At 38.0% G+C, this 72,089-nt stretch overlaps 1 protein-coding gene across 1 annotated transcript; it reads right to left on the reverse strand.

Annotated features, from left to right (window-relative positions):
- Nucleotides 1-35,021: 35,021 nt before the first annotated feature.
- LOC140863354 (cellulose synthase-like protein G3) lies at nucleotides 35,022-43,704 on the reverse strand. The gene is made up of 6 exons (XM_073266719.1): nucleotides 43,042-43,704; nucleotides 42,757-42,897; nucleotides 40,932-41,057; nucleotides 38,592-39,035; nucleotides 37,769-38,116; nucleotides 35,022-35,653 (listed from the first exon to the last, which is right to left on the reverse strand). Exons 1-6 carry the CDS (start codon nucleotides 43,636-43,638, stop codon nucleotides 35,105-35,107), a joined length of 2,205 nt encoding a protein of 734 aa, XP_073122820.1. The 5' UTR covers nucleotides 43,639-43,704; the 3' UTR covers nucleotides 35,022-35,104.
- Between the last annotated feature and the right edge of the window lie 28,385 nt (nucleotides 43,705-72,089).

Here is a 72,089-nt window from a genome sequence, read left to right on the forward strand (position 1 = left end):
AACATCTCCAGATATGTTCACGTTTGAAGCTTTTGTTTTGCCCTTCTTCTGTGGTACAATTTTCTTGGGTGGGGCAGAACGTTTCTTACCCTTTCCACTTGGCCCCTTCTTGGAGTAAGAAGAGGAGCCAACCAAGAGTACCGGTTTTTCCTTCTTTAATGTGGTCTCATAAGACACAAGCATATTGACCATCTCTTCAAGGGTGGTCTCTATCTTGTTCATATTGAAGTTCACCACAAATCCGTCAAACGACGAAGGAAGAGAAAGAAGTAACAAGTCCGCGTTTAGTTCATGCTCCAACGTCAAATCGAGTGTTACCAACTTTTCAATGAGCCCAATCATGTGTACCCCATGCTCACGGACCGAAGTCCCATCTCGCATGCGGCATGTCATGAGCTCTTTGACGGTGGCATACCTCTCCGACCTTGACTGAGCTCCAAAAAGTTCCTTAAGGTGCATGTGTATGTCAGCAGCATTCACGGCATCCTCAAATTGCCTCTGGAGTTCATCAGACATTAAAGCTTGCATATAGCATTTAGCCTTGATATCATGGTCCCACCATTGATCAAGTTTTGCCAATTCTTCCGGACTTATATTAGCCGGTGCTTTCTTTGGAGGATTCTTTTCTAACACATAGAAAATTTTCTCCGAGTTTAGAACAATCTTTAATTTACGAAACCATTCCGTATAGTTTGCGTCAGTCAATTTGTTTTGTTCGAGAATTGAGTATAGTGGATTTCGCGAATTCATTGTAATGAAATACTGAAAAGAAACAGACAATAATCAGTGATTGTTTAATTAATTTACTAAGACATAAAATATGGCGAGATTTAATTTTATGAATTTCACTCCCACTATTTTAACGATTTCACTACCTTCTAGTGAAAACGGGAAACTTGTTTCCTTAGTGGGAACATGGAGTCCAATTGACAAACTATAGTCCCGAATAATATTAGCCAACCATAATTTTCAAAAGGTAGAGCCCAATTGCTTTCAAACCAATCCTCATGTTTTTACCTCATGTCCAATAAGGGCCCAATAATATGACGCCGTTTATTGTGACATGTCAAGATAACCCATCAATATTAAGTTGTGATGGACGGTCGCCATGTGGATCCCCAATAATATGAGCCAATCCCATGGGAGTTCCACCCAACTTACAACTTGTGTCGATCCAATGTACAGCTTTCCGACGAACGGGCCCCCCCAATAATATGAGCCAGACCGTGCCCGCGGTTAGCATCTCATACATTGATCATTGATGAAAGGTAGGAACATTTAAACAATATTTAAATTTCTTTTATTTAACTTGATATCAATTTTAAATCATATTTAAAATGAGGGATTTTTAATTTTGAAAACTGTCTCATCATTTAATATTTGTATGCTTGCGGGATTCATACAATTTAGTCTAAACATGCATACAACAATAATATCATATATTATTTAAAGGATGATCGACCCCAATAACTAATCGACCCGTGGTTGCCAATCACGAGTCTAAGTCCAATCCTAGGTGATATGCAGGTATGCAATGCAATCATATTACATTGAGCTTCCAATTTACATTTCTTCGGTCTTTATTGTCTGTTGGGCCCACCATTGTCTTCAAATCTTTATCTCCCACTACGTCTAATAAATTTACAATAAATTTCGATGACAAGTAGGGGATACAAATTTAAGGGTGGGAACGGGCCATAAACCAGGCCCACTTTTTATTACAAATGACAATTCAAATTGGGCCATAAACCAAGCCCATTAATAAAACCCAACAACAATAAAACCAAATGTAAACAACCTAACATACACCTATAATATTGGTCATGGCAATCGATCATCCTTTTATCTAATAATTAATTCAATAATTAAATAATTTGATAACATGCAATGGCATCATAATTAAAAAGATAAAATCAAATTTTATCTTATCCTTTCATAAGATCATATCTTATCATCAATTGTACCAAAATAATTAATTTTATAAAATCTAATTTAACGGATAAAATTTATAAATTTTCCAAAAATTCAAATTTATCCAAAAATCAATTTTAAAAATTTCGGACTCAAACAATTTGATCCGATTCCTCGTGGACCAATCAAAAACAATTTTCGATCGGACCAAAAACTAAAATTTCAAAAATTTCAAAAAATCAAAAAAAATCAAATTTTAATTTTTTCGGGCTGCCCGTGACGTTCCCGGGCAGCCCCGCCCCCACGTGGGGCTTGGGCAGCGACGTGCGCTGCCATGGGCAGCGCCGAACGCTGTTCGTGTTGCCCAGAAATTTTTGTTTAAAATTTTCGTTTTGTTTTCCAAAAACCGAGGCTAAAAATTTTGTACAATCGATTAATTTTAATCGTTTGATCAAAGATTACGACCTGACTCTGATACCACTGTTGGAACACGCGTTATCTGATCACACGGATGTGATACCCAGAGCAGCGGAAGTTTAAAAATTTTATTTTTTTCGATATGGAACGATTCCATATCGTGGGTATCAAATCCAAAAGATTAAAATCTTGCAAGTAAAAATATAAATTCACAATTAAAATATTTTTACCTCTTCAAGCTAAGGCTTGATTATGGACTCCAACAGATTTAATCTGCTCTTGTTGTAAATCCCGGGAACCAATGACTCGCTCGATCAATCTCCAGAATTAGGTCCACGAATAGAAAACAGAAACCCTCTGATTGATTGCACTAGAAATCAATCAGATGTTTATCGTAGAGAATAAACAGATTTGATCTGTCAATTCAGAAAGTGACTTTTCAAAAAAATCACAGACCGAATTTTCTCAAAAGGAGTAGGGGAATTTTCGAAAAATCCCCTTAGAAATTATATATGAGTCTTTCGAAAATACCAAGGAGGAATCAATGACTTATTTTCGAAATTATACACATATATATATATATATAATTTCTAGACTAGATTAAGTTATAATTGTATTAGGGCACTAACTCCTTAGGGCCCACAATCCATAACTTAAGCCCAACAAGCCAAGCCCGTTATTATAGAAATTAATATAAAATTCATCATGACTCCGATTGATAAACCGATTTCACCAATGTGCACAGAAACCATTTCTGCACCTTTTAAAGTCAAGATAATTTTTCTGAATCCGAATTCAGTGATTTCCAAAAATGTCCATCCCTATGTCATTTTAGGAAAGTCCACTCCCTTTAGTTAAGAAGTCCAACTTCTCTTTCATTAAATTTAACTCTTTAAATTTAACTATCTCAACGGGGTTTAGTAATCCATTACTTGTGTGACCCTCAATGGTTCAGGGATACAGCTAGCCGTGGGCTCACAACTCCTTGTGACTCGGAACAACGATTTCCGACTTACCCAACGAATCATGGTAAGATCGTCTAGCAACATCACCTCATGATTCCCTATGTATCACTGATAGTGCCTGCAAGAACCAGTAAGTTTTGGTTAGCGTACAGTACAGTCCTTTCATCCATATATCCCGATCGAATCAACAACCATTGGTACATCGAGAGTCGTTCAAGATTTGATAACTATGCAACGCATCTTGAAGATCAAATAGTGACATCGCATGTGCTACTAGGAAATCAAGTAACCTAAATCACATCGAGTACTCTGGCCAGAGATTTGTCACACTAATATCTCCTCATATCGCATAGGATATCCACACTTGTAAGTGTGTGGTGAATCCTTGACAACAAAGCATCGAATCCTATATGTGTCGTAACTGTACCCAATCCCGACACCTGATGACCCCCATAGAGTCGGTAAACGAGTCAAAATACAGTACTAGTATATAGAGTCTCAATGATGTTTCAAGTAGTAAGGACTAATGGTGTACAATTAAAACCGCGGACTTATCCACTCAAATAATAATAACCACTTGGAAAGTCCGAATAGGGTAGTTCGATCATTCATCATATGAATATCCATTTGCATGCTTTGAACATCTCCGTGTCCATTACCAATTAAACGTGGTACTTGGCATCACAAATGCTAGTCTCAATCTCGAGCGATCCTTATCCTTATTAGCGGATGGCTCAATTGACTAGGAACTATTTAGAATATACAGTGACTATAAGATGTGTTTCATAATAGTGATCTCTCTTTATTCACTATCTCATCTTACTTACACTATAGTATATTCAAGGTCTTTATCAAAACAACAATAGTATATCACAATATAACAATATGAAGAAAGATAAAGAAAATGTCATTAATAAATGTAAATCATATTAAAAAAAGATTTTTTATACATAGAGTCATAAAAGCCCTTAGCCACAAGTTGGCTAAGCGGGCACCCACTCTTTCAATTATGAGATCAAGTACCATCCAGGCTCTTCCAATCCAGTTGCGGATGCTCTTAACCGCAAGGTTTATGTGAGTTCCCTTTGTACCAGCTCAATTGCATGAGTGGTAGAGGAATATTGTTCTTCGGGGTATGTTTTCCGCTCTAAGAAGGAACAACAGGGAGTTTTCGTTTCATCTGTACTTGCCAAAACAACCTTGTATACGTGTATACGTGAGTTGCAGGCCATTGATTCGAAGACGCAGAAGTTAGTTCGTTTGGCTCAGGATGAGAATACTTCTGGTTTTCATTTGCAGAATGATGGACTGTTGTGTCTCTCTGGACGTGTGGTAGTTCCTGATTATTCCACAATACGAGAGGAGATTCTATCTCAGGCTCACCGGAGTAGATTTTATGTAGATCCAGGAAGTATGAAAATGCACAAGGATCTACGTACTAGGTTTTGGTGGAAAGGGATGAAGCGCAGTGTTTATCAGTTTTTATCTCAGTGCCTTGTATGTCAGCAGGTCAAGGCAGAATTTCGACGAACCGATGGATTGCTTCGGAATTTAGATATTCCTGAGTGGAAGTAGGATCATCTGATGATGGATTTTGTCACCCACTTTCCTATGTCTTCCAGGAATTGCAACGCTATTTGGGTTTTGGTTGATCGATTGTCGAAGTCCGCGCATTTCTTACCTTACAATCGAGACTTTAATTTCGATCGGATGGCACGTTTGTACGTGCAATATGTTGTTCGTCTGCACTGGATTCCGTTGAGCATAGTCATTGACAGAGATCTGAGGTTTACCTCTAGGTTTTGGGGTAGCTTCCAACGAGCTCTTGGTACTACACTGAGTCTGATTACAGCTTATCACCCAGAGACCGACGGACAGAGTGAGAGGACTATTCATACCCTCGAGTATATGCTCCAAGCTACAGTGATGGATTTTGGGCCAGCATAGCATGACCATTTGGCGTTGGTAGAGTTTGCTTATAATAACAGTTACCATCGCAGCATTGGCATGGCACCATTCAAGGCCTTATATGGACGCCGCTATCGTACGCCTTTGTTTTGGGACGAAGTTGGCGAACGTCAAGTCGAAGGTCCACAGATGATTCAGCAGATAACCGATGCAGGGTAATTGATCCGTAAGAGGATTAAGGCTGCCCAGGATCGACAGGCAAGCTACGCTAACACTCACCGCAGATCGTTACATTTTGAGGTAGGAGAACATGTGTTCCTGCGAGTGTCACCTTTCCGGAAGGTGATGAGATTTGATCTCAAAGGCAAGTTATCGCCGAGGTTTATCGGTCCGTTCAAAATTCTAGAGAAAGTTGGAGACGTGGCTTATAGTCTGGCTTTGCCACCATATCTTTCCAGCATTCATGATGTGTTTCACGTTTCTTTGCTGAGACAGTACGTGGCAGATGAGTCGCACATCTTGCATTCGACTGAGGTGCAATTGAATCAGGATCTGTCCTATGTGGAAAGACCTCACAGGATTCTCGATAGGAAGGACAAAGGGTTTTGCAACAAGTGTATACCATTGGTAATGGTGCAGTGGCAGCGTAGGGGAACCGAAGAAGCAACTTGGGAGCTGGAGAGTCGGATGAGAGCTGAGCATCCAGAGTTTTTTTTGATGTTTTGTACTTTTTTTGTAAGAAATATTTGTACTATGTTCAGTTGTAATAAAGGACTTTGTAGTAACCCGCATTTCTAATTAGTGATTAAATGAGTAATTAATCACGTGATCATGTTTAGAGATTAAGTAAAACATGATTAAGTAAGTTCCTGTTGGGATAACGGACTTCAGAAATGGATTCAGAGCACTCGAAGTAGTTGAATTGGTTCAGCAGGACCGGACGGTCCGATGAGGAGTTCGGACGATCTGAAGTGGATCGGAAGCTCCATGCCAGGATCGGAAGCTCCAATCGAGATCGGAAGCTCCGTCGGCAAGATCGGAAGCTCCGATCTGACTCAGTGAATACGTCATCGGTTACGTCAGCAAGGTGACGTCATGGCTGACGTAATATCGGGCGATCGGAAGCTCCGAAGGGGCGATCGGAAGTTCCGATCGTGATCGGACGTTTCGAACAGGGATCGGAGGTTCCGATCGTCGTCTATAAATAAGGGGTCCGAGCCCTCATTCTGTGCACCGATTTTCCCTTCTTTCCTCTGGTTTTCAAACCTTCTTACTTAGATCTACGGAGTTCTAGGCATCCTATTGGGAATCCGGAAGTTGCCTAGCAATCCCGGCGTCGTAGCGGAGGTGTGCCTAAGTTTTGAGGCGATTCTACACCAGCGGGCTGACGACGGACGAAGGTATAATTTGGCTTCCTAAAAATATTTTAGGAGTATGCAATAGCTTAGTTAAGGCTTTTAGAGCTTAATTGTTGATGCATGGATATTTGCATTGTAGTAGCTAGTAGACTGGACTAGTAGGCTTGGAGTCTAGACCAGCAGAGCTAGGTTTGACCAGTAGTGTTAGAGGTACGTAAGTACTGACCGAGATAGCCGGCATGATATATTTGATTATATGTTGCATTAGTATGTGCTATATGTTTTATCATGTTTTAGCATGTTTTACCGCCTTAGCACATACATGATTTTACGTGTGACTGCATCCGGAGAGATGTGAGTCATTGACAGTCTCCATAGGGAATGATGATCTCATTCTGGACTCGAGTCAGGTATGACAGTTTCCATATGAGGCTTGTATCCTGTTTTGGATTCGGGTCAGGATGGGGTTGGCTCAGCCCTGATATGGAATATACGAGTACCCCGCGGAGTAGCTCTCTAGCCGGTACTGTATATTCTCGGCGCCATGAGCAAGTGTTTTCACTTGAGTTTTAAATCATCCATGTGCGAATATTTGTAATTATATCATTGCTTCGTATTGAGCGTTCTAGCTCACGCCCCTGTGTTTGGGTATTGTGTACCTTGTGGCGGGGCAGGTTTGAGGCTGGACGGTTCCGGTGGCTCCCAGCAGGATTGAGTTTCGAAGAGTCCAAGGTTGTAGAGGGTAGGGATTTATTTACTCTGAACCTTCGATTTGGTTGTATAACAGTATTTATATACTTGTGACAGCGTCGGTTGTATTCTGCCGATTGGATTTGTTATATTTTAATTATCCGCTCTTTACGCTTTAAGTTTTTTTTTTTTTGCGTGCGTTTTTACTATAACTCTGATTAGATAGTGGATCCGGGTTGGGTCACTACATTTTTGGTATCAGAGCGACGCATTGCACTGGGAATATTGTAAAGCGGATTAAGTAATTGTCTATTCTTATGTAACAGATGGAAGATTACGACGAAAGTCACGGTAGCGTAGACGGCAGTCGTTGGGGCGATTCGGACGATCGTAGACGTCGAGGACATCCCGAGGAGCGCAGGCGAGTCAGCATGCGTAGGTTTAAGGAAGTTAGCCCGAAGCCTTTGACGGGTGGGGAGACAGCTGAAGAGGCGGAGGTTGGATGGAGAGGATGGAGCAGTGCTTCCAGGAGTTTCGTTGCACGGCTGAGGATAGGATGGAGATTCTTGCCTTTATGCTTGAGGGAAGAGCGAGGATGTGGTGGAGATCTACTTCCGCACCGTTCATAGCAGCCAGAGGTGTAGCTACTTGGGTTGAGTTCCGTACTGCTTATCAGAGATTTTATTTTCCTCCAGCTCTTCGTCAGGCGAAAGCCAGTGAGTTGTTGAGTTTGCGGTAGGGGACGATGATGATCGAGGAGTACTAGCAGAAGTTCTTTGATCTGCTACCCTTTTGTCCTCATATTGCCGATAGTTCTATGGCGAAGTTTGATCATTTCCTTCAGGGTTTGAATCCTGACATTCATCGTATGGTTGTTGTGGGCGGCGATGGGACTTACGAGGATTTGGTGGACCGTTGTCGCCAGGCCGAGGACAGTATTCGGAGGAACAGGGGACTTTATTCTTCATCCAGGCCAGCGAGCTCTAGTCCTTTGGGTCCGAAAGGACAGTCCTTCAAGAAACCAGGAGGTACTTCTTCTTCTTCCTCTGGATCTGGTGGAGTGCATAACTTTGGTGGCCAAAGGCCGAACCGTTGTCGTCAGTGCCGACGCAGACATCCGCCAGGGCAGTGTGGTCGATCGACCACTGCATGTTTCCAGTGTGGCCAGGAGGGTCACATGAAGAGAGATTGTCCTATGCTGATTGGGGCAGCGAGAGGTTCTGGAGGTTCTCAGGCATCTGTTCAGCCACCTCAGTACCAGCAGCCACCTTTCCAGCAGCAGTATTCGCAGCAGTCTCAGAGATAGCCTACTCAGACTCCTTCTCGGGGTCATTCTTCTTTGAGGCCACGTGCCCAGGGTCAGGTCTTTGCGCTTAACCAGGAGCAGGCAGAGGCTGACAGCGATCGGATGATTGCAGGTATCTGTAGTTTATGTGGTTTTCCTGCATATGTTTTAATTGATACCGGTGCATCGCATTCTTTTGTCTCAGCACGTTTTGCTAAAAAGTATAAGTTGCCATATATTCCTCTAGACGTGTTATTAGTGGTTTCTACTCCTATGGGGAGCGAGGTTTTAGCCAAGCGTCTAGTTGTGGGTTGTGTTTTGGATTTCGAGGGACATCAGCTTAGTGCGAACCTAATGATTCTAGCGATGGAGGATTTCGATTGCATCATTGGGATAGATCTATTGACTACCTACCGAGCGATAGTGGATTGCTATCAGAGGTTTGTTCAGTTTCATCCAGAGGATGACGAGTCATGGTATTTCTATGGTGAGGGAGCGCGAACCCCGATGCCAGTGGTTTCAGCTCTGAAAGCCCGGCGTGCGTTAGAGTCTGGCGGGGAAGGCTACCTTATCTACGCCATTGACGCATCCTTAGGAGAGCCAGATATCCAAGAGATACCAGTGGTTCGTGACTTTCCAGATGTGTTTCCGGAGGAGATTCCAGGTTTGCCACCAGTAAGGGAGATTGAGTTTGGCATTGAGCTAGTGCCAGGAACTACACCGATTTCCAGAACTCCTTACCGATTGGCACCGTCAGAAATGAAAGAGTTGCAGAAGCAATTGCAAGATCTTCTTGATAAGGGTTATATTCGACCTAGTGTTTCGCCATGGGGAGCCCCAGTACTGTTTGTCAAGAAGAAGGATGGTTCGATGCGGTTGTGTATTGACTACCGTCAGTTGAATCAAGTGACAGTGAAGAATAAGTATCCTCTTCCGCGGATAGATGATCTCTTTGATCAGTTGCAGGGTACTTCTGTCTATTCGAAGATTGATCTTCGGTCTGGGTATCATCAGTTGCGAGTTCGAAAAGAGGACGTTCCTAAGACAGCATTTCGTACGCGGTATGGACACTATGAGTTTCTAGTGATGCCGTTTGGTTTAACAAATGCTTCAGCTGTTTTTATGGATCTGATGAACCGAGTTTTCCGCGACTTTCTGGATAAGTTCGTGGTGGTATTCATCGATGATATTTTGGTGTATTCTCGCAGCATGGATGAGCATGCCTACCATCTCTATACTGTACTGCAGGTCTTGAGGGAGAGACAGCTGTACGTGAAGCTGAGTAAGTGTGACTTCTGGATTGACCGAGCTGTGTTCCTTGGTCATGTCATTTCTCAGGAGGGCTTATCTGTGGATCCTAGTAAGACAGAGGCTATTTTGAATTGGTCGCGTCCGACTACAGCTTCTGAGATTCGTAGTTTCCTTGGTTTAGCAGGATACTATCGTCGTTTTGTGAAGAATTTCTCTCAGATAGCTAAGCCTTTGACTCAGTTGACGAAGAAAGATGTTTCTTTCATTTGGTCTGATGCTTGTGAAGATATTTTTTGTGAGTTGAGACATCGTCTGACGACAGCTCCAGTTCTTGCCTTACCGTCTGGATCAGGTGGATTTGTAGTCTTCACTGATGCTTCTCTCCAAGGTTTGGGGTGTGTGTTGACTCAGAATGGCCACGTGATTGCCTATGTCTCCAGAAAGTTGAATACTCACGAGGAGAACTATCTCGTACATGATTTAGAGCTTGCAGCCATTGTCTTTGCTCTTAAGATATGGCATCATTATTTGTACGAATAACGATTCGAGATCTTCACCGATCATAAGAGTTTGAAGTATCTATTCACTCAGGCTGAGTTGAACATGCGGCAGCGTCGTTGGATGGATCTGTTGAAGGACTAAAATTGTGAGATCAAGTACCATCCAGGTTCTTCAAATCCTGTTGCTGATGCGCTTAGTCGCAAAGTTTATATGAGTTCCATTCGTACCAGTTCGGTTTCGAAGGCAGTGGAGGAGTGTTGTTCTTTGGGATTCATGTTCCGTCATAAGAAAGAACAACAAGGGATTCGTGTCTCTTCTGTGCTTGCAGAGCCAGCGCTATACAGACGAATCCGGGAAGCTCAGAATTCTGATCTGAAGACTCAGAAGTTGGCCCGGCTGGCTGAGGGAGATAACACTTCTGGTTTCCATTTGCAGGGAGAAGGTCTGTTGTGTCTTTCTGGTCAAGTTGTGGTACCCGAGGATTCTACTTTGAGGGATGAGATCTTATCGCAAGCTCACCGCAGTCGATTTTCTGTACATCCAGGCAGCATGAAGATGTATAAAGATCTTCGCACTCGATTTTGGTGGAAAGGGATGAAGCGCAGCATTTATCAGTTTGTGTCCCGATGCCTTGTGTGTCAACAAGTCAAGGCAGAGTTTAGAAGACCCGGAGGGTTACTTCACAGCTTAGAAATTCCTGAATGGAAGTGGGAGCATGTGACGATGGACTTTGTCACCCACTTACCTATGTCTTCCAGGAGTTGTGATGCTATTTGGGTTGTCGTGGATCGATTGTCGAAGTCAGCGCATTTTCTTCCCTATAACCGCGATTACACCTTTGATAGGATGGCACAATTGTATGTGCGGGAGATTGTGCGATTGCATGGGATTCCGTTGAGCATTGTCAGCGATAGAGATCCGAGATTCACCTCGAGATTTTGGGATAGTTTCCAGCGAGCCCTTGGTACTACTTTGAGCTTGAGTACAGCTTATCATCCAGAGACGGACGGACAGTCGGAGCGTACTATTCGCACTCTAGAGGATATGCTTCGCGGGGCGGTGATGGATTTTGGTCCAGCGTGGCATGACCATTTACCCTTGGTGGAGTTCGCCTACAACAATACTTACCATCGCAGCATTGGCATGGCACCATTTGAGGCTCTTTATGGACGCCGTTGTCGTACACCTTTGTTTTGGGACGAGGTTGGCGAGCGTCAGGTTGAGGGTCCTCAGATGATTCAGCAGATGACTGATGCAGTAGAATTGATCCGACGCAGGGTTAAGGCAGCCCAGGATAGACAGGCTAGCTATGCGAACACTCACCGCAGACCACTTTATTTTGAGGTAGGAGAGTATGTTTTCTTACGTGTGTCACCTTTTAGGAAGGTGATGAGGTTTGGTCACAAGGGTAAGCTGACACCTAGATTTATCGGTCCTTTCGAGATTCTCGAGAAGGTTGGGGATGTTGCTTATCGTCTGGCCTTGCCACCCGATCTTTCGGAGATCCACGATGTGTTCCACGTATCCTTGTTAAGACAGTATGTGGCAGACAAGTTGCATATTTTGCATCCGACCGAGGTAAAAGTGGATCGAGATCTATCGTATGTAGAGAAACCCCTACGGATTCTTGACAGGAAGGACAAGGTACTTCGTAACAAGCGTATACCATTGGTGATGGTACAGTGGCAGCGCAGAGGTACAGAGGAAGCTACTTGGGAGTTGGAAAGTCGGATGTTAGCCGAGCACCCCGAGTTATTTTGAGATTTTGTACTTCTTTGTATCAAGTTTATACTTGTTCAGTTGTAATAAAGAACATTGGTTAGCTATTTATGTTTTTCCTCTAAGGCTTAAAATTTCGAGGACGAAATTTCTTAAGTGGGGGAGAATGTAGTAACCCGCATTTCTAATTAGTGATTAAATGAGTAATTAATCACGTGATCATGTTTATATTAAGTAAAACATGATTAAGTAAGTTCCTGTTGGGATAACGGACTTCAGAAATGGATTCAGAGCACTCGAACTAGTTGAATTGGTTCAGCAGGACCGGACGGTCCGATGAGGAGTTCGGACGATCCGAAGTGGATCGGAAGCTCCGTGCCAGGATCGGAAGCTCCGATCGAGATCGCAAGCTCCGATCTGACTCAGTGAATACGTCATCGGTTACGTCAGCAAGGTGACGTCATGGCTGACGTAATATCGGGCGATCGGAAGCTCCGAGGGGGCGATCGGAAGTTCCGATCGTGATCGGACGTTCCGAACAGGGATCGGAGGTTCCAATCGTCGTCTATAAATAAGGGGTCCGAGCCCTCATTCTGTGCACCGATTTTCCATTCTTTCCTCTGGTTTTCGAACCTTCTTACTTAGATCTACGGAGTTCTAGGCATCCTATTGGGAATCCGGAAGTTGCCTAGCAATCCCGGCGTCGTAGCGGAGGTGTACCTAAGTTTTGAGGTGATTCTACACCAGCGGGCTGACGACGGACGAAGGTATAATTTGGCTTCCTAAAAATATTTTAGGAGTATGCAATAGCTTAGTTAAGGCTTTTAGAGCTTAATTGTTGATGCATGGATATTTGCATTGTAGTAGCTAGTAGACTGGACTAGTAGGCTTGGAGTCTAGACCAGCAGAGCTAGGTTTGACCAGTAGTGTTAGAGGTACGTAAGTACTGACCGAGATAGCCGGCATGATATATTTGCTTATATGTTGCATGAGTATGTGCTATATGTTTTATCATGTTTTAGCATGTTTTACCGCCTTAGCACATACATGATTTTACGTGTGACTGCATCCGGAGAGATGTGAGTCATTGACAGTCTCCATAGGGAACGATGATCTCATTCTGGACTCGAGTCAGGTATGACAGTTTCCATATGAGGCTTGTATCCTGTTTTGGATTCGGGTCAGGATGGGGTTGGCTCAGCCCTGATATGGAATATACGAGTACCCCGCGGAGTAGCTCTCTAGCCGGTACTGTATATTCTCGGCGCCATGAGCAAGTGTTTTCACTTGAGTTTTAAATCATCCGTGTGCGAATATTTGTAATTATATCATTGCTTCGTATTGAGCGTTCTAGCTCACGCCCTTGTGTTTGGGTATTGTGTACCTTGTGGCGGGGCAGGTTTGAGGCTGGACGGTTCCGGCGGCTCCCAGCAGGATTGAGTTTCGGAGAGTCCAAGGTTGTAGAGGGTAGGGATTTATTTACCCTGAACCTTCGATTTGGTTGTATAACAGTATTTATATACTTGTGACAGCGTCGGTTGTATTCTGCCGATTGTATTTGTTGTATTTTAATTATCCGCTCTTTACGCTTTAAGTTTTTTTTTTTTTGCGTGCGCTTTTACTATAACTCTGATTAGGTAGTGGATCCGGGTTGGGTCACTACAGACTTTGTGTTATTTTCTGTACTTTCCTCAGACTTAAATTTCGAGGACGAAATTTCTTAAGTGGTGGAGAATGTAGTGACCCGTAACATAGTAAGGTGATTAAGGATTAATTAACAAAATAAGGAATTAAGGCCAAGAGTATATCGGACGCTCTGAAGTGGAGATCGGAGGCTCCAATCGTGATCGGACAATCCATTATGTAATCATTTACGTCATCAAGGTGATGTCATGGCTTATGCGCGGATGGGACATCGGATGCTCCGATGTCGGGATCGGACGCTCTGATCGTTTTTGGATGCTTCGATCAAGGAACGGATGGTCCGAAATTCGTCTATAAATAGAGGTGAGAGATTCATTTTCAAGCGCACCGAGTTCCTCTCTTTTCTCATTTTTCTAGCCTTCTAGCTTAGATCTAGGGAAATCTAGGCATCATTTTGGGATTCCGGAAGTAGCGGAGCGATCCAGGCGTCGTAGCGGAGCTGTGGCCTAGTTTTGAGGCAATCGACAGCAAAGGGCTGACGACGGATGCATGTATAGCTTTGACTTCCTAAAAATATTTAGGAGTATGGAATAGCTTAGTTGAGGCTTTTAGAGCTTAAATAGTTATGCTTGGGTATTTGTATTGTAGACGCAGTAGTGTGGATTTATAGGCGTGGGATCTAGACCACTGGTGCTAGGTGTTGGCCTGCAGTGTTAGAGGTACGTAAGTACTGACCGTGATAGCCGGCATGATATATACGCTTATATGTTGCATGAGTATGTGCTATATATTTTACCATGTTTTACGGCTTTAGCACATGCATGTTTTTACGCTAGACTGCATCTGGTATGATGTGAGACATGATAGTTTCCATTGATAAGGAGTTACTTCTTATGGATTCATGTCTGGGGAGCCTCAGCCCCTGGTTTTTCTATCACTAAGAGCAGCCACGACGGTGGGCTTCGACGCTATAGTTGATAGGAGAATATACGAGTACCCCGTGGAGTCGCTCTCTTAGCACGGTATTGTATATTTATAGTGCCCTGAGTAGATTGTTTTACCCAGTATTTTAAAGTCATTTTCTTGTTGCATATTAGTTTATATATAATTGCTTTTGTATTGAGCATTGTCGCTCACCCCACCTGTGTTGGTGTTTTTGGGATTCCATGTGGCGGGGCAGGCTTGAGGCTGGACGGCCCAGGTGACTCGCAGCAGGGTTGAGGTTGTTACCTGTTGCAGCGAGAGTTTAGTGGTAGGTCTTGTTACCCTAAGACTTTCGATTTGTTTATATAAAAGTATTTATACACTTTTATTGTCGTTGGTTGTATTCTGCTGATTAGATTCATTGTATTTTAAATTATCTTCTCTTTACGCTTTAAGTATTTATTGCATGCGCTATTTAACTCTTATTAGGTAGTGGATCCGGGTAAGGTCGCTACAATCACCAAAGGAACCACGGCGTCTTGCGGTTGTTGCACAAACTTCTGCCAATTTTGCGCTATTACTTCACGACCCGCATTACTCATGACAGGTGTCGAAGGGTCAAATTCAATAGACATGTCAAACCCATGCTCTTGCAAAATACTTTTGGATAAAAACAATTGATAATTTTCTTCAGCCTTGTCATCCCAAAAGTGTTGGATATCAGAGGCGGGAGTAGACGAAGATGAAGCACCATATTTCAATTTCTTCTTAGGAGCCATCCGTCAAACATGTGGTGGGCGCTTGTAACAAGAACAAAATGTCACTCACTTCAATGAATTCAACTCCCCCAAACTTATAATTCACATTACCAATACAAGAAACGCTCCAAAATCAAACCAGTCACACACCACAATTCACTCCACAAACTCCAGTCATCACACTTAACAACTCGTTCAACCAATATCTTATTGAAAACTTGCACACCCGCCAATAAGAAAACTTACCGCCCAAACAAAGAGAAACACAAATCAGAGAGCAACAAAATCCGCCCCTTGTGATCCAACGTGCGCGCCAATGGATACCCCCTAGAAAGGAGAAGTGGATGTAGAAAGAGACGATCGAAGAAAAGGAAAAGTGGGTTATATTGGAAGAAGATGGCAAGGTGAATTGGTGAGGTTTAAATATAATGGAAAGTAGAGTATGGAATAATATGAAAAATACAGGAATCGGAGATCTAGGGATAGATGTTGAAGATGATGAAAATATGGAAGAAAAGAAAAGGGGATCGGGTTAAATTCAGCAGCAGGAGCGGGCGCGCGTATGAGGATGGGCGGGCGCGCATAAGTCGCAGGGTAGGATATATTTTTTAATCAAGATCTGCGCAGGCGCGCATAAGAGCACAAGCAGGCGCGCATCATCTTCACAAGTACAGCGTGGGCTCTCAGGATTAAGAAGGGAGGGCGCGCATAAGTCGCGGTTCCAACGCTCTTTAATGACAGATATCATGCGCGGGCGCGCATATGTCTCTGAATGAATTCCTTGGACACGTCAAAGTAAGAGCAGGCGTGCCTTGGGATACGCGCGGGTGCGCATAAGCATCTGCTTGGGGTCCCTAAAACCTAGAAAAAAAATTCGAGAAATTAGATGAAGAGTGAAGAGAAGAAGAAATACGCACTAAGAAACAATGAAATAACCAAACTCAAAGAAAAACAAAAGCAAAAACACAAGCGAAATAACACAAAAACAATTTGGGTTTCCTCCTAAATAGCACTTGGTTTAGAGTCGTCAGCCCGACTGTCACAAGACTTAGGTAGGGTCATTGAGCATAGTATCCTAAACATTCCGCACTTCGTGCCCAAAATAATGCTTGACCCTCTGCCCGTTCACTTTACACATTCTCCCATCTGAACAACGCAACTCGATAGCACCATGCGGAAACACGCGCTCCACGATAAATGGTCCGGACCAACGTGACTTCAGTTTACCTGGAAATAATTTCAAGCAAGAGTTAAATAAAAGGACGTGTTGGCCGGGTTCAAATTCCCATCTCACAATTTGTTTATCATGCCACTTCTTGGTTTGTTCTTTCTAGATCTTGGCATTTTCATACGCTTCATTGAGAAATTCATCCAACTCATTCAACTGCAATTTGCGCAACTCCCCAGACACTTCAGGATCAAAATTTAACTTTTTTACAGCCCAAAACGCCTTATGCTCAAGATCCAACGGAAAGTGACAAGCTTTTTCATACACCAACCTATATGGAGACATCCCAACGGGAGTCTTGAATGCAGTGCGATATGCCCAAATAGCATCATCCAGCTTTGTCGCCCAATCTTTCCGATTTGTTTTAACTGTCTTCTCCAAGATTTGCTTAACTTCCCGGTTAGAAATCTCTGCTTGGCCATTGGTTCGGATGATATGCACATGCAATCTTATGTCTGACACCATACTTTGTGAGCAAGGTATTAAAAAATTTATTACAAAAATGCGTACCTTCATCACTGATAATCGCTCGTGGAGTGCTGAACCTAGTGAAAATGTTCTTTTGTAGAAACTTGACTACAACACGAGCATCATTAGTAGAGGTGGCAATTGCTTCCACCTATTTTGAAACATAATCCACGGCTAGTAAAATATAAGTGTAACCAAAATAAGGGGGAAATGGACCCATAAAATCACTACCCCACACATCAAAAAATTCAACTTCTAAAATATTCGTGAGGGGTAATTCATGCTTTCAAGATATATTCCCAGTTCTTTGACACTTATCACACGATTTCACTAAGGTATAACTATCTCTAAAGAAAGTAGGCCAATAAAAACCAGAATGTAGTACCTTAGACGCAATCCGTGTTGCTCAGAAGTGGCCTCCATAAGGTACTGAATGGCATTGCTCTAGAATTTTCTGTGCTTCTTGACCCGCCACACATCTCCTAATCACTTGATCAGCACATCGCTTGAAAACATAGGGATCATCCCACAAGTAGAACTTAACTTCATGGAAAAAAATTTCTTCTGATGGCGGTTCAAATCTTGAGGCATAGCACCACACGACAAAAAATTAGCGATATCCGCAAACCATAGAAGAGTAGAACGTACCTCAAAAGTTTGTTCATCCGGTAACACTTCTTTTATAACTTTCTCCTCCTTAGATCCTTCCAACTCCATCCAAGATAAATGGTCTGCTACTTGATTATCACTCTCCTTTTTATCCTTGATTTCAAAATCAAATTCTTGAAGAAGTAAAATCCACCTTATCAATCGTGGCTTAGCATCCTTCTTGGCAAACAAGTAGTGAATCGTTGCATGGTCAGTATAAACAACTACTTTAGTGCCAATTAAATAAGGTCGAAATTTATCAAAATCAAAAACTACTGCAAACATCTCTTTTTTTGTGGTGGTGTAGTTTTGTTGTGCAGCATTCATAGTGCGACTTGCATAATAATTGGCTCGAAGCATTTTCTCTCATTGCTGGTCCAAAACAGCTCCCATTGCATAGTCACTAGCATCACACATCAGCTCAAAAGGTTCTTTCCAATCCGGTACAACCATTATAGGTGTCGTGATCAATGTTGTCTTGATCTTTTCAAAGGCCTGCAAACAATCATCATCAAATATGAAAGTGAAATCTTTTTCAAGTAAATTGCACAAGGGTTTAGTAATCTTAGAAAAATGTTTTATAAATCTACGATAAAACCCCGCATGGCCTAAAAAACTCCGAATGCCCTTGATATTCTTGGGTGGTGGCAACTTCTCAATTTCAACAACTTTGACTCTATTGACCTCTAATCCATGTGATGACACTTTATGTCCAAGGACAATGCTTTCTTGGACCATAAAATGGAACTTTTCCTAGTTAAGAACTAAATTTTTTTCTTGACACCTCTGTAAAAACAAGAGAAAGATTATGCAAGTTGTGATCAAAGGAAGAGCTAAATACCAAAAAATCATCCATAAAGATTTCCATGATGTCCTCCACCATATCTACAAAAATAGCCATCATACACCGCTGAAACGTAGCCGGTGCGTTACAAAGACCAAACGACGTTCGCCTGAAAGCAAATTTGCCATAGGGACACGTGAATGTGGTATTTTCCTGATCTTCCGGCACTATAACAATCTGGTTATAACCTGAATACCCATCTAAGAAATAGTAATAACAAAAACTAGCAAGTCTATCAAGCATCTGATCAACAAATGGAAGTGAAAAATGATCTTTACGAGTAGATTTATTTAACTTTCTATAATCTATGCAGATTCTCCAACCAGTTACTGTGCGTGTAGAAATTAATTCATTTTTTCATTTTTTACCACAGTAATCCCACCTTTCTTGGGTACTACTTGAACTGGGGACATCCAACTACTATCAGAAATAGCATATATTACACCAGCATTCAATAATTTTAAAACTTCATTTTTAACCACCTCTTTCATGGTCGGATTCAACCGCCTTTGATGATCCACATAAGGAGTGTAAGACTCCTCCATCAAAATCTTATGTATGCATATAGTGGGACTAATACCCTTGATATCAGAAATCGAACATCCTAAATCATTTTTAAAATTTCTCAACACTCTCACTAATTTATCTTTTTCAACCTCAGAAAGATGAGAAGAAATAATTACCGAACAGGTCGAATTCTCACCAAGGAATGCATAGCATAAATGTGCAGGTAATTCCTTAATATTTTGATTTTCGATGGTTACCTTGGTTGCACTATCCTCCAACACTTCTGGTATCGTGGAATTCACTCCTTTTTCTTTTGGAGCACCCTCAAGAAATGCCTCTTGTTCACAAAGCTCCCAATCCTCTTCTTTGTCAACTTTCTCGTCCGCAACAAACATCTCTCCAATGGATCATTACTTCCTGCACATTAAAAAGGAGTATGAGAATCAATAACTTCAATACTTTTACAAGTACTTACCTCGCTTGGTCCCCTCATGCCATGATAGATGTTGAAGATTACAGCTTTGCCACCAACTCTAAGTGTGATCTCGTCTTTGTGGACATCTATTAACGCTCTTGCAGTAGCCAAAAATGGCCTCCAAAAAATCAAAGGAGCTTCTTCATCCTCATCCATGTCTAATATCACAAAATCCGTTGGAAATATAAACTTGTCTAACTTCACCAAAACATCTTCTACAATTCCCCATGGATATGTGGTACTTCGGTCAGCCAGCTGCAACGTGATGGTGGTCGCCTTTACTTCACCAAGCTCCAAAGCCCTGTAAACAGAAAAAGACATTAAATTTATATTTTCTCCTAGATGACATAAAGCTCTATTTACCTTAGCACCACCAATAAAACAAGGAATAGTAAAACTCGCTAGATCCTTAAGTGTTTGTGCAACTTTTTCTGTAGGATCGCGCTGCATTATTCGGTCAAGTTCACCACCTCATTGTCTTGCAACCTTCTCTTCTTGGACATCACATCCTTGATAAACTTGGCATAATTTGGAATTTGTTCCAAAACATCTGCAAAAGGGATGTTGATATGTATCTTTTTCAAGATGTCTAGAAACTTGGAGAATTGCTCATCAAGCGCCTTCTTCTTGAAACTCTGAGGGTATGGAAGCTATGGGTTGTACATCGGTTTCGATTCAAGTTCATTCTTTTTCTCTTCAAAATTTTCTTCTTCCACTAGTTTCTTTTCACTCCTCAATTCTACAGCCTTGCACTGCTCTTTTGGATTCACCTCTGTATTGCTAGGAAAGTGGCCTCTATTCAGATCCTTCAAAGCATTTGCTAATTGTCAAATTTGAGTTTCCATGGACTTCATCATGGCACCCAAACTACACATGTGCGTCTCCATGCTATCAAGTCGAGTCTCAGTCCTCAAAATTCGCTTGCCAGATTCATTAACAAACGTAGATACCACATCTTCCAATGACGCTTTCCCCTCACCCTTGTTTTTATTGAATCCCGGAGGGGGATTCAACACATTTTTGTTATTGGCCTAAGAAAAATTTTCATGGTTACGTAAGCCAGGATGATAAATATTAGGGGGAAGGTGTAAGGCCCGAAAATATTAAATTATTAATTATGGAATTTGAGAATTAAATTTCATATTAAGGGCTAATATTGATTTGAGAAGTTATGAAAATGATAGATTTAATTTCCGAGCCGAAAATATTTCATTTGAGAATTTACGGATTTTGAGAATTAAATTCCGAGAATTCTTAAATTAAAAGAATAAATATTCGATTTGAATATTTATGGAATTTGAGATTAAATTCCATATTTCGGAAATTAAAGAAGATGTATTTTGAAGATGAAACCCGATCAGGGGTTGATTTGAAAATATCGAAGTTTGAAGGGCTAAAGTGCAAAAGGCCGAGATTATTGATTTAATCCGAATTTATTTAATTTTAATCCGAGTATATTTAATTTGGGAATATTTAGAGTTTTGATTTTAATTCTACTATTCCTAAATTATTTTGGATTGAAATTGAATTCAAAAGAAGGCCGAGAACTGAATTGCAATTACTGAAAACTTGAGGGACTAAATTGCAATTTATGCAATACATATCTGATTTTAATTTGATTATCAGCTTGCAACGTCTATCTTGGACATGAATTCAGAAAAGTGAAGAAATGAACAGAGGAGTTCGAACCCCTTTCTTTTCCTTTGAATTTGATTTGTTCAAATCGCCGTAACTTTTGTTCCGCTCGTCCGATTTCAATTCCGAAAGATGTTCTGGAATCCTTGCAACGAGGCCTTCGATTTGATGTAAGTATTTTGTTCTCTCGGCATGTTTTGAAGAACGAAATATGGCAGAGATCAGATTATGAAACTATGTTGTGTTTTTGATTTCGTATGCCGTTCGATATCGCAGTCGGATTGGAAATGAATTAAGAAACGAACTTGTCATGGTTTCAGCATGTTTTTGAATTGTTAACATGTGATTATAGCTGCTGATATGATGAATTGAATGATGAATGCAGCTGATATAAGTGATACGAATGATTGAGTTGATTAGAAATGAATTCGATACCGAGTCGGTTCCCGATTTTCAATCGCTACGCCGCCGGTTGATGTTTTGACTTCGTTTTGATAGCCTATAACTGAGTTGAGATAGTTTTTTAGATGTTATGAATGTTATGGAATTTGTATTTCTCGATTTCAGTTGAGTTTCGAAGGCTAACGATTCAAGACTCCGAGTTATATCGAATAAGAAGAAGTTGAAGTTTGAAATGATGTTGATTGAATCTATATTGATGATTTTGATTCAATTCTGAAATGATTGAATAGAATGAAGTTTGATATGTATGTTTTGATGATATGTTTCAGAGTTTAATAGGAGACTATTGACTCAAGAACCTCAACTTGAAACCGAAGAAGAAATGATCAAGATTGAAGTGAATTTGATTAAAGATTGATTGAAGTTTGAATGATCAGATTCTTGTAGGAGTTGATGTACTTCCTATACAGATGTGGAACATGACAAACTCGAGAATGAAAGGTATAATGACGACATCACGAGTTAGGGACTTTGAAACTCAAGAACGACTATTCTTGAGTTGGCCCGCGAAAATCACATACTTGAGATGTTTTGATTTATGTTTGATGTTGTCGATCCATCGCAGGTAGTGGATCTTTGATTTTGAGTTGATATGATTGTATATTGAATTGATTCTATGCCAAGGTTGCGGTTAACTTTTTTTTCTAGCTCGGAATGGCTACGATAGATGGATATCCATGTCAAGATCGGTTACGAATCTTGATGGCAATGAAGTGATAAGAATCAATTCTTGAATTAGCGCGCTATATAAATTGAGTCTTGAGTTGAAGTTTGAGTCGATATATGCGTTATTTTTACTCTATTCTTGAGTTGATATGTTTAGATTTGATATGAATTTATTTAACGCATTTATATGTCGATTATACTGAGAATGATTTCTCACCGGAGTTTATCCGGCTGTTGCTTTGTTTTGTATATGTGCATTGCAACAGGTGGGGCAGGATCTTGATTGAGATAACATTGATAGCTCAGGAGAGAGATGTAGCAAGTGTGGACTCGGGTTAAGTTGAAGAATGGTAGTTAAATAGCATTGAACTTGACATTGAAATCTTGTTTAGAAGCTCACTATTGAGAGTTAGTGTAGCTTGTTGATTTATGTCTTTTATGCTATTCATTGGATGTATTAAATTGTATGAGTTGATAATAGGAACTTGGTATATGAATGTATGCATGTTTTCAGATTTTATAACATGCTTAGAATTGATTTGGATGATGATATATACCTTGTACTAAAGTTTTGACAGCAATAGATCAGCAGCAGAATTCGAGCAAAAGATGGCTCGCTCGATCGAGTAAAAGTTACCGATCGAGCGAGGCCTGTTTTTCATGGGCAGAGAATTCGATTTTTATTGCTCGCTCGATCGGTAGCTTTTGCCCGATCGAGCGAGGCCATTTGTGCTGCAGACCCGAGACTTTGATATTTTTGCTCGCTCGATCGGATGACCTTAACCGATCGAGCGAGGCTTGGGTTTTAAAAAAAAAAAAATTCTGCTCTTGATCTATTATTCTTTAATTGTTTGATTAATTGTTTAATTAATCATTAGTTGCCCTAAAATGAGATTAGCAACCCGAGGTCCCCACAAAGGGTTACCTCGATAGTTTCCATAACCTCTGGGATTAATGTACTGAGCTTCCTCAGGTGGATGAGATTCCTCGATGGCGACCGACACACCTGCTGGTTCTGCACATTCACCTTATTCAACATAGCCACTTGTGTAGTCAATGCAGATAATTGAGCGGTTATTGATGTGAGAGAATCCACTGTATACACCGCTTTCTTGACTCCCATACGTTCAGATTGTCATTGAAAACTGTTGATGGTCATTTGTACCAGCATATCATAAGCCTGAATGGGATCCTTTGAAAATATAGTTCCTTCAGCTGCAGAATCTACTGACATCCTCGTAGGCGTTTTTAGACCATTGTAAAACCACTCAGTTTGCTCTCAATCTGCAAAATTATGGTTAGGACAACGTCTCAATAAATCTTTGTACCTTTCCCACGCTTCATATAATTGTTCAGAGTCCATATGCCAGAAGGTAATGATCTCAATCTTCAGCTGGGTAGACTTAGCAGGTGGAAAAGATTTTACAAGAAACTTGAATGTCATTTCCTCCCATGTAGTAATGCTTCCCAACTGCAGTGATTGTACTCAACTCCTTGCCTAGTCCTTGAGAGAGGAAGAAAACAAATGTAAATGAATAATATCCTCAAAAACAACGTTCATCTTTACCGTATCAGTAATTTCCAAGAAGGTTCTCAGGTGCAGATGAGGGTCAGCTGTGGCACTCCCATTGAATTGGTTCTGCTGAACCATGTTGATCAATGCCGGCTTCAGCTCAAATTTGTTTTCATTTATTATTCCTCGAGCGATTCCAGAATAGTGAGCCTGGATCGTCGGCCGAAAATGATCTCTGATAGGCACCAAGGGAGCCTGTGCTGGATTTTCTTCAGCCATATTTCTTAAGTCTTCTTCTCTTCTCAGTCTTCTCAAAGCTCTTGCAGTGCGTTCAATCTCTGGATCAAACAATAGTGAACTAGTGCTTTGAGACCTTCGCATATATTGCACACAAGAAAAATTTTAAATTCAATTAGTAACTAAAAATAAAAATAAGTAAAAACTCTAAATTAAAATCTAAACTAATTGATAACAAGACTAAAATAAAATCAACAAATTACACCCCGACAACGGAGCCAAAAACTTGTTGCGTATTTTTGTGCCCGCAACTGCACGGTGTCAAGTTTTAGTAAAATGTGAATAGAGTGTCGATCCCATGAGAAGTGCTTGTAATTAAAATAGTCTAAAATTTATCTAGAAAATTAAATAAATATATTTTTGGTTTTATACTTAAATTAAATAATAAATTCTGGCAAATTAAGCAAACCACACACTTCAATTCAGAGAAATATCAATATGAGAAAAATGGTCTAAAGGTTTTGATTTCACCTGGTTTCGACAACAACTACTCCTAAATGATATAGTTTCATGAATTCCATTCAATTAATATCCAGGAACACTTAAGTGTATTATTTCTCTCTCCCCGAGCAACAAATAATATGTATCAACTAAGATTCAATTTCAATATCCCTATTAAAAATCTATTCGTAGTGATATGTGTAAAAAAATGTTCTTTCTAAGGCTCCATTAATGTTATACACTCTTTCGAGCTATATAAATAATTAACAGTATAATTTCTATTGGTCCTATTCAAAATCCCCTATCCCGAGCAATGATTTCGAATAAATATAACAGGACAATTTATGGCCAATAAATTGAACAGACAATCAAAACTATAAAAACAATTAATCTAAGAAAATTCAATCCAATAATATTAAAAACTCGTAGAAGAGTCTACACCAGGCTACATCAAACCCCTAGACTTTGAAAAGTTTAGTTCATTATAAAATTCAAATAAAACCCAGACATGTTTTTCAATCCAGACATCAATTCAATAAATAAATAGTTCAAAGAAAAATAACAAATCCGTAGTCGGTATTCTGTGTCTAGTCGATCGATCTCCGTCTTTGTTCCAAGTATTCTTCCTTGAAATCTCACAATCACGCTCTTAATTCTCACAAGTTTGTTCTCTCAAGGTTTTGTGTGTGTTGTGCGGCGGCTAACTCCCTTGATTATGTCCAGAAAACTCCCTTTTATATGCCCTAAGAATCGTCCAAGATAAACCCAAAAAAATCACAAAGTTTCCTTGTAAACACAGACTCTCGAATTCTGCAGACTCACAACGCGCGGGCGCGCATATTCCTCTGACCAAAATCTTCAAAAATTGTCAAATCGCGCGGGCGCGCGTCTTCTCCTGCGCGGGCGCACATATGCTTTGGATTTTCACACATTTTTTCCCTCAAGCAGCGCGGGCGCGCACAGGATTCGACCTTGATCTTTTTTTATCCTTCATTCCTTGAACCATTCTTGCTCATTAATTCTTTTTCTTGATCTTTTTGACTCCAAACAACACCAAGTCATAATTTCTTGTAAATCCTTGCACTCAACACAAACAACAACAAATAACGCATAATCCGCTCAAACAAAGAAATTGACTATAAATATCAATGCAAATTAAGTGCACAAAATTCACTTATCAAGAGGTCAATGCGACAAGTGTGGGGAATCTCATCCTACAGACTGTTGTCGTGGAGCAGGTGGTGCTTGTTTTTGTTGTCAAGCTCGGGTTCGCAAGAATCAGTTCCATAGAGGCCATCAGGACAGTCGGTTGGGAGCACCAACCAGAGGCCACGTATCCACGGACAAGTCTTTGCGTTGAGCCAAGATCAGGTTCAAAAAGAGAATGAGAAGGTTATGGCTAGTACATTTATTTTATGCGGAATTCTTGCTTTTGTTCTCATAAATATTGGTTCATCGCATTCATTCGTTTCGGCACATTTTGTTGAGAGTCATAGATTGTCGTACATATCCCTAGACGTAGTACTTCATATATCTACCCCGACGGGTCATTTGAATTTGGTCAAGCGTCTAGTCTTGGGTTGTTCATTAGAGTTTGAGGGCTCTGAGTTATCAGCGAATCTTATTATTCCAGCGATGGAGGATTTTGACTGCATTTTGGGTATCGATGTTTTGACTTCGTATCGAGCTACTGTGGATTATTATCAAAAGGTTGTTCAGTTTCGTCTGGTTGAGAGTGATAGTTTGTTTTTCTATGGTGAGGGAGCGTGACCCCTTATGCCTCTGGTATCAACTCTAAAAGCTGGTCAATCTTTAGATTTGGGTGGGGAAGGCCACCTTATCTATGCGATTGATACGTCCGTAGGTACCAGGTCGGTTGAGGAGTTACAAGTAGTATATGAGTACCCATATGCTTTTACGGATGAGATTCCAGAGTGTCCTCAAGTTCGAGAAGTCGAGTTTGGGATTGAGCTTATACCCGGGACGACACTGATTTTTTGTGCACCTTATCGTCTAGCACCAACTGAGATGAGGGAGTCACAGCAGCAGTTGCAGGATTTGTTGGATATGAGATATATTCGACCGAGAGTTTCACCTTGGGGAGCGCCAATTCTTTTTGTCAAGAAGAAGAAGGGTTCCATGCATCTCTATATCGACTACAGACAGTTGAACCAAGCGAAAGTTAAGAAAAAATATCCTTTGCTGCAGATTGATGATTTGTTCGACCAACTTCAAGGTACCTCTGTGTATTCCTGAGATCAAGGTATCATCAATTGCGTGTTTGAGATGCGGATGTTTTGAAGACAGCGTTTCGTACCAAGTATGGTCATTACTTTCTGGTGATGCCTTTTGGATTGACGAACGCACCTGTAGTGTTCATGGATTTGATGAACAAAGTCTTCCATAATTATCTGGACAAGTTTGTCGTGGTTTTTATTGACGACATTTTAGTCTACTCTCGTAGTATTGACGAGCATGCGCAGCACTTGAGGCTTGTACTGCAGATTTTACGTGAGAAGTAGTTATATGTCAAGTTCAGTAAGTGCGAGTTTTTGATTGATCGAGTGGTATTTCTTGGTCATGTCATTTCTCGGGAGGGTGTATTAGTGGACCCGAGTAAGGCTGAAACTATTTTAAATTGGTCACATCCTACGACAACTTCAGAGATTCGTATATTTTTGGATTTAGTAGGGTATTATCGTCAATTCATCAAGAATTTCTCACGGATTTCTAGACCATTGACACAGCTGATGAGGAAGGATATTCCTTTTTTCTTATTGAGCGAGTGTGGGCAGAGCTTCGACGAGTTGACGAGTTGATTGAATACAACGCCTGTTCTTGCGTTACCATCTCTACCCGGAAGGCTATGTGGTTTACACACTTGTCAACCTTGTTTTGACAACTCACTGATGTATGTTTCTGCTAGAGTTCAGAAGATCCAACACCGTTCGAACGGTTCAATCAAACCTTGTGCCTCTGAACCTATTCGCACGGCTCGATCACACCCTATACTTCTGAACCAGTTTGGCTGGATCCGAACTACTCGAGTCCCCGGACATTCCCGGATGCCCCAAAGATGATTTTCAATTGTTTTTCCCATATAATAACTCCTAAATCATGTTTTACCATTTTAATAATATAAAACAGAACTTGGGTTACTAAAAAATATTTGGTAATTTTGAAAATTTGAAAATTTTATATAAGATGTGTTAGTTACATATTAGTTGTTTGAATATTTCAAGAATTCGTTGTTGACAAAATGAATAGGCAAAATCTCGAAGTAAAATGAATTTTTTCACGAGCCAAACTAAAGACATAAACTGGACATGTTCACACCTAGACTAAAGTAATACCTAAACTGAGTTGACTTTGACCAGAGCCAAACTGAAGTCATCAATAGGATGAGTCAACCAGACTGAGTTAACTAGCTAAACGGGATTAAGTTTATGGAACTAAACTAAATCAATCTACCATGACCAAGACTAAACTTTTGATATCAGTCTACCCCTTGCGGATAGAGTTTCTTGTACATAGCCGACGCCGCAAAGCTACAGAGCCACAGTGTACCTTCGTGTCAGAATAGTACGATGTTACAGACGGATAAAATTTGAATTGAAAGAGCCGTTACAATCCATGAAAAATATAGAAGATCAAGATCAGTTGAGAACATAACAGATACATACATAAAGAGACTCGCACGCTACAAATCTACACCTATATTCAGTTGGGCAAAGAGCAACAAGAGAAACTAAACCTAACTGATCAAGAACACACGCATAGATATATTTTATCAGGTTTAAGATCACTTGTGCCAAAGCCTATCGAGTTGTAAACTCTGTAATATATCAGTTTAGTAAATTGTCAAAAACTAATGTTGTAACAAGAATCAGTTGAGGGCTGAGTTCTTGAGTTGAGTCTAGGTTTCTGAGATAGGTAGTTGAGTATAAGTCTTAATCTTGGATCGGGTTGTTGCAAAGTGTTGTAATATTAAAAGTGTTATAGAGTGATACCTTCCGAAACGAAAGGAGTGACGTAGGAGAGTTTAGCTCCGAACATCCAGAAACAAATATTTGTGTTATTATTTTTCAGATTACACACATTTCAATCGAGCACACTCACTCACACACAGATTCAGTCTCGCCATTTGTTATAAGTTGTAATATTTTAGTTGACATCTTTTCGCACATCTTATTTGTTTGTCAATTAATATTGACATACGAGAAAGTAAGTAGTTCAGTTGACCAACCTCAACTGAACTCAGTTTAGCATCTTTGGTGATCGACTGCTACATTACTTCAGTTTACGAAGACCACACCCTTCACTCGATCCTAACAAGTGGTATCAGAGAGAGGTCCCTTCTCATCTCTGGACATATTTCAAATAGCTATATTAAGTGAGATCTCCAAGAGCTTTTGGTACACCACTGTGGACAATTGCACTACCAAGACTGTTAAGACATTTTCTACAGCTATGAATCTTTGGCAGTAGTTTATCAAGTTAGACGATGAGGAGATGAAGACTGAAGAGAGCAGGAGTTCATTGATTAAACTTATTGAAGAACCATGTTGCTCAGATAGATCCCCGAGCTTCACTGATTGAGATGAATATAGTTACTTCATGGCTCCTGATGATCAATCTTCCATCAATGAACAAACATCGAACCAGCCTTCTAATAGTGTACATGTATTTGACTTTAACTCAAATGAATTTACACAATAAGAGTTAGTCAATGCACTACATGAAATGGCTGATGAGTACCAAAGACTATGCTTAGAATTTTAGAAAGTCAAAGCAAATCAAAAGTATCTGCGAGACACCTCAACAGAGCCAAGTTGGAAACAGTCAATTGAGAAGATCAGTCTAGAGGCAGAGATTCTAAGATCAAGACTAAAAATGACGAGCTACAAGTTGAAAATCAACAGTTAAAATCAAAAAATTTGAGGCTGACTGAACTGATTAAAACTTGGAATAAGTTCTAAGTTTTGTTAACTGAGATATAGGAGTAACAAAAGTCTGCTGGAGACAACACTGGTCTCGACTTTGTTAACGATGACTGTATTGCTGAGTAAAGTACTCAACCAAAACTGGATATGTGCAAAGACAAATACATTCACTTTATTATATCAAGCTTGGTACATGAACAAAGTAATCTAGCCCCGCAAAATGAGAAACCTGTTGAATCTAAGAACAATGACAGGAGTTTAGAAATTGGATATGTGCCACATAGCTGTAGTGAAAAGAAAAAGTGGTACATCAGTCGAGCTAAACGCATCTTGATGACTGGAAAACACAACCAAAAATATTACTGAAGGCCTGTTTAAAGAAGATATAGGCAAACTTATGATGTGGGAAGGGTGAAACTTGTTAGATTTAATACACATCACCCACGACAGAATGCATATTATACACATCACCCACAGTTCTATGCATATCATTCACAAACAAATCACCCACACACACATCGCAAGGAACAAATATTGTGGAATAAATTCGATGGTCGACCAGTTAGGTTAATCAAATTTTGGATTCCTAAAGGACTAATCAATCCAGGACCCAAGAAGATTTGGGTACCATAGTCTAGTTTTATTTTGTGCTTGCAGGTGACATGAACTAAGAGTCAAACTGATACCTCACCCTGGACTGAAGACAAATATTTCAAGAAAATTATTAAGAGTCATCAGTTTATCTATGCAACCCTCAAAAGCTCAAAAAATCTTAGATACAAAATATTGAAGGGAAATCAGTTTATGGGTGAACTGAAGTCAAGGGGAATAGCAGTTCTGTAGAAGAGTAAAGCGATTAAATATCACAATAGCATGAATCTACATGCATTTACTGGAAAATAAGTCTTACGTTCTAAAACCAGTCATCAGAGCTTCACAACCGAAAAATATCCACCCTAGATAGAATAATATCAGTAATTCGTCTCAAGAATTTTTCCTATCAGTGCTATCAAAGGTAGAAAGTTTTCACAACTGAAGTTTTTGTGAGACATCACCCACTAAGGGGGAATGTTACGTTTAGAAAATTGAGGAAATTGTTGGAAGGGAGAAAATGTTAAAAGATTGAAGATACAGAATCTGAAGAGTATAAGAGCATACTGAAGATCATTTTTGTATCATGTTCAAGATCAAATGTGAAAAACAAAGATCAACTGAAAGAACAGTCAAGTACCGAAGGACTCAAGATATTTTGAGATTTCAAGATGTGATTTTTCCCGAAGATGTAGTTACAAGCTAAAGTTTTATCAACACCAAAAAAGGAGCAAATTTTTGGAATATTTCAAGGTTTTGGTGTTGACAAAACGAATAGGCAAAATCTCGAAGTAAACAGAATTTTTCCACGAGCCAAACTAAAGACGTAAACTGGACATGTTCACACCTAGACTAAAGTGCTACCTAAATTGAGTTGACTTTGACTAAAGCCAAACTGAAGTCATCAATAGGACGAGTCAGCCAGACTGAGTTAACTAGCTAAACGGGATTAAGTTTAGATAGCTAAACTGAATCAGTCTACCATGACCAAGACTGAACTTTCCTTATCAGTCTACCCCTTGCAGATAGAGTTTCACGTACATAGCCGACGTCGCAAAGATACAGAGACACGTTGTACCTTTGCGTTAGAATACTACGATGCTACAGAACGAATACAATTTTAATTGAAAGAGCCGTTACAATCAATGCCTATATATATAAGATCTAGATCAGTTGAGAACATCATAGATACATACATAAAGAGACTCGCATGCTACAACTCTACATCTATATTTAGTTGGAAAAAGATCTTCAAGAGAAACTAAAGCCAACTGATCAAGAACGTGCTCATAGATATATTTCATCAAGTGTAGGATCACTTTGTGTCAAAGCTTCTCGAGTTGTAAGCTCTGTAATAGATCAGTTTAGTGCACTGTCAAACACTATTGTTGTAACAAGAATTAGTCGAGGGTTGAGTTCTTGAGTTGAGTCTAGGATTTCTGAGATAGAAAGTTGAGTATAAGTCTTAATCTTGGATCAAGTTGTTGCAAAGTATTGTAATAGTTAAAGTTTTCTAGAGTGAATCCTTCCGAGGTAGAATAAGGGGTGACGTAAGAGAGTTTAGCTCCGAATATCCAGAAACAAATATTTGTTTTCTTATTTTCCAGATTACACACATTTCAGTCGAGCACACTCACTCACACAAAGATTTAGTCTCGCCATTTGTTATAAGTTCTAATATGTTAGTTGACATCTTTCCGCACATCTTATTTGTTTGCCAATTAATATCGACATACGAGAAAGGAAGCAGTTCAGTTGACCAACCTCAACTGAACTGACTTTCGCATCTTTGGTGATCGACTGCTACAGTACTTCAGTTTACGAAGACCACACCCCTTTATCCGATCCTAACAAGTGGTATCATAGAGAGGTCTCTTCTCGTCTCTAAACATATCTCAAATGGCTACAATGAGTGAGATCGCCAAGAGCTTTTGGTACACCACTGTGGACAACTACACTGCAAAAATTGATGAGACATGTTATACGGCTAAGAATCTTTGGCAGCAGTTTATCCAGCTAGGCGATGAGAAGATGAAGACTGAGGAGAGAAGAATTCCATTGATTAAACCTATTTAAAAAACATGTTGCTCAAATAGATGTCCATGCTTCACTAATGGAGATGAAGATAGTTGCTTCATGGCTAATGATGATCAATAATCCATCAATGAACAAACATTCAACCAGCCTTCTACTAGTGGACGTGTATTTGACTTTAACTCAAATTAATTTATACAAGAAGAGTTAGTAAATGCTCTACACGAAATGGCTGATAAGTACCAAAGACTATGCCTAGCATTTGAGAAAGTCAAAGAAAAACAAAAGGATCTGCCAGACACCTCAACTGAGCCTAGTTGGGAACAGTCAGTTAAGAAGATCAGTCTACAGGCAAAGATTTCTAAGATCATGACTAAAAATGACGAGCTACAAGATGAAGGTTAGCGTTTAAAATCAAAAAATTTGAGGGTGACTGAACTGATTCAAACATGAAATAAGTCATCAGTTTTGTTAACTGAGATGTAGGAGTCACAAAAGTTTGTTGGATTAAAATTGGTCTCGACTTTGTTAACAATGACTGCATTGTTGAGTCAAGTATTTAACCAAAACTGGATACATGCAAAGGAAAATACATTCACTTTTTTAAATCAAGTTTGGTACATGAAAAAAGTAATATTTCCCCGCAAAATGACAAACCTTTTGAATCTAAAAACAATGGCAGGAAGTTTGGAATTGGATATCTAAGAACAATGGCAGGAAGTTTGGAATTGGATATGTGCCACAGAGCTGTAGTGAAAATCAAGACTGGTATATCATTCGAGCTAAACACATCTTGATGACTGAAAAACACAACCAAAAATCTTACAGAAGACCTGTTCAAAGAAGATATAGGCAAAATTATGACGTGGGAAGGGTGAAACAACATTTTAGATTTAATACGCATCACCCACAACACAATGCATATTATACACATCACCCATAGTTTAATGCATATCATTCACAAACAAATCACCCACACACAAGGCATAAGGCACAAATATTGTGGAATACATTCGGTGGTCGACCAGTCAAGTTAATCAATGTTTGGATTCCTAAAGGACTAATCAATCTAGGACCCACGAAAATTTGGGTACCATAGTCTAGTTTGATTTTTTTCTTGCAGGAACTGAATAACTCAAGAAAAATCAATTTGGAATAAGTATATTAATCAACTGAAGGGTCAAATTGATACCTCACCCTGGACTGAAGATAAATCTTTCAAGAAAATTATTAAGAGTCATCAATTTATCTATGCAACCCTCACAAGGTCAACAAATCATATACAAAAAATTGAAGGGAAATCAGTTTAAGGGGGAACTGAAGTCAGGGGAATAGCACTTCTGCAAAAGAGTAAAGAAATTAAAGATCATAATAGCATGAATCTACATGCATTTATTGGACAAGACGTCTTACGTTCTAAAACCAGTCATTAGAGATTCACAACAGAAAAATATCCACCCTAGATAGAAGAAGATCAGTGATTTGTCTCAAGAATTTTTCCTATTAGTGCTATCAAGAGTAAAAAATTTTCACAACTGAAGTTTTTGAGATACATCACCCACTAACGATTAGAAAAAAGAGAAAATTGTTGAAGGGAGAAATTGTTAGAAGATTGAAGATACAGAAGCTGAAGAGTATAAGAGCAGACTGAAGATCAGTTTTGTATCAAGTTCAAGAGCAAAAGTGAAAAACAGAGGTCAACTGAAGAACAGCCAAGTACTGAAGGACTCAAGATTTGTTGAGATTTCAAGATGTGATTTTGTCCGAAGATGTAGTTACATGCTAAAGTTTTATCAACATCAAAAAAGGGGGAAACTGTTGGAATATTTCAAGGTTTCAGTGTTGAAAAAAAGAACAAGAAAAATCTTGAAGTAAACTGAAATTTTCACGAGCCAAACTAAAGATGTAAACTAGACATGTTCGCACTCAGACTAAAGTTCTACCTAAACTAAGTTGACTTTGACCAGAGCTAAACTGAAGTCAAAAATAGGACGAGTCACCAGACTGAGTTAACTAGCTAAACGGGATTTAGTTTAGGGAACTAAACTGAATCAGTCTACCATGACCAATACTGAACTTTCTATATCAGTCTACCCCTTGCAGATAGGGTTTTCCGTACATAACTGACGCCTCAAATCTACAGAGCCACATTTTACAATCATGTCGAAATAGTATGGTGCTACAGAACAGATACAATTTGAATTAAAAGAGTCGTTGCAATCCATGTAAATATATTGAAGATCAAGATCAGTTGAGAACATAATAGATACATACATAAAGAGACTCACACGCTACAACTCTACACCTCTATTTAGTTGAGCAAAGAGCTTCAAGAGAAACTAAATCTAACTGATCAAGCACACACGCATAGATATATTTGATCAAGTGTAGGATCACTTTGTGCCATAACTTATCGAGTTGTAAACTCTGTAATAGATCAGTTTAGTTAACTGTCAAACACTACTGTTGTATTAAGAATCAGTCGAGGGCTGATTTCTTGAGTTGAGTCTAGGATTTCTGAGATATGCAGTTGAGTGTAAGTCCTAATCTTGGATCGGGTTGTTGCAAAGTGTTGTAATAGTCAAAGTCTTCTAGAGTGAATCATTACGAGGTAGAAGAATATGTGACGTAAAAGAGTTTAACTCCGAACATCCAAAAAAAAATATTTGTGTTCTTATTTTTTAGATTACACACATTTTAGTCAAGCACACTCACTGACACACAAATTTATTTTGACCATTTGTTATAAGTTCTAATATGTTAGTTGTCATCTTTCCGCATATCTTATTTTTTTACTAATTAATATCGACATACGAAAAAAGAAGCAGTTCAGTTGACCAACTTCAACTGAACTCAGTTTAGCATCTTTGGTGGTCGACTGCTACAATACATCAGTTTAGAAAGACCACCCCCTTCACCCGATCCTAACATTAGCAATATATGTTTTATGACGTATTTCATTAATGAAAAAAGTGGTACAAATTAAAATGTCACGAGGCTAAAAATATTACAAATCCAAATTTACAACCTAGATACAACAGAAAATGCCACAAAAACAAAGGATGCAAGAAAAATAGAAGCAATGGTAATCTTGGTTGGCATCCTCCCTTCATCTTTTCTCAAGAACATAGCTTCATAAATTGGCAAGCAAATCATCATTCCAAAACTCCCAACCAAAACTTGCCCGAGAAATTCGTCCATTTCCCTTAAACTCACCATACGAAGAACCCCATAAATAAATGCAACTAAATTCAAGATCGCTGCGCTGGAAAATGGCACAAACAAAGGAGAAGCAACCCCATATTCAATTTTCCCTTCATCGTACCTTTTTCTTTGTCCATCGCCATTCACTTTGCTTGTTACACCAAAATCTCTTGTTCCAATGCCCAAGTGATTACTTATGTATTCCAATGTACCAAACACGTCGGATGAAAGTGCCCTTGTTAGCACCATTCTTTGATCATTCCACCATCTTAGGAGTGTGCTTTTTGTAGAGATGAACTCCAGGCAATCTTGTCCGCAGGATCCCAGAAACAGGAAAACGTACAAGAAAAACATTGGATCTGAAACCTGAAACGTATCAATAGATATTATACCTTCAGCCTCATTAAATACGAGACATATCATGGATAGATATATTATAGAGTACTAGCGTATTTGCACACACCATTATGTGTGACCAAAAAGTTAATTTTTTCGAAAAAAATCTAATAAATTTATTGGAACAAAAAATAAATGTTTTTTGGGTTAAAATATTAACCATACGGAGTAGTTAAAAGATAATGAATTATATTAGTTATTTCCTACTCTTTTTTTCAAATAATTTGAAATTTTAAAATGAAGGTGTCATACCAAGAAACCATGTTAGTTTCTCTAAGACCTTCTTACTTGATAAATAGGTATAGATTGTGTGTTTGGTTTAATTAACATAAGTAAGATATTATGTTATTCATATCACAAAACCTATACCAGATAATCTCACGAGTCAATTTTTATTAGACGGATCTCTGATCCGACCTAACTAATGTAAAAATGTTACTTTTTATGTAAAAAAAAATATTACTTTCGACTACAAATATAGATCGACTAGATCCATCTCACGGATTTACCATTGACCTATTATATTTATATATGTCGCATTGTTTAATAAAGTAAAGAATATGTTTTCTATCCGTAAGACGGGTCGACCCGACCCATATTTACGATGTAAAGAAAAACCTTTGGTACAAACTTTTCCATTGGTTAGGTTGAATAAAAAATCTGACTCACAAAATCGATCATATTAGACCGTCTTATAAAAGTTTTATGTAAAGTAATAAAAACTTTATAATAACCAAATTTCATATATAATATATTTAAGTAGTGTTTCAAAACTAAATATATGATTTCAAAACTATATTGAGGCCTCAATATAATAAAAATAGAAAACATAAAATTAGTTATACTGCTGACTGCAACATTTTATATAACTTAAACTTCCCACGACTTCAAAAACCTCTCATTGCTTCTCCCACTTAGCCTTCAATTAGATTTCGTTGCCATCACTTTTTTTACAATTTACTAAAAATTTTATATATAAAAAATAATTTTAACAATTAAGGGATTGTGTATAGGTTTTCCATTCACCCAATTATTATTATTATTATTATTATTATTATTATTATTATTATTATTATTATTATTATTATTATTATTATTATTAACCCTTTATAGCTGTTTATCAATTTAAATGAATGCCTATTAGCTTCCTCTACATTTGGCAAAATTTACTAGACATAAATATATTTTAACAAACTTAACATGTAAATCATATATTATGTTTAATTTTAAACATTAATTAATAAGAAAAAATATGAAAATAATTAATTTGATAAAAAAAAAATCTATGTATGTATCTGATTGCTATTCTTACCAAATATCGAAAGAAATTTTGTTATCCGAAGCCCGAGAAATCAACGGTATATCAAATTTTGCCTCATCTTTCTTCAATCATTCCATGTCATTCTAGAGCATGTCTTCTTTAAGACGATTTCAAAGATTTGTATTCGTGAGATAGACCAACCGATCTATGTGTGTAACGAAAATTAATAGTTTGACATAAAAGTAATAGTTTTTGATAAATTAGGTATATCTCACGAAATTAACATGTGAGATGACCTAATATAGGCCCGTTTGGTATTAAAAGCCAAACCAAAAAAACATTTTTTTTGAAAAAAAAAATAGTTCTTTTTTACTTTATAAGGTGTTTGGATGGTAATTTAAGTGCTTAAAAAGGCACTTTTTAAAGTCAAATTTAGAGTTTTTTTAAAAGCCCAAAATTAAAACTTAAAAAAACACTTGAAAAAAAAAAATTTCTTTCAAATCCAAACGGGCTCGTAGTTTTTGTGTTCATTTTAAAAGATATTTTAGACTTCCAACTTCTTTCAATGTCTACTACCAATTTTTCCTGGATGATTGCTATACATTCTTTATCAATTATCATGATGAATGCTGCTGCCAGGCGCCAACGTATTTTTGTGTATATTATCTGGAATAACTTAAAAGAACGGTGAACTACTCATCGCCGTTTCAAAGCTATGAATTTTCAATTTTTTGGATTTTTAATCCTTCTCAAAATCCAAATGGTTTCGTATAAAACACAATCTAATATATAGAAAATGAAAATAACATCTACATAGCACGTACCTTAGGGAAGATGGAGATATTGTTGAGCAAAGTGAGTTGAGGGAGGAAAGCATAGATGGTGATGGGAAATGACATCATGGGCCCAAAAGCATAGTAACAATAGCAATGGGCCATTAGTGGGCCCAAAAAACTCGTACCAAATGTTAGTGGGCTATATTTGGAGAAGGCCACCTCGAAGAGGCCCACGACCCATCTCTTTTGTTGGGTTATCATATCATTAAGAGATATGGGCGTATCCGCTAAAAAAGCAGGCCTTTCTGGATTACAAAATATGGACCTCCATCCCTCACAGTGTAGCCTGTAGCCGGTGTAGAAGTCCTCCACCAATGAGCCGTATCTGAATCCCATCTGTCAGTATAGAATCAAACTGTTTTTAGAATTTTTTTTTTTTTATTTCTCCTTTCATTTTGAATTTTATCATAAAACCAGGAAATAGTCGCAATGTAGTTACGCAATCTATTAGAAAAAGAAAAATATATATTATTAGACATAAAATTTATGTTTAAATATATATAAACCAATTTAAATAATCTATAATCTCTTGTATCTGACAACTAAAAGATCCGAATAAAGTAAAATAATGGACATCCCTAGACCCCTTCTTTAAAAAAAATATGGCAAGTCTTTTCAAAATAAATTACCAAACTGTTTTTTCAGAATTTACTAGCTGTTTTTTTAATAATAATAATAAAAAAAAAAAGCTCAATCAATCACCCACTAAACTATATGAGAAACTTTAAAAAATCACATTAATTATTATATTCACCCACAAGAGAGCTGAACCCAAGAACTCAAAATCATTATGTTGGAAGAAAGGGCATACCTTGGAACCCCAATTGGTTCCCTTCTCATAACTACAGGCTGCCACACGGTGTGCCAGCTCCAAAATATGTGGATAATTGATCCTCTTACTTGGAATACGGTCTGGGCCCAGTTCAGCCATTTCGGGCTCGATAAAAGATGATGGGCCTCCATGAAAAGCCCGTCGACTGAAAAACGTTCCGGTACCAAAGTAATCTGGGCCCAAAAGCCCGTTCATGCCCACAGGATTTATATGAAATACCCGTCTTAACTCGGACGCGTAAATATCAGCCTGGTTAATCCCGTCGAACAGGAGAGGGAATTGGACATACCCTAGATTGGGCTTAATTGAATGGTCCATGAAGAAACATAACATGGTGTGTGGTGTTCTTGGGTCGTTGGAGATCATGTCACAATCCAAGGTCAAAAGTATTGGGGCATTTGTCATGATTCCTGACACTCGAAGCTATTCAAATAATATAAAAATAAAGAAATGTCACCAACATAAAATGATTAAGCATGATATCTCATATCTATTACAAAACTAATATATATATATATATATGATGAGATAAATAATACATAGATAACTAATATAATGTAATAAAAAAATAATTAAAAAATGATAGTTAATATAGTATTTGATTTGATTGATAGATTATAAGTTTATTTGATTTGATTAAATTTTATATAAAAATGATAAATTACTATTTTGTCTTTTTAACAATAAATAAAATATAAATAAAATTATTTATAATGGGTAATATAGTAATTTAAATTCAATTATTTGATTGATTTAAGATAAATAAATGAATAAATAATATGACAAAAAAAACGCGAGATTGGATAAGATAAATTATACATAAATTACTAAACCATCGTACCAAACTGTAAATGTATTTTTTTCTTTGAAACATTTTTAATTTATTTTCATTCTCTCTACTATAGGTTCTTTACCTTCCGATATTCTTTTAAAGAAGAAATGATCCCTAGTTGTTTTTAAAATTATTTAAAATGATTCATTTTATTATATTAATTTCTTTCTAATAAATACACTTTTAGTATTGGCTTTTGTCCATTTTGTTGGGAGATCATAAGATATTATAATACTAATTATCTAATTCATCTGTCATTTATATACCTAGATACCATTTAGTACATTGGATAAAAGTGAGATGATCCATAAATTTTTATTCATCTCATGTTTCTTTCATTTTTTTGTTAAGTGAATGTCGTCTCATGGCCCGGTATGACATTAGATGTAGGCTTGATGAAAAATCCCTTCTAACTCATGGGTATTAGTGGAGAATGAGTGTCATATATGTGAAATTGGCAAGAACAATTAAGATATTTTATAATAATAAACATAATAATCCTACAAAATTAAAAACATACAAAACCAATGTTTTCATAACCGAACCAGTGATCGAACCGGATTATCTTGAAAAAACGATCTAACCGATCGAACCGTTTTAAAATTTAAAACCTAACATATGTGTATAAATAGACATAAATATATTTATCCTAGTTTGAAAAATAAAATAACGATATTAATATATTCAAAATATTAATTATAGTTATATATAATTTTTAAAGTAAATAAATTAATTAAAAAAACTCTAATAATATTAAAATAATATTTTTAAGGATGTACAAATTCCAATTAATCATGTATATATTTAATAAAATATTAAATTAAAGTTCTAAATTTTTTTCAAAAAATTAATTTTAAAAAAAAATAAATTTTTTTTGAAATTTCGGTTGATCCGATTCTTGGGGCCGGTTCTTGACCGGTTCTGAACAGTTCAACCGTGAAAACGATTATTTGGAGTGTTCCGGACCGGACCAGTGACCGGTCGAACCGGCCGCTCCGGTCCGGTTCCGTTTTGAAAACATTATACAAAACAACATATTACTCATATCTATGTATTACTTATCCATATTTCATCATGTTTTTATCACACTTCTATTCATTTTACATACATCTCATCCATGATATCAAACGGTATATGCGTGTGTGCCGAATTGTTGATAAAAGACATGTGGCGAATATTAGTGTATGTTTTGTTAGATGAGTGATTTTGCTTGTGGTAATATTTTTGATGCGCTAGCAGACGGAGTCGGTTGATTTTATTAATTCGATTACATTTTTTTTTGTAATTTGTTAATCATGATCTGACCTATGTTTAATGGAATTTTATTTTTTAAAAGTATTTTCGAAGCTCTATATAAAATTCTTATTGTTGATAACTTATACTTCATCTCAAACTCAAATTTCAAGTTTGGAATAAGATTTCAATTTTGAAATCCAATAATAATAAACTCTTCTCAAATATAAAGGAAAAAATAAATAAATTCTTACCAACACATTAAGGGCTCCAGCCTTGAAATGATGTGGGACTGCCCTATTTTTCTGTCTTGAAACATAAATGAGATTTGGCATTGAACTGCCTGCCAAGTCTTTATCATCCCCACTCACCGACAGAACCTACATATGTTAGAACCAAACTAATGTCGATTAAACACTGTAATTCAGAAAAGAATTAACTTAATTTATTATAAATAACTTATAAATTATTATATATATCTTAATTCAGGGAAGCTAATGCAGCTGCCGATGAGTTGGCATGAGAATTCTTCAAGGATCGGGTACTCTACAACCAGATCACATTCAAGGATGGATCAGAGGCATCCCTAATTTGGATAGGGAGTGTATCCCATACGTTCTAGTCAGCACGAAGACAACTTAGCTAAGTTAGTTTAGATTGTTTGGAGTTCTTTGGAATCGTACTAGAGAGATCTTGGCCTAGTCTCTTTTTCCGAAATATCTATTTTCTTGTTCTAATAATCTTATAGGGTCCGCCAAACCCCGCCACAGCCGTAATGGGCTTAAAGATGATGTACTGGGTACTGTTAAATCTTTTTTGTTATCTTCACTGTACTATTATTAGGGATGCTTAACATGATGGGTAGAACTGGAACGGCCTCCCGTGAATCTGAAACCCGAACCTCTCTGGTCTGGTTCCGAACCACCCTAAACATCCATAAATTACTGGTATTTTGGTGCACACATTACATGCATGTACAATAATTGATATTATAAAAGTTTTCTTTGTAGTTCACATTATAAATATGGTATATTTTGACCAATTTTGAATTTTTTCATAAGAAAAAGGAAAAAACTAAACTGAAATGATAACTTTAAAAAAAATAACGATGGAAAAAAATATATCGTAATTCGTAACACCATACCAAGTTAGTCGGTCTAGCCCCTTCCACCTTAATATTAGTAATAGATAGGTTTAGGGTGGTCCCATATATGACTTTGTAACCAAGTTCTAGGAATTTGCCATGGTTCCACTCCAAACCAGAACTACACCGAATCCCAACCTTTTTTTTGCTTCATTAATGTATAGTGGATCCAGGTGGCTCAAATCAGACCAGAAATCCGATCAAACCAAACAGAATTCAAACCAAAATTTCTTCTTATTTTACCCAAAAAATTAACCTACATCTTCTTCAAATTAGATACCAAATGATTAAATTATCATTTTTCTGTAACCTCCCTATCTCTTTTTCTTGCTAACTTCTTTCTCAAAATTTGTCATTCATCAATCAATTCTTATTAAATCAGACCTCATAAATTTGTAGTCATAACTCTAACTTACATTAAAAATTAGAAAAAAAATACATAAAATTAAGCGTTTAATAATAAAAAAATAATATTATCGCCTTCACTTATATAAATTATTGTTATTATTTTACACGTGTGCACAATTTAGTTATCATAATAAAAATCAACATAATTCCATAAAGATAATATTTTTGAAATCTGCCATTGAATTTTTGGAAGCGCATATTTGAGATATAAAGAACCTACAGGCATATTTTTGTCTCCTAAATATTAAAATAACATCTATAGCAAGTATCACTCATATTTTCATATCCAACTATTTTACCATTCAACTCTGAAAAAACAGGAGTAAATCCTATGTAAGACCATCTCAAACATATTCTTATACCTGTGAAATTTGTGGGCTCGTTTCAAACTCATAGTTTAAAATATTACTTTTCATAATAAAATTAACTCGAAAGACGTTCTCATAAGAGTTTTTTTTTTAAAAAAAAGTATGGGCCAAAAGGATAAATATTTTAAGCTTATAAAATCTAATGAATTTGCACTCAACCTGAACAATTGCAGGATGATCTTTGGTTGTAAATCCTTGAGTCCATTTTCCAAAAGCTTCAACACTAATTTTGCATTCATCATCAACAAATCCTCTCTCCACAACTTTTTCTACTCTGCTCTTCATATCCTCATACATTATCTGCAGTATTATTTATTAGAATCGACACATATATTTTGCACAGCAATAAATCGAACAATTAAAAATCAGTCACGTACGGCAGCAAAAGATCGAAAAATACTGTTTTTTTAAGACTTAAAATATTGCAAAAGGAACAAAAATTGCCTGAATGCTTCGAGTGCGAGAATCGGAAGCACGAGTGTTGTGAAAATAGGCGTGGGGGCACCTCTCCATGATCTTATTCTCCTTACAGAAAGGCAACCACGCCTTGGCGAATCTAGCGGCCTCCATCAGAGCGAAGAGCGTAAGCTCAGATCCCCCATCATCCGACACGTAGATCGACAGCTTCTCCGCCGGGTAATCGTACGCCATCACCGACAAGGCGGTCGCAGCCACCGTCATCGGCGGCTCCTTGTACGGGTCCGCCGTGCATATGAATATGTCGAGCGCCGGAAACTCCTCCGTGCTGAAGACTTTCCCTAGGTTTTCGGGAAAGGGGGTTTTGATGAGTGGGTTCAGTCGAAAGCACTGTGAATTCAGCCATGTGAAGGTGAGAAAGAGATCCGATAGTAGAATTGGAAGGGATATGAAGAAGGTGTGGAGATTGATCGGCGAGTGAATTAGGATTTTTGCGTGGTGGTAGAACAAAGTTAGGATGGCAAAGGAGTAAATAAGCGCAAAAGCGCGGTTGAAAAACCGGCGGGGGAGGAGCTGAGATGAGTTCAACTTCAGTGGGTGCTTTGGGGTTGTATCTGCTTCCATTGATTCGGCTTGTACCACCGGCTATATATATATATATACTACTTATTAAAATCTTGATGTTATCCGAAGTAAGTGGAACTCGGATGATCGCGAGGTCAAATATTTCTATGGTGTTCCAACGAATAGGTTTTTGGGGTTGTAACGAAAATTGTTAGAGGCCATCAAATGTACGATGTAAATTTTGTTACTCTTGAATCAATCACCGCAAATATATCACAAAACTAAATAATTTTTTTAGAGTAACGATGAAAATTTACATTTCAAATGGAGGAGATTCTTCTATTTACATAGTTTTCAACAATAAATTGTTTCCTTTTTTTTTTTTGGTTTGGTCTTCGATGTTTTGGTGGAACAGTTTAGTCCTAAATATTTAAAAATTTTATCTAAGTTGATCTTTCCATCAATTTAACAAATGCATCAGCGAGAGAAAAATCCGTGTCAATCCTAGATATTTTGATATTTTTTCGATTTGTCTCAAATGTTTCGACGTCTCGATAGATCCGGTGCACCAGTAAAGCTATCATAAGCAATGAAGGAGCTGAAGCTGGATATCAAGTTTTGGCTGACATGATGGCCAAGGGACTTCACACGGGCATCGTCCCGAAAAATAAAGATCACCTCACGCGGTCTGCATCAGTAAGCTGCATGAACTCAAATATGATCTCTAGGGACTTAATATATTCCTCAGCCACAATGGGATCGGCTGACCCCTTGAACTCGCTTGGCCCCAAGTCTTTGAATTGCTTGACGACGGGGTTCGTGACCACTGCAGTGCAATTATTTCCTGCATTTGGACGTCTGAGCCTGTAACAACTGCTAAATCTGCTCCCCTTGATGAGCACGACTCTGTTCTCGCAGTAACGTGGCTAGTCCCGTCAGAAACTGATTATTCTGGTTATTCTGATTGTTCGGATCATTGGACTCATTGGTGTTCTATCCTCTACGAGTATTCATAGTCCTTATGTCCAAAATCATCCATAACACTCAGTCACGGCTTTTACATAATCGAACATAGCATTTAACATACATAAATCGTAAATCTATCATGCTATCATGCAACTTAATCATTTAAAACCTTAAAACTTACAGATTTGAAGAAGAAGCATCTGAGTCGTGGCGAGAATACATGCGCGCGCTGTCTCTCAGAGCCAACCTGGCTCTAATACCAAGCTGCAACCCCCCATATTCGACGATTGTCCTCACTGTATCAAGATGAGTCTTTCCAACGTACTTATGTCCTTACTCACACACAACCTGAGAAAATTTTCAGGGGGTCACCTATCCTATAATTGCCTCAAGTCAAACATGCTTAACTTTGGAGTTCTTATGTGATGAGCTCCAGAAAAGAAGATGAAATTTTTGTGATATGAGTAGTACATATCAAATCTTTTGTACCTCTCATTTCGGTGCGAGATCATTTCATTCATGTCATTTGTCACCCATTCATTGGTGGGGTTTTCATCTTTCAAGTATTAACCATCCATATTCCAGACCATGTACTGCCCTAGGACATTTGGCTCTGGGTGTCACATATTTTGGTTGAGTTTCCATCTTTCAGGTGTTATGTGGTTCCCATCTCTCAGGTATTACCTGAAACGACCCAAGCTACTATTGATTTTTTTTAATACCTTGCTTAAAAATATTGATGATACATATACGCCCATACATATATGTATTTGTACTAAAAATAATTTTTCATAAAATAATACAATATATAAATATTTCATGTATATAAATATCATTAAATTACATACTTAAACTTGAATAACTTTGCATGCATAGAATCTCATCACATAAATTCTTAAATCGTATTTTCTCTTCAAATCCATGCAAACACACAATTCATGCATACGTAAAATATCTCAACTTCATGCAAATCCATAAAATATTATTCATGTGCGGAAACTAAAATTGTTTAAACTCAAAACATTCATATCTTAAAATAAGCTATGGTCACGGGTACTAACTGCTCGGACGCTCATACACATTCACCGCCAGTTCGGACAACATCCTCATCAGACTCTTGTTCACCTGCATCATTTAAGTCCAGTGAGTCTAGAGGCTCAACACGTTCTATCCTTACATATCAATTTGAAACCACATGCATGCACACATCATATAAAATATCGTGAATATACTTATACATGCATGATCTTAAAAAATATTTTATAATGTTGCATCTTAAACATCATCATTATCATATCTTTACATAAATTATCATCATACTGTTTAGTAAACTTCATCGAGTACATAATAATTTCTTGAACTTGAACATTATACATAACATCATATGACATGTCATAAACTCAAACTTTCATATAGGTTGTATCAATGTCGTGTGACTGTGCCATATTCGAATGATCAATCTAGAAACCAATGTACGTGGCGGTGGGATCTCCACCTCTTATGCCACTTCACCAGGGCCTTTGCCCTAGATCCATAGGCGCATAAACATAATCATATGGAAAAGAAATCGGGCCCCAGTATCTCGACTCACAGTCCTGTATGCATATGGAAAGGGCTTCGGGCCTAGGCATCCCATCCCTAATCCCGTAATTGTCACACAGTCACTTCAACTTCCTTAAAACATATCTTTACATGCCCATAATCTTTCATAAAATATTTCTTTCATGATGCATGAACTTAAGAAACATCATCATAATTTCATCATTTCATAAGTTTTGCCCGTAAATAAATATTTAATTATTTTCATAAAATCATAATTATACATAAAAATACATAGATGAATTAAATATATATTTACGGACTATTTATTTTTTATGGAATTGTTCAAGTCGCTGACCCCTAAGACTTAAGCTCATACATTCATAGACTGGCCCAAACTCAATCTAGGCACATTACTTAACTAGCCCATAAATTTCATTTAGCCCATTAATTTTTTTAGCTCATCAAGACTTGGCCCAATAATTTTCATGAACCACTTGGCCCTTAAAAATTAATGGACTCACTTAATTAATTAATTAAGCCCATATCAATTCATTAAACCCCAAAAACACAGCCCTAGCCCGAGCCCATATCAATTCATTAAACTAACTCAAGCCCAAAATTTCCTAACTTAAACTTTTAGTCAAAATAAATTAAAATACCCGAGCCCAACTAATATAATCCGGACTCGAACTCAACTAACTTGACCCACTATATTTTTAGACCCGACTCGGACAAAAAAACCCAAGCTTGTCCCGCTTAAACCCCAAAAACACAGCCCTAGCCTGAGCAGATTTCTGCTCGCGACTAGGCTGCCTTTAAGGGCTGCGACCGCCTGGCTCCGGCCACCACCGATCGTAGCCCCATCGACACAACCTTTCCCAAGGTCTTGGAGTTTTAACCAACCTAGAACCAGCCCCTAACTCGAGCCCTATAGCCTATACGAGCCTCTGCCCTAGAACTTCTCGACCTCTTTTCGCGTGCAGTTCTGAGTAGTCTGCCAAATCACATTTGTGTCGCCTGTTCCGACCACCCTTGGTTGGATCCCCTCCACCCAGACTTAGCCAACATCTAGGCGGTCCTAACCTGACCAGCCTAACCCCAAACCGTGGCCTATATAAGGAGAACGAGCCCCTCTTCCCCGAAACCCTATACCTGCGCACCAGCTGCCATGTTTCTGTTTCCATTTCGTTTCTAGCCCAACCTGGCTCAAAATACCCATCCAACTCAACTCTAGGGACCCTAACTCAGACCTCAAGACGTGGTGCAATATTCTAGAACAATCCATGGCAGAAAAACGTGAGAAAGTTGATGCATAAGCCATAAAAAAATGTGGACTGGTCAAATGTTCTTGATTGTTCTTTGATTAAACCACATACAACATGCATGATCTGACTTTTCATGTGAAAATCAGAATAATATGACTTAAATGGTAGCCAAGAAGGGATTCAAACGTGCTTTTGCATTAATTACGCTTGAATATACGTTACCGTCGTGTAGATTGCTCTTCGAGACGAACGACACGTTAAATCCTTGATAAATCTTCAAAGGAATCGTGTAGTGTGTGTTTGAAGGGGAAAGGGACGTCTGATGAATGAGGGAGGCGGCTTATGGTGGAGAAAAACGTGATGAAGGGTGAATGAGGGTGATTCATGCTTATATTTGTATATAAAATGGGCCGGGTTTAGTTGACTTAATAAATCAAGTTAAAACACTAATAAGCCCACTAACACGTCTGATAAAATCTATAATTTTTGGAATAAAGGCTTGTGGGATTTTTAAAGCATTTTAAAAGCCCTTAAAATAGCTTATTTTTGTAAAAATTGGGCTTCTATACATACATACATACATACATACATACATACATATATATATATATATATATATATATATATATATATATATATATATATTGAAACTCTTATCTCCTAAAAATAAAATCTTAAAATAATAAATTTTGGCTCTTGAAATTCTTAGTCAAAATTCTAGATGAAAAATCTCCATCTCGTTTGTCCACGGTCCCGTCTACGTGATCGCAAAATATCTTTCTCGAATAAATTCATAAATTTCATAATAGCGGGTTAAATGCTATAATAACATTTAAAACATAAAAATAAATCATATAATACACATAATAGCACATAAAATCATTTAACCCCTTTTTAACTTATTTTTAAATCATTAAATCCCCTAGTTATGCATGCGGGTTTACGTAACAAATTTTCGGGCATTACAATTCTGCCCCCCTTAAACGGAATTTCGTCCTCAAAATTGTAGTAAGCACCGAATAGATCTGAAATTTTAGCCACCGAACTTAATAAAGAGTATCAAAGCAATGCTGCAAATAAATAGACTATACTAGACGAAAACATAATCTATAATCTCTCCATCGCCCAAGGCTTCATCTTCCGCTGGGATTTCCTCAAGGTCATGTTCAGCTTCCATGATTGCTTGTTGAAGTTGCGCAAAGAGTACCGCAATCAACTCATCACGACCTTGCACCGTGTTTTGCAACTCTTGCACTTGGTTCTGTTTTGAGTATTGAGGGCTTTCACTTGACCTTCTAATGCTTGTATGCGTGTATCCGACTCGTGGTGCCACTGGGCTTCATTGCGTGCAGCCTGTTGGACCGCGGTTCGAAGTTCTTTCATTTTAGTCTTTCTCAGACTGTCCTGTTCCTCATACTCAGTAATGGTAGTTAGGGACGACTCTAGCTTTCTCTTTATCTTCACATGCTCCTCTTCCTCCTTATCAAAATAGTAAGCAAATCTTTCTACGTCGGCTTTGAGATGATACATATTCTAATGCCCCGAAAATATTTAATTTAATCCAAAAATATTTAATTTGAGAATTTTAAAGTTTAAATTTAAATTCTAATATTCTTAAACTATTTAGGATTGAAATTGAATTAAAAATATTACACAAGGACTGATTTGCAAATAAGCAAGACTTCAGGGACTAAAGTGCAAATTTTGGATTTAATGACTTACACATGGCATTTATATGGATAGGAACGTGTATTTCATCAGAATTGAGAGCAAGAACCGAGAACCCTTCTTAAAATTCAGATTTCTCAAGCAAGTTTGATCTTCTAAAGCTCATATCTTTTGATCCGACCGTCAAAATTCAGAACTGGTAATATATTTGCGATCCTCTCATTAAAGGCTTCGTTTGTATGTAAGTATTGATATGTTTAGCATGGTTCAAAATTATGAATGTTGGAAGAATTCATAATTGATGATAGTTATGTGTTCTTGAGCTTATAAGTATGCATATATCGAAGTCGGATCGAAGATTGAACGTTGTTCGCATTTGTTATGAATAGTTCAGCTTATGTTCAAAATTTCCAACTTCTGATTCTGCTGATTTTGAGCTATTATTGATGATATGATGGTGTTATGAAGTAGTTATGATTGATAGAATTGATGTATTCAGTTTCGGTTATCGATTTTGATATCGTACGCCGTCAGTTTAAGAATTGATTATGTTTCATGTCTTGTTTATTGAGCTGAATATGATATGAGTTCATTTTTTATGTTTCTCTCTTGTGATCACTTCATTTCAGATTTGTAATTGAAGTTGACGAGTTCGGGAATTCCGTATTCGAACCGGGATAGAATTGAACAAGGTTTGAAGTCATTTTCGTTGAAGATTGAATAATGAAGTTGAGCAAATTTTGATATGCAATTTGTGTTTTAGATTATCCGTACTTGGAACCTCTACAATTCACAAGAACGAAAGGCATAAGATGATATCGATCGTAAGGGATTTGATACTCAAGATTGAAGATTCTTGAGTTGTTCTTAGAAATCACATACTTGTTATCTTTATGTTCTTGAGTTAAAACTTGATGTCCTTGATTAAATTTTTATTGTCTATTGAATGATAAGTGTATTGATTGTAATGCCAAGGTCGGATACGAACCTTAGTTGTCGAGTCAGATAGAAACTACGATAGATGAATATCCATATCAAGATCGGATATGAATCTTGATGGCAGGGATCGGATACGAATCTCAATAATTGAATCAATTTGCGATACATGCGATATATTACTCTATATCTTGAGCTGATATATTTTTGAGTTGATGTGATATCTGTAAATCATGTATATGTCTTTTATACTGAGAATTATTCTCACTGGATTTTTCCGGCTGTTGTATTATTTTGTATGCATGCATGACAACAGGTGGGGCAGGAGCTGACCAATATCGACGTGGGTAGGTCGAGAGAGAGTCGTAGATGTGGGACTCGGGTTGTAGCTGAAATGATGAACTTTAGATCTTTGTCAAGTGTGTTAGAGGACAAGAACTTGTTTTAGTTTGAAGAATATTTGTGAACCTCTTGTTTAGTTAACTCTTTTGTTGTATTTTAGAGATCTAGTTTGATGTAAGAAATGCATGGTATTATGCTTGACACTTGATATATATGTATGTGCATATTCAGAATTGATGTAGCATGTTTTGAGATGGTAAATGATTTATGTTCATTGCATTTTCAGAAATGGACAACATTTGATATGTGCAGGGTAGATTGAGTCTGTTTGATTTACTTATATCACATGAGATTGATTTCTATATGTGATTATGTGAATTCCATGCGAACATGCTTTATTATTGCAGGATATGTGCCTTAATTGTTAATGCATGCTTTATTTGAGATATATTTCCAGAATTTGTCCTTGATCAGAATTGACATTCTTATGTGAACCCGATCAGAGAAGGATGGAAATAGAATTTCTGAATATGATATTGTTTGGGCACTAATCTATTTGAATATCAGATATGCCTCCTCGTCAAGCACCGATTACTAGACGAACACTGGCCATTCCTCAGGCAGAACAGCCAAATATAGCACAGCTAGTAGCAGATCCTCAGAATGCTTAGGGTAGTACATCTGCTGATCCGATGGATGTGACCGCAACCCCGATGGAGACTTTGTTAAAGAGATTTCAATCCTTTAAACCGTCAAATTTGAAGGGTACTGAGAATTCTGTTGAGTGTGAGAACTGGCTAGAAGACATTGATCATTTGTTTGATTCTTTGGATTATTCTGATGATCGTCGAATTAGACTTGTTGTACATCAACTTCATGAAGTTGCAAAAGGTTGGTGGATTACAACAAAGAAATCTCTGGAGAATCGAGGTACGATTGTTACCTGGTCTGTGTTTAAAACTGCATTCTATCAACGTTTCTTTTCAGTCTCCTACAGAAAAGACAAGGGAGCGGAATTTGCTAGTTTGCAGCAAGGACAACTGAATATTGAGAATTATGTGGCCAAGTTCACTAGTCTGCTGAAGTTTGCTCCGCACATAGCAAAGAATGACGAAGCTCAAGCGGACCAGTTTATAAATGGCTTGAATTCGGATGTTTTTACATTGGTTAATTCTGGAAGACCTAATAACTTTGCAGACACACTTAATCGAGCAAAATGGACAGAATTTGGTTTGATCAAACAAAGAAGAGCACCATTTGTGCCACCGCCAGTTAAACCATCCCAGGAGCTGCCACAAGTTCCACAACTACCACCTAGATTTGAGGGAGGAAGTAGTAGCAGCGATAAGAAAAATTTCTTTAAATCTAAAGGGAAGCAATTGAAACAATCAGACAGTAACTCCTCTAGTTCTAGGGGATTGAAACAGTTTAGATCTAGATAGAAATCTAGTTCTTTAGGAGTATATTGCAACAAGTTTGGAGGTCGTCATGATAGTGATCAATGTAGAGTATTGTCATATATGTAACCAAGTGGGTCATTTTGCGAGAGTTTGCCCAGAACGTGATTCTGAAAGAGAACCAAGTGCAAGTTCCTCTAGACCAGTTCCTCATCCTGATAGACAATCATCTGCAATGCATTCGTTTTAGCCACATCAACAGACTAGAGCAGGGGGAAGCTAGACTGTAAGCCAACCTCTGAGACAACAAGCTCGAGTCTTTGCATTGACTGAGGAACAGAATCAGGCAGCACCTGACAATGTCATAGCAGGTAACTGTTCTCTTTTTGGTTATCCTACCTATGTATTGATAGATATGGGTGCATCACATACATTCATATCTGAACAATTTTCATATTACATGCATTACCTATTGAGCCATTATCTACTGTAGTATCTATTTTTTCACCTTTGGGCAGCGGTATTGAGTCCGTGAAATCTGTCCGAAATTGTATACTACAGTATGAAGGTAATGTGATAGAGATAGATTGTATTGTGCTTGTTTTATCAGATTTTGACTGCATTATCGGTATAGATATGTTAACCAAGTACAGGACAACATTTGATTGTTTTCTTAAAGTGGTGAGATTCAGACCTGAGATGGCTGATGAATGGAATTTCTATGGAAAAGTTTCGAGATCTCGAATTTCTTTGATATTTGTTCTATCTATGACTCGTTTATTGCATAAAAGAGCAGAGGGATTTGTTGTTTACGCAGTAGATGTACTGAAACTAGCCCAAAATTGGCTGATTTGCCAGTGATTAGTGAATTTGCTGATGTCTTCCCAGATGAAATTCCGGGATTACCTCCAGCTCGGGAGATAGACTTCAGTATTGAATTAATGCCAGGTACGCAACCAATATCCAAAGCTCCTTACAGAATGACACTTATTGAATTGAAAGAATTGAAGGATCAGTTGGAAGATTTACTGGCCAAAGGGTACATTAGACCGAGTGTTTTACCTTGGGACGCTCCGGTTTTATTTGTACGAAAGAAGGACGGATCAATGAGACTTTGCATTGACTATCGGCAGCTGAACAAGGCAACGGTAAAAAATCGTTATCCTTTGCCTAGAATAAATGAATTATTTGATCAGTTGCAGGGTTCAGCAGTTTATTCTAAGATTTATTTGAGGTCTGGATATCATCAGTTGAGAGTTAGAGATGAAGATATATCCAAGACTGCATTCAAAATGAGGTATGGTCATTTTGAGTTTATAGTTATGCCGTTTGATCTGACAAATTCTCCAAAAGTATTTATGGGACTCATGAATAGGGTAATTCAGAAATATCTTGATGACTTTTTTATTATCTTTATTTACTATATTCTGATTTATTCCAAGAATCTTTGTGATCATGTTGAGCATTTGAGAACTATTTTAAAAACTTTGAGAGCAGAGAAGTTGTATGCCAAGCTATCTAAATGTGAATTCTGGTTAAAGAAAGTTGTGTTTCTTGGGCATATTATATCTGGAGAAGTGATTTCTGTTGATCCAAGCAAAGTAGAGGCAATGATCAGTTGGCCTAGACCTACATCTGTACCATAGATACAGAGTTTTATGAGCTTAACAGGTTATTATTGCAGATTTATCAAAGATTTCTCCAGTATTGCGAAGCCTATTACTCAGTTGACTCAAAACAATGCACCGTATATCTGGACTGAAGCTTGTGAGGCTAGTTTCCTTGAGTTGAAGAAGAGATAGACGAGTGCACCAGTCTTGACGATTCCTTCAGGTACTGGTGACTTTAATGTATATTGTGATGCTTCTCACAGGGGATTAGGATGTGTGCTTATGCAGAGAGGGCATGTCATTGCTTATGCCTCGAGACAGCTGAAGCCACATGAGACCAGATATCCAATTCATCATCTTGAATTGGCAGCCATTGTATTTGCGCTGAAGATATGGCGACATTATCTATATGGTGAGAAGTTTGAAATTTGTTCTGATCACAAAAGCTTGAAATATATGTTTTCGCAGTCTAAATTGAATATGAGGCAACGAAGATGGCTAGATTTATTGAAAGATTTTGATTGCGAGATCAAATATTATCCAGAAAAATCTAATGCAGTTGCAGATGCCTTGAGTATAAAGGTATGTTTTTTATCCTTATCTACGATAGGTGTAACTAGATTGATAGAAGATTGTTGTGTTTTTGGATTAGCATTTGAGACAGATGTGCAGCCTATCAGAGTTTGTGCTATTCAAACTTAACCAGAACTATTGATAAGAATCAAAGAAGCACAGAAGGTTGATCAAACTATTCAGAAGTCGATTGGGATGGTCAGATCAGAACATCAATCTGAATATCAGGTCAGCGTGGATGATGTTTTATTGGTGAATAACAGAATTGTGGTACCAGATGTGTCAGATTTGAGACAACAAGTTTTGAAAGAGGCTCATTGTAGTAGATTCAGCATTCATCCTGATGACAGAAAGATGTACAATGATTTGAAAAATCAATATTGGTGGAAACAAATGAAATCTGATGTCACAAAATTTGTATCTCGATGTTTGAATTGCCAACAGGTGAAAGCCGATAGAAAGAAGCCTGGTGGTCTATTACAGAGTTTGTCTATTCCAGAATGGAAGTGAGATCATATTTCCATGGATTTTGTTACCCAGTTACCACGTTCATCCAGATGTTGTGATGCCATTTGGGTAATTATTGACAGGTTGACGAAATCAGCATGCTGTATTACGTACAAGATGACGTATAGACATGATCAAATGGCATAAATTTACGTCAGAGAAGTGGTAAGACTACATGGTGTGCCTAAATATATCGTTTCAGATCGAGACCCTAGATTTACATCTCATTTTTGGCACAGTTTGCAGCAAGCTCTAGGTACTCGATTGCACCTGAGTACAACATATCATCCTCAATCAGATGGACAGTCGGAGCGAACTATCCAGACACTTGAGGATATGCTTAGAGCTGTAATGCTAGATTTTGGCACTAGCTGGCAGGATTCATTACCACTTGTGGAGTTCTCATACAATAATAGCTATCAGAATAGTATTGAGATGGATCCATTTGAAGAGTTTTATGGAAAGTAGTGCAGATCTCATCTTTATTGGGATGATGTTTCAGAGGTACCTGATATTGTGCCAGATATGATTCGTGAAATGACAGAGAAAGTGAAGCTTATTCAGAAGAGAATGAAAACAGCGTAAGATCAACAAGCTAAATACGCTAATATCAGACGCCGACCTTTGTGTTTTGAACATGGAGACCGAGTATTCTTGAAGATTTCTCCTTTCAGAGGCACAGTCAGATTTGTTAAGAGAGAAAAGTTATCTCCACGATTTATCAGTCCTTATGAGATTATCGAGAAGATATGAGATCTTGCTTATCGACTCTCTCTTCCTCCATCTTTATCTGATATTCACGATGTATTTCATGTTTCTATTATGAGGAAATATCAGCCTGATGCATCTCATATTCTTTAACCTGATGAAGCTGAACTCGACGAGACTCTGAGTTATTTTGAACAGCCAATACAGATTCTTCATCGCCAAGAAAAGCAACTCAGAAACAAGACTATTCAGTTAGTCAAAGTTCAGTGGAGTCAACATGGAGTTGAAGAAGCCACTTGGGAGACAGAAAAAAAAACATGAGACCGAGATTTCCTGAGTTATTTCACTGATGTGAGTTCTTATTCAGTTTTCTGTTATTTCATTATCTTATGTGTTTACAGATTGAATGTGATTTCGAGGACAAAATCAGTTCTTAGAGGGGGAGAATTGTAATGCCCCAAAAATATTTAATTTTAATATGATAATATTTAATTTGAGAATTTTAGAGTTTATATTTAAATTCTAATATTCTTAAATTATTTAAGATTGAAACTGAATTAAAAAGATTGCACAGGGACTGATTTGCAAATAAGCAAGACTTCAGTGACTAAAGTGAAAATTTTGGATTTAATGACTTACACATGGCATTTATATGGATAGGAATGTGTATTTCATCAGAATTGAGATCAAGAACCGAGAACCCTTCTTAAAATTCAGATTTCTCAAGCAAGTTTGATCTTCTAAAGCTCATATATTTTGATCCGACCATCAAAATTCAGAACTGGTAATATATTTGTGATCCTCTCGTTAAAGGCTTTGTTTGTCTGTAAGTATTGATATGTTTAGAATGGTTCAAAATTATAAATGTTGGAAGAATTTAGAATTGATGATAGTTATGTGTTCTTGAGCTTATAAGTATGCATATATCGAAGTCGGATCGAAGATTGAACGTTGTTCGCATTTGTTATGAATAGTTCAGCTTATGTTCAAAATTTCCAACTTCTGATTCTGCTGATTTTGAGCTATTATTGATGATATGATGGTGTTATGAAGTAGTTATGATTGATAGAATTGATGTATTCAGTTTTGGTTATCGATTTTGATACCGTACGCCGTCGGTTCAAGAATTGATTCCGTTTCAGATTTTTAATTGAAGTTGACGAGTTCAGGAATTACGTATTCAAACATAGATAGAATTGAACAAGGTTTGAAGTCATTTTCATTGAAGATTGAATAATGAAGTTGAGCAGATTTTGATACGCAATTTGTTTTGTAGATTATCCGGACTTGGAACCTCTACAATTCACAAGAACTAAAGGTATAAGATGACATCGATCGTAAGGGATTTGATACTCAAGATTGAAGATTCTTGAGTTGTTCCTAGAAATCACATACTTGTTATCTTTATGTTCTTGAGTTAGAACTTGATGTCCTTGATTCAATTTATTTATTGTCTATTGAATGATTAGTGTATTGATTCTAATGCCAAGGTCGGATACGAACCTTAGTTTTTGAGTAGGATACGAACTACGATATATGAATATTCATAACAAGATCAGATACGAATCTTGATGGCAGAGATCGGATACGAATCTCAATAATTGAATCAATTTGCGATACATGCGTTATATTACTCTATATCTCGAGTTGATATATTTTGAGTTGATGTGATATCTGTAATGCATGTATATGTCTTTTATAATGAGAATTATATTCTCACCGGAGTTTTTCGGATGTTGTCTTGTTTTGTATGTGTGCATGGCAACAGGTGGGACATGAGCTAACCAATATCGATGTGGGTAGCGAGAGAGAGAGAGTCTTAGATGTGGGACTCGGGTTGTAGTTGAAATGATGAACTTTAGATCTTTGTCAAGTTTTCTAGAGGACAAGAACTTGTTGTAGTTTGAAGAATATTTGTGAACCTCTTGTTTAGTTAACTCTTTTGTTGTATTTTAGAGTACTAGTTTGATGGAATAAATGCATGGTATTATGCTTGACACTTGATATATATGTATGTGCATATTCAGAATTGATGTAGCATGTTTTGAGATGGTAAATGATTTAGGTTCATTGCATTTTCAGAAATGGACAGCATTTGATATGTGAAGATTCTTAGCAGGGAACGGACCCTGTACATGCCTCCGTGCATGGGTCAGTGTACCTTCGTGGTTGGAATGACTTTTATTTTAGCTGTGCACGGACCCCAGACATGCATCCGTTCATGGGTCCGTTTGGTCTGTAGATGAGGCAAAAACTTGGAAAATTTGAAATGCTATGAACGGTCCTAGGCACGGAGGGAGCACGGAGTCAGTGTCGAAAATAGAAACTTTGAGTTTTAGTGTATTTGTTTAGCACGGACCCGTACACGGAGGTGGCACGGGGTCCGTGTACCTTGCAGCCATGAATTCTTGGTTACAGGTTAATGCACGGACCTGTGCACAGAGTTCGTGTATTTTTTTTTAAAAAAATCAGTCTTTGATTAATTTATATCAAGTTTATTTAATCATGCTTATTTATTAATTGCCCAATAAGAATCGAGATTAGCACCCAAGGGCCCCACATATATGTTCCTCTACCTCGCTTTTGTTCGCCTGCAACGCCTTCATGTTCTCGGTCAGTTCCTCTTTTGCACGTTTCTCAACATCCAATGAAGCTCTAAGTGATCCGATGACTTGATCTTTATCTCGAATAACATTCTGGACATCCTCGTGTGTGATGTGTCTCGAAAACATGTTGTAACCCCATAATTCCCTCACGTAATTGCAATGCATAACTACGTATTTTTAACTTAAACTTTTCATAACTTTAAATTCTCATAACATAAGTTTTCATAACATAAACTCATTGGAAACATATATCATGTGTCTCATACATAAAAACATACTTCAAATATTTTAAACTTAAAAACTGGCAGTGCGGCTTCTGAGCTTCACGTATCAGGGTAGTCATCCTCCAAGGACCATGGCTCTGATACCAATTGAAACGACCCAAACTTCTACTGAATTTTTTTTTAAATACCTTGCTTAAAAATATTGATGCTACATATACACGCATACATATATGTATTTGTACTTCAAATAATTTTTCATAAAATAATATACAATATATAAATATTGCATGTATATAAATATCATTAAATTACATACTTAAACTTGAATAACTTTTCATGCATAGAATCTCATCACATAAATTCTTAAATCGTATTTTCTCTTCAAATCCATGCAAAAACACAATTCATGCATACGTAAAATATCTCAACATCATGCAAAAACATAAAATATTATTCATGTGCGGAAACTAAAACTGTTTAAACTCAAAACATCCATATCATAAAATAAGCTATGGTCACGGGTACTTGCTTCTCGGACGCTCATACGCCTTCATCGCCAGTTGGGACAACATCCACATTAGACTCTTGCTCACCTGCATCATTTAGATCTAGTGAGCTTAGAGGCTCAACACGTTCTATCCTTACATATCAACGTGAAACCACATGCATGCACACATCATATAAAATATCGTGAATATACTTATACATGCATGATCTTAAAAATATTTCATAATGCTGCATCTTAAACATCATCATTATCATATCTTCACAAAATCGTTATCATCATATTGTTTAGTAAATTTCATCGAGTACATAATAATTTCTTGAACTTGAACATTATACATAACATCATATGACATGTCATAAACTTAAAATTTCATATAGGTTGTATCAATGTCGTGTGACCGTGCCATATTCGATTGATCAATCTAGAAACCAACGTACGTGACGGTGGGATCTCCACCTCTTACGCCACTTCACCAAGGCCTTTGCTTTGGATCCATAGGCGCGTAAACATAATGTTGTGAAAATTTACTCGCAAGCGTACGAGTGTCAAGTTTTAGTATAGTGAAAGAGAGAGTGTCGATCCCACGAAGAGTAATTTGAAAAATATTCAATACTTGTAATTAAAATAGTCTTAATTTTATCTAGAAAATCAAACTTCGAGAATTTTGCAGAAGAAATAAAATAAATAATGAGGAATTATCAATCTCACACACACACAAATTTTGAGGAATTATCAATCAGAGAAAAATAGTCCAGAGGTTTTGATTTCACTTGGTCTCGACAATATTCAATCCTAATTAATCTATTTTATGAATTACCTTCGATTAATAACCAAGAACACTTAGATTATTCTATTCCCCTCTCCCGAGCAACAAATAGAGTGTATCAACTATAGTTCGATTTCAATATCCCTATTAAAAATCTAGAAGTAGTGATATGTGTAAAATGATGTTTCTTAAAGGTTCTATTAAAGCTATATACTCTCCCGAGCTATATAAACAATTAACAGTGTAGTTCCTATTGATCCTACTCAAAATCCCCTCTCCCGAGCAATGGTTCTAAGTAAATGTAACAACTCAATTTATGGCCAGTAAATTAAGAAGACATTCAATTCTAGAAAAACAATTAATCTATAGAAATTCAATTTATTAAAATCAAAGATTCATGAATATGTCTCAACCAAGCTACGTCAACCTCTAGACTAGAAAAGTTTAGTTCATGCTCAAATTCAATAAAAACCAAATCATGTTTAATATCTCAAACATAATTCAACAATCAAAAGAAAATAAAAAGAAGAAACAAAGTCGTAGTCTTTCTTCCGTGTCTGATCGAAAAGTCTTCGTCTTCGTTCCCAGCAATCTTCAATTCTTCAACTCAAAAACTCACAAAAGTGCTCTCCGGAATATTGTGTGTATTGGCGGCTGATAGATGATTTAATGACTCAGAAAAACCCCTTTTTATATGACCTAACAATCGTCCAAAATAAACCCAATAAAACCCCAAAGTTTCCATAAACAATCGGACTCTAATTTTCCATATAGACGACGGCGCAGGCGCCCTATAATCGGCGCGGGCGCGCCTCCACTTCGCACGACAATCCTTCATAACTTTCTTCAGCGGCGCGGGCGCGCGGATGGTTAGTGCGGGCGCCCTCTTAGCTCGAACTATCTGCTTGAACTCCTCAATGACAGCGCAGGCGCGCCTTGAATAGGGCGGGCGCCCCTTGACTTCGAAATTAGCCTTTTTCTTCTCTTTTCCAGCTCTTAAATCTCCCTTTAAACTTCCATCTTTTAGGCTTATTTCCACTTGAACACATCAAAGTCCATAACTTCCTACAACCACAAAAACAACAACAATTTCACGCAATATCTACCAATAAATTCCAAAAGTCAAGTAAAACCATATACAAATTAAGTGCACAAAATGCACTTATCAAATTCCCCCAAACTTGAACTTTTGTTCGTCTCGAACAAAACTAACACAAACTCCACTCAAATGCAAGAACAAAAACCATCAAGAATTACTCTGGATCAATGACCTTAGTTTGAAATTCCAAAACAATTTAAATCCAATCATATCTATCCTACTAACACTTGAAAAATAAGTTAGCCAGAAAAATAATTCATTCTCATAAACTCATAAACTCCGCAACTGACGTTTCAAAATACTCTTCTCTTAACTCAATTCAAACACTCACAAATTATGAGAACTTTCATGGTAGAACAGGATCAAATTCAAGGATATATCATCACAACCACACTCAATTGGTTTAATTCAAAGAACGTAGTATGTGCGTGTTTCGATCAAGAATTCATAATCATTAAAGTTTCAATCAACAGTCCATAGGCTAAATTCTCGCAACCCCTCTCCACTAGTATATTGGGCAACTGTGACTCGGTCAATAGGACTTAATAAGCTTATAGTGTAAAGCCTGGCTCATGGCTACAAATGAAGGATAAGAATTCAAAATAAGGAGTAAATTATATTCATGCTTAAACTCTAATTTCAACTCCTTTTTCATTCACAATTTCACTCTTATTTTTCACACTTATTGATTTTTCAATTTTTTCTCGCAACTTCTTTCACAATTTTTTCTTTCTCTTTAACTCAACTTTCTACTACCTCTTTTCATTTTTTTTTTTCAATTCACCACCACACCATTCCATATTCACAAATAAAAACTAGGAGCATATAACAATTTAGCATTCAAATTACTCCCTTAAAGGTAGGAAATAGTGTATAAGCTATTCAAGTAGTCAATGTAGGACCTTGAAATAATGACGAATGGGGGTTTCATCACACGTTTACACGCATGTCATTCGATTTTCAATACGGCTCAATCAAGGTACTAGGGATACATGCATTACAAGATAGCTTGAAAGGCTCAAACGATTTCAGAAAAATTTCCTAGATCATGCCTAATCACAGTTATGCCCATATTTCGCCTCTAGGGATGTCCGAACTAGTTCTAGACAAGTCTCAATCCACAATTAAATCATACAAATCTCAATCAGTGCAGAAAGGAATAATCATCAGCAGTAAACGATGATTTTCACAAAAAATTTCAGAATTCTCGTACCTCTAAGTACTAATATACGTGTAAGCTCAAATGGGCAACTAAGGATAAATTGATTCAATAAAATTCAAGGCCCAAAAAGTCCAAACAATGCCTCAATCATTTTTATGTTTGTCTGTCTTAAGATTCAGATTCAAGAAAAATCACAGAGTATATAGGAGTTCAATTGTTCACTTGGTTCCGTTTATTCAAAAAATTTGTCAGCTAGGCAGATAGTCATGGATTTCAGTTACAAAACAAAAATTTAACATCCTTGGCCATCAATCCATTTCATTCATAATTTCTCAACATCATTCACCAAAAAACCCCAATTACATGATTCAGCCACAAACCAACACAACACAACTCCTAAACACCAACTAAGAAAACAAAAACAAAACAAAAGCAAAAACAAACTAAACAAAAACAAAACAAAAACAAAAGCAACAAAAGGCAAAAATGACACAACTCCCCCAAACTTAGTACATTCATTGTCCTCAAAGAATTAAAATAAGAAAGCATAAAGGACATGTACCACAAACGACGACCGTCAGTGGTAATCGCCATCATCAGCAGCATCATCATGGGACGGACCGGAGTGGCCAAAAGTGGGCGGCCACTGTGGATACGGAGGAAATGGATGAGTCGAACTAGCAGCCTGTGGAAACTGATGTCTCAAAGCATCTGTAAAATCCATCATGTAGTCCATAAAGACACCAGTAGTCTGCTGAAATGTCCGAAACTCTTGACGGTGCGCTCTCAATTCATCCTCCATAAGAGCAACACGATCGGGCGCAACAGGGGGTGCTTGAGGTCGGGGTGCAGGGCCGCTTCGTGCAGCTGCTCGCTAATTAAAATCTCGCCTCTCAGCGCGAGTTCGGTGCTCAGAAGCCGGTATCAGACTAAAAGGAGTATGACAAGCAATAGAGGCAGTAGCTTTCATCAATTCTTCATTCTGGCCCCACTCAACTCCAGCCGCTTCACAAAGATCAGTGATAAAACCCGCCAGTCGTCTTACCGGCCACCACACCCTGAATTGTTGCTTGACAAATCTGTCCCAAGTCGATTTCTTTGCCCTCCAAAATACAATAAACAAGAATCGCTCGTTCTCGTGTCACCTCATGCTCGTGGTCAGTCGGTTTCAGGCGAGCACACACAAAGTTATACCACAGCTTAACATCAGGAATTAGCTCGGTCTTCGTCAATTTGGAAGGCTGATGATCACGGCCCATGCGCCATTCCGCGCCCGGAACACAAATACGGCTCAGAATCGCCGCGTAATCCACTTCATTCGCTCGGTACTCCGCATACTCATCGTAAAATACTGGCGGGAGGTTGTACAGGGTGTTAATAGTGTGGCCATCAAAAGGCACCAGCTTGCCTCGGACAAGCATTTTAAACTGCATGTGCTTAACTTTCAAGTTCGCATAAAATTCACGAACTACTGGGACAACTGCATCCTGAGGTGGCTTAACAAAATTTAACCATTGACGCCCAGCCACAGCCCGACCAATTGTACTAAAAAACTCATCATTCTCAAATCCCGATGTCGTATCAAACCCACGCTCCGGTAATATCGTTTTGCCTAGACAGTTTTGATAATGCTGTTCGGCGCTCTCATTCCAGAAACGTTGCGGCTCAGGCTCCGGATTGGCATTAGAAGATGATGCAACAGATTTTTGCTTCTTCTTTGGGGCCATTAGTCAAACACTTACTATGCACCACAAGTCACAAAACAATTAACCAATTTGCCACAATCACAACTCCCCCAAACTTAAATCTAATCCACAATCCACACACAACAACAAACGCTTCAACGACAATCCAACAGAATCCAAACTCCAAAGAATGATTATCCACACAAAAACGTCAATACCCACGAATAGCAAGAGATAGAATTTCGGAATACTCACGACCCAAATCACTTTTATAATCACCAAAAAGAAAGAACTTACTCCAAATGAGTCCAAGAAAAGTAGATAATCAAAAGTTTCCCCATTGTATAATCCTCCGAAATATGAATCCAGGTGTACCCTTGACAATGTTGGTAAGACCTTCCCGCTTCAATGAGATGATGATGAAAGAAATTAGATTGTGTAGGTTGGAGAGTAGGAGATAGAAGATCCGATGATAACAGTAGAAGAGGGGAAAGAATCGTGAGGAAGAAGGCGGAAAAGGAATTAGGAAAAAAAATTTGGGGGAAAGGAAAGAAAAGGAATCGGATATATGGAAGAAATAAGGTGCGGGGCGGGCGCTCAATGTAGAGGAGCGGGCGCTCGATGGAGCCGGGCGGGCGCGCCTCTAGTTCGTAGACAATAATTTTTAAGTCGGGGCGAGCGCGCGGCTGGATAGGGCGCGCGCGCCTCCAGTTCGATAAATTGGCACACATATGGCACAGGAATGGCGCGGGTGCGCTGACAGAGGGGCGGGCGCCTCTTAAGCTTAAAAAATTTCACCATTTTACTGCAGGAGCGGCGCGGGCGCGCCTGTAGTGGAGCAGGCGCCCCTCAATCTCGAAAAAAATCCTTGGGTTGAATATATGACTGCACAGGCGCGCCTGGAGGTAGAGCGGGCGCCCCTTTGGCTCGAGATTGGCATCCAAAATACTGAAAAAAATCATAGAAAAAAAAAAAATTACTTCCAAAACAACAAAATTAATAGTAAAAACTAAAAAGCAAAAATAAAACGAGAAATCAAAGACAAAAACTAAAAAGTTTGGGTTGCCTCCCAAAAAGCGCTTGGTTTAAAGTCCTCAGCCCGACTTGCACCAGTCTTTAGTTGGGATCATCAAGCAATGCGCTGGATGCGGATGTTACTTCGTTGCCAAAGTAGTGCTTGACTCTCTGCCCATTGACCTTGAAAACTCTTCCATCTGTACATCGCAATTCAATGGCACCATGTGGATAAACGGTCTCTACGAGAAACGGCCCTGACCATCGCGATTTCAACTTCCCTGGAAATAATTTCAAACGAGAGTTAAATAGCAAAACTTTCTGACCCGTTTCGAATTCCCTATGCACAATGTTTTTATCATGCCACTTTTTTGTTTGCTCTTTGTATAGCTTGACATTCTCATATGCTTCACTGCGAAATTCATCCAATTCATTCAACTGTAGTTTCCGCAACTCCCCGGATGCTTTGAGATCCATGTTTAGCTTCTTGATAGCCCAAAACGCCTTGTGCTCCAACTCCAAAGGTAAATGACATGCCTTACCAAAAACCAGCCTGTGAGGAGACATCCCAATGGGCGTTTTGAATGCGGTGCGGTAGGCCTAAATGGAGTTATCTAGCTTGATTGCCCAATCTTTCCGATTTGTCTTAACCGTTTTCTCCAAGATTTGCTTGATTTCCCGGTTAGAGATCTCTGCCTGGCCATTGGTTTGCGGATGGTGTGCACATGCCACCTTATGCCTGACACCATACTTAGTGAGCAAGGTATTAAAAATTTTATTGCAGAAGTGTGTACCTTCATCACTGATTATTGCTCGTGGAGTTCCAAACCTCGTAAAGATATGCTTTTGCAGAAATTTTACTACAACACGAGCGTCATTAGTCGAGGTGGCAATGACTTTCACCCATTTCGAAACGTAATCAACTGCTAATAAAATATAAGTGTATCCAAAAGAAGGGGGAAAGAGACCCATAAAATCAATACCCCACACATCAAATAATTCTACTTATAAAATATTTGTGAGGGGTAATTCATGCCTTATTGAAATATTTCCCTTCTTTGACACTTATCACATGATTTCACCAAGGTATAACTATCTTTAAACAACGTAGGCCAATAAAAACCAGATTGTAGTACCTTAGCAGCAGTTCGGGTGGCTCCAAAATGTCCTCCATAGGGGGAGGAATGACATTGTTCCAAAATTTCATTTGCCTCTTGCCCCGCCACACATCTCCGAATCATTTGATCGGCACAACGTTTGAAAACATAGGGATCATCCCACAAGTAGAACTTAACGTCATGGAAAAATTTCTTTTTCTGATGTCGGTTCAATTCTGGAGGCATGGCACCACAAGACAAGAAATTCGCAATATCAGCAAACCATGGAATAAAGGAACTTACCTCAAAGATTTGTTCATCCGGAAACAATTTCTTTATGCTCTCCTCCTCTTTCACGTCTTCTAGCTCCAATCTCGACAAGTGATCAGCAACTTGATTTTCACTACCCTTCTTGTCCTTGATCTCAAAATCAAACTCTTGTAAAAGTAGAATCCACCTTATCAAGCGTGGCTTGGCGTCCTTTTTGGCAAACAAGTAGCGAATCGCTGCATGGTCAGTATAAACAACTACTTTAGTACCAATTAAATATGGATGAAATTTATCAAAAGCAAAAACTACTGCAAGCATCTCTTTTTCTGTAGTAGTGTAGTTTTGCTGCGCGGCATCCATGGTGCGACTAGCATAATATATGGCTCGAAACATCTTATCTCTCCACTGGCCTAATACAGCGCCCACTGCATAGTCACTAGCATCGCACATAAGCTCAAAGGGCTCCTTCCAATCCGGCACAATCATGATGGGTGCTGTGGTCAATGCCGTCTTGATCTTTTCAAAGGCCTGCAAACAATCATCATAAAAAATGAATGTAGAATCTTTTTCAAGTAAATTACACAGGGGTTTTGTGATTTTAGAAAAATCCTTGATGAAACGCATAAAACCCTGCATGGCCTAAAAAACTTCTGATGCCCTTGATATTCTTCGGAGGTGGAAGCTTCTCAATTGCAACCACTTTGGCTCGATCCACCTCTAATTCATTGGATGAAACTTTATGTCCAAGGACAATGCCCTCTTGAACCATAAAGTGACATTTTTCCCAATTAAGAACTAAATTCTTTTCTTGGCACCTCTGCAAAACAAGAGACAGATTATGCAAGCAATGATCAAAAGAGGTACCAAATACGGAAAAGTCATCCATAAAAACTTCCATCACGTCCTCCACCATATCAGCAAAAATCGCCATCATACACCGCTGAAAAGTTTCAGGTGCATTACACAGTCAAAACGGCATCCTCCTGAAAGCAAACGTGCCATAGAGACACGTAAAAGTAGTCTTCTCCTGATCTTTCGGTGCTATAGCAATTTGATTATAGCCTGAATAACCATCTAAGAAACAGTAATAGCAATAACCAGCAAGTCTATCAAACATTTGATCAATGAAAGGAAGTGGAAAATGATCCTTACGAGTAGCTTTGTTCAACTTCCTATAATCTATACATACTCGCCAGCCAGTTACTGTACGTGTGGAGATTAACTCATTATTTTCGTTCTTAACCACAGTAATCCCACCCTTCTTAGGCACCACTTGAACAGGAGATACCCAACTACAGTCAGAAATAGCATAAATCACTCCCGCATTCAATAGCTTTAGAACTTCTTTCTTAACTACCTCTTTCATGGCGGGATTCAACCGTCTCTGATGATCAACATAAGGAGTATAAGACTCTTCCATCAAAATTTTATGCATGCAAATTGTTGGACTAATACCCTTAATGTCAGAAATTGACCATCCTAAAGCAGTTTTAAAATTTCTCAGAACTCTCAACAACTTATCTTTTTCTACAGCAGACAAATGAGCAGATATAATGACAGGACACGAAGAATTTTCACCAAGGAATGCATAACATAAGTGCGCAGGCAATTCTTTCAAATCATGAGTTTCAGTGGATACCTCTGGTGCACTATTTTCCAAAGCTTCAGATTCCTTAGTACTCACCATTTTTTCTTTTGGAGCGCTGTCAAGGAATGCTTTTTGTTCATGTAACTCACAATCCTCTTCCTTATCAACCACCTCATCCGCCACCAAACACCTTTCTAGTGGGTTAGTACTTCCTGCACATGAAAAGGAATTATGAGAATTAACAATTTCAATGCTCTTACATGTACTTACCTCGCTTGGTCCCCTCATGGTGTGATAGATGTTGAAAATCACAGCTTCACCACCAACGCGAAGTGTGAGCTCTCCCTTATGAACATCGATCAGTGCGCGTGCAGTAGCGAGAAAAGGTCTCCGAAAAATCAAGGGAGTTTCTTCATTTTCATCCATGTCCAAAATCACGAAGTCTGCTGGAAATATAAATTTGTCTACTTTCACCAAAACATCCTCCACAATACCCCGTGGATATGTGATACTTCGATCAGCTAGCTATAATGTGATAGTGGTCGCCCTGACTTCTCCAAGCTCCAAAGTCCTGTAAACAGAAAAAGGCATTAAATTTATACTTGCTCCTAAATCACATAAAGCTCTATTTACCTTAGAACCACCAATAAAACAAGGGATAGTAAAACTCCCTGGATCCTTTAGCTTTTGTGGCAACTTTTTCTGCAGGATTGCGCTACATTCTTCTGTCAAATTCACCACTTCATTGTCTTGCAATCTCCTCTTCTTAGCCATTACATCTTTGATGAACTTTGCATAGTTAGGCATTTGTTCCAAGGCATCTGCAAATGGAATATTGATGTGTATTTTCTTGAAGATGTCTAGAAACTTGGAAAACTGCTCATCAAGTGCCTTCTTCTTAAACCGCTGTGGGTATGAAAGTTGTGGCTTGTACATCGGTTTAGAGTCAGATTCTTTCTTGGGCTCTTCAACCACAATTTCTTCAACCACTGGATCAACTACTTCTTTTGCTCTGCTCTTCTCCTCAGCTTCTAACTTCTTCCCACTTCTTAACTCAACTGCTTTGCATTGTTCTTTTGGATTCACTTCAGTATTGCTGGGAAACTGTCCTCTGTTTTGATCCTTAAAAGCATTTGCAAGCTATCCAATCTGTGTCTCCATGGATTTCATCATAGCTCCCAAACTGCACATATGTGTCTCCATGCTATCCATTCGAGTTTCAGTCCTCGACATCATCTTGTTAGATTCAGTAACAAATGTAGACACAACATCCTCCAAAGACGCTTTACCTTCCCCTTGATTTGTATTGAATCCCGGAGGGGGTTTCAACACATTCTTGTTGTTGGCATAAGAAAAGTTTTCATGCTTATGTAAACCAGGATGATAAGCATTAGGTGGAGGGTTAGCTCGATAGTTTCCATAGCCTCTGGGATTGATATATTGAGCTTCCTCAGGTGGATGATATTCTTCTATGACAACCGACACACCTGCAGGTTCTGCGATATTCTCCGGAAACGGCGCCAAAAAATTCTTGTGAAAATTTACTCGCAAGCGTACGAGTGTCAAGTTTTAGTATAGTGAAAGAGAGAGTGTCGATCCCACGAAGAGTAATTTGAAAAATATTCAATACTTGCAATTAAAATAGTCTTAATTTTATCTAGAAAATCAAACTTCAAAAATTTTGCAGAAAAAATAAAATAAATAATGAGGAATTATCAAGCTCACACACACACAAATTTCGAGGAATTATCAATCAGAGAAAAATAGTCCAGAGGTTTTGATTTCACTTGGTCTCGACAATATTCAATCCTAATTAATCTATTTTATGAATTTCCTACGATTAATAACCTAGAACACTTAGATTATTCTATTCCCCTCTCCCGAGCAACAAATAGAGTGTATCAACTACAGTTCGATTTCAATATCCTTATTAAAAATCTAGATGTAGTGATATGTGTAAAATGATGTTCCTTAAAGGTTCTATTAAAGCTATATACTCTCCTGAGCTATATAAATAATTAACAGTGTAGTTCCTATTGATCCTATTCAAAATCCCCTCTCCCGAGCAATGATTCTAAATAAATATAACAACTCAATTTATGGCCAGTAAATTAAGAAGATATTCAATTCTAGAAAAACAATTAATCTATAGAAATTCAATTTATTAAAATCAAAGATTCATGAATATGTCTCAACCAAGCTACGTCAACCTCTAGACTAGAAAAGTTTAGTTCATGCTCAAATTCAATAAAAACCAAATCATGTTTAATATCTCAAACATAATTCAAAAAAAAAATAAATAAAAAGAAGAAACAAAGCCGTAGTCTTTCTTCCGTGTTCGGTCGAAAAGTCTTCGTCTTCGTTCCCAGCAATCTTTAATTCTTCAACTCAAAAACTCACAAAAGTGCTCTCCAGAATATTGTGTGTATTGGCGGCTGATAGATGATTTAATGACTCAGAAAAATCCCTTTTTATATGACCTAACAATCGTCCAAAATAAACCCAATAAAACCCCAAAGTTTCCATAAACAATCGGACTCTAATTTTCCATACAGACGACGGCGCGGGCGCCCCATAATCGGCGCGGGCGCGCCTCCACTTCGCACGACAATCCTTCATAATTTTCTTCAGCGGCGCGGACGCGCGGATGGTTAGCGCGGGCGCCCTCTCAGCTCGAACTATCTGCTTGAACTCCTCAATGACAGCACATGCGCGCCTTGAATAGGGCGGGCGCCCCTTGACTTCGAAATCGGCCTTTTTCTTCTCTTTTCCAACTCTTAAATCTCCCTTTAAACTTTCATCTTTTAGGCTTATTTCCACTTGAACACATCAAAGTCCATAACTTCCTACAACCACAAAAACAACAACAATTTCACGCAATATCTACCAATAAATTCCAAAAGTCAAGTAAAACCATATACAAATTAAGTGCACAAAATGCACTTATCACATAATCATATGGAAAGGAAATCGGGCCTCAATATCCCAACTCACAGTCTCGTATGCATATGAAAAAGGGCTCCGGCCGTAATTGTCACACGCTTACTTCAACTTCCTTAAAACATATTTTTACATGCCCATAATATTTCATAAAATATTTATTTCATGATGCATGAAATTAAGAAAAAATCATCATCATTTCATAAAATTTTGCCCGTAAATATATGTTTAATTATTTTGATAAAATCTTACTTATACATAAAAATACATGTATGAATTAAATATATATTTACGGATTATTTATTTTTCATGGACTTGTTCAAGCTGCTGACCCCTAAGACTTAAGCCCATATATTCATAGATTGGCCCAAACTCAATCTAGGCACATTATTTAACTAGCACAGAAATTCCATTGACGCCATTAATTGTCTTAGCCCATCAAGACTTGACCCAATAAATCTCATGGACCACTAGGCCCATAAAAACTAATGGACTCACTTAATTAATTAATTAAGCCCATGATATAAAATTAACTAGCCCATATAAATTCATTAAACTAACTCAAGCCCAAAATTTCCTAACTTAAACTTTTAATCAAAATAAATTAAAATAATCGAGCCCAACTAATATAATCCAGACTCGGACTCAACTAACTTGACCCGCTATATTTTTATACCCGACCCGAACCCAAAACCCGATCCAGGCCCGCTTAAACCCCAAAAACACAGCCCTAGCTCGAGCAGATTTTTTCTCGCGACCAGGCTGCCTTTAAGGGCTGCGGCCACCACCAGACGGAGCCCCGCCGGCACAACCTACCCCAAGGTCTTGGGGTTCTAAAAAACCTAGAACCAGACCCTAACTCGAACCCTACAGCTTGTATAAGCCTCTGCCCCAAAACTGCTCGACCTCTTCTTGTGCGCAGCCCTGAGCAGTCTGCCAAATCACGTTCGTGCCGCCTGCTCCGGCCACCCTTGTCCGTATCCCCACCACCCAGACTTAGCCAACATCTGGGAAGTCCTAACCTGACCAGCCTAACCCCAAACCGTGGCCTATAGGAGGAGAACAAGCCCCTTTTCCCCGAAACCCTAGACCTGCGCACCAGCTGCCATGTTTCTATTTTTGTTTCGTTTCTAGCCCAACATGGTTCAAACCACCTATCCAACTCAACCCTAGGGACCCTAATCAGACCCCAAGAGGTGGTGCATCATGCTAGAACAAACATGGAAGAAAAACGAGAGAACGTTGTTGCATAAGCAATAAAAAACGTGGACTGCTCAAATGTTCTTGATTTTTCTTTGATTAAACCACATACAACATGCATGATCAAAATTTTCATGTAAAAATCAGAATAATATGACTTAAATGGTGGCCAAGAAGTGATTGAAACATGCTTTTGCATTAATTACGCTCGAATATACGTTACTGACGTGTATATTGCTCTTCGAGACGAACGACACGTTAAATCCTTGATAAATCTTCAAAGGAATCGTGTAGTGTGTGTTTGAAGGGAAAATTGACATCTGATGAATGAGGGAGGCGACTGATGGTGGAGAAAAACATGATGAAGGGTGAATGAGGGTGATTCATGCTTATATTTGTATATAAAATGGGCCGGGTTTAGTTAATTTAATAAATCAAGTTAAAACACTAATAAGCCCACTAACACATCTGATAAAATCTATAATTTTTGGAATAAAGGCTTGTGGGATTTTTAAAGCATTTTAAAATCCCTTAAAATGGCTTATTTTTGTGAAAATTGGGCTTCTATACATACATATATATATATTGAAACTCTTATCTCCTAAAAATAAAATCTTAAAATAATAAATTTTGGCTCTTGAAATCCTTAGTCAAAATTCTAGATGAAAAATCTTCATCTCATTCGTCCACGGTCCCGTCTACACAATCGCAAAATACCTTTCTTCGAATAAATTCATAAATTCCATAATAGCGGGTTAAATGTTATAATAACATTTAACATGCAAATAAATCACATAATAGCACATAAAATCATTTAACCCATTTTTAACTTATTTTT

This window comes from Henckelia pumila, chromosome 4, assembly GCF_033568475.1.
Source record: "Henckelia pumila isolate YLH828 chromosome 4, ASM3356847v2, whole genome shotgun sequence".
In the NCBI taxonomy this organism is placed as follows: domain Eukaryota; kingdom Viridiplantae; phylum Streptophyta; class Magnoliopsida; order Lamiales; family Gesneriaceae; genus Henckelia; species Henckelia pumila.

Coding starts and splice junctions, on each gene's coding strand:
- LOC140863354 (XM_073266719.1), bottom strand. CDS start 43,638: ATGGAAGCAGATACAACCCCAAAGCACCCACTGAAGTTGAACTCATCT. Junction 42,898..43,041: donor CTCGCACTCGAAGCATTCAG/GCAATTTTTGTT, acceptor ATAATACTGCAG/ATAATGTATGAGGATATGAA. Junction 38,117..38,591: donor GAACCAATTGGGGTTCCAAG/GTATGCCCTTTC, acceptor CTATACTGACAG/ATGGGATTCAGATACGGCTC.